This window comes from Manacus vitellinus, unplaced genomic scaffold (assembly GCF_001715985.3).
Source record: "Manacus vitellinus isolate BGI_N305 unplaced genomic scaffold, ASM171598v3 scaffold_39_pilon, whole genome shotgun sequence".
Taxonomy (NCBI): Eukaryota; Metazoa; Chordata; class Aves; order Passeriformes; family Pipridae; genus Manacus; species Manacus vitellinus.
Genome location: NW_021940534.1, coordinates 6,732,870 through 6,793,817, shown reverse-complemented (window position 1 = coordinate 6,793,817; position 60,948 = coordinate 6,732,870). Strand labels below are relative to the sequence as shown.

General features: G+C 38.5%; 2 protein-coding genes across 2 annotated transcripts; both read right to left on the bottom strand.

Annotated features, from left to right (window-relative positions):
* Positions 1–11,741: 11,741 nt before the first annotated feature.
* BLOC1S5 (biogenesis of lysosomal organelles complex 1 subunit 5) lies at positions 11,742–25,095 on the bottom strand. Its single transcript, XM_008934491.3, is given in 6 exon segments — positions 11,742–13,806; positions 17,759–17,817; positions 21,350–21,479; positions 23,581–23,663; positions 24,728–24,743; positions 24,745–25,095. Coding segments are annotated over 6 exon segments (819 nt in total). The 3' UTR covers positions 11,742–13,626.
* An 8,304-nt stretch (positions 25,096–33,399) lies between these two features.
* On the bottom strand, positions 33,400–50,127 carry EEF1E1 (eukaryotic translation elongation factor 1 epsilon 1). Its single transcript, XM_008934500.3, has 4 exons — positions 49,927–50,127; positions 47,734–47,934; positions 41,231–41,326; positions 33,400–34,064 (listed from the first exon to the last, which is right to left on the bottom strand). The coding sequence occupies exons 1-4, from the start codon at positions 50,125–50,127 to the stop codon at positions 33,924–33,926; spliced, it is 639 nt and encodes a 212-aa protein (XP_008932748.3). The 3' UTR covers positions 33,400–33,923.
* Positions 50,128–60,948: the final 10,821 nt, after the last annotated feature.

Here is a 60,948-nt window from a genome sequence, read left to right as displayed (position 1 = left end):
AGTGATCCCTATTTTGCAGAATAAGACTGGAGAGAAACAGGCTGAACTGTCAAATGCAAACTGTTGCGAACTCATTTCACATCACCCATCATATGGGATCTTACTTTTAAAAACACAGTGCTTCGACTGAGAAGACCTTAACCAACTCCAGGATGTGTGTGCATTCGTGAGCAATACTTACCTCAACATTGAACTGTCTTCAGGGTTTTGTCAGTGTGGCTTTGGCACTTTAAAAAAGCTTGCTGCATTAGGCTGATACTATTAGTAGACTACTTAAAATAACTGGCTGGCTACCACAGAATGTTATATTAACCAATGGGTGCCTGCCTCCTCCTCCTCCGCCAGGTAAAGCCTGCAAAGCATGCCTGGCTCTTGGTTGCATCCTGCTGTTTATCTGTGGCAGGCAAGCTGCAACCCCTGTGCTTCCAGAGCTTCAGCTTCTCCTCACCCTGGTGATAAGTTACTCCTTGAGTCCTTTCTGCCAATTGTTCTTGGCAAAGGGACCAGGGAAGACTATTGTTGTTGCTGGCTGTTATCTCTGCCTCTGACTCCACTTGGCAGAGGTGCAATTCCATCTCTCTGGTGCGGAAACAAGCTGCTGGACTCTGGATGAGTCAACTCATTAATAAACAAAGAGTTACAAAGGAAATGGGGATCAGTCTTAACAAAATAAATGCTTTAAAAGTTATTGGATGCTAGGGTGTTTGTCCTCCCCAGCATGACACTGCTTTATCTTGGGCCCCAGCCTTCCTATCAGAAAACATGGAAGTTAGTATTTTATCAAATTTTAATCAGCTTAAATGCTGATATATTACTTACATAGCATGGAAAGTATTTTCCTCTGTTGTTACTGGTGAAAGTGGGTTATTTTTAATTATTAATTTATATCTGTTTCTGTACCTTCCCTGCTTTGTGGAGTATGCCAGTGCTAACTGGAAAACCTTCCATCACCTACTGCTTACCCTGTCTCTGTGAAGGAGCCCAAGCCAGCTGCCCTGTGGGAAGCTCAAGACTGAAGTATTAAATTCTCATGGAATTCTCTTATGTGCTGAAGCAGAAGTATGTAATCAGATTCAGGAACATGAGATGGGACTTGGAGGAGGGGTGTTGCTGCTTTTTGGCAGAGGGGTTGGTGGGGTTTGCTCTGTGTGCCTTTTTTTTTTTTTTTTTTTTTAGGAGAGGATGTTTGTGTATTCTCCTTGTTCATAGCTCACTGTTGGCCAGAAAAGATTTAATTTGAATTGGGCCTTAGTGTTAGTTCAGCACTACCGTTATAGTGGTAAAAGGAAAGCCTGGCTCAGCTTTCTTGGTTCTCCTTATACCACCCTTAAGGACAGCAATCCTGCTTTTCTTGGGCCAGTACCAGAAAAACCTCACAATTTCTTCATCTGCAAGGTGTCCACAGCCACATGCCCTTCTCTCACAATCAGATGCTGATCTTTCTCTCCAATAGACACTTCAACAGTCAGTCCCCACAGAAGCACGCGACTATTCCTGTGGTGTTAAAAGAAATCAAGATTACACGTCAGAAAATCTAGAAGCAAAACTAGATGTAGGCAAACGTGCTGCTGGACTATTAAATTCCACATAAAGCAAAGCTATTCAGATAGGAAGCTTATTTACAGTGAACTCTTAATAAGCAAGAACAACAAATTATTACAACTTTGCCACAGACAGTAGCCACCTTGCCTTTCAATACCTTTTCATAGTAAATTTATTTTAAAGCCCCATAAGTCATTCCAGTGGCATGGATGTATTTGATTTATAGGAAAAGATGTCATTCTTTGTATTTTCCTAATAAAAGCATGTCCTCTCTCTCTCTCCCCTAAGTCAAAGCACTACATAGTTTCCCCCATGGCACCCTGCAAAGCCATGCAGGATCCAGTGTAACCCTGCCTCCCACAACATATTTCTAACAAACAGCACTGATAGTTCCTCCTGCCCAATATTCACTGTTTAAGCCTGGAAATAAACCAAAGATGACCAGCCATGTACATGCTCCTCATTGAAAATTTTGTGAAATGCACATAAATCTTTACCTACCCAGAAAAAACAGCAAGGTGCAATAGGATGGGGGAATCTTGAAGAAGGAAGAACACAACTTTTTTTTTTACTTTCAGTAAAACATGGGAGTTTTTTTATTAATGTATTCCTAGAGCTCCTTAACTAATAAGAATTAAATAGCAATTGTTACATAACAAAAAGTGTGAAATAGATTGTTTGAAGAACTAAAATCCATCGAAAACACATACCTAAAGATTAGTGTCTGATAAGATGCCTTCCTCTGTGTTAGAAAGTGTTGTGCAAAGGGTAAGTATTCAAGAGTTAGAAAAGGTCACGATGAAATTTACCCAAGAAAGCCAACAGAAAGTTTCCTAAGTGGAGTCCTCCAATGAAGTGTGAACAATTTTCCTGGAAAGTTCACCTACAAAGCAGTTGGTCAACAGCAACCTGTAGTGTGGACTATAAAATAATTTGTGTTATATAAAAAAAACAATTTCTTTCATCAGTTGTAAAGTCCAATAGATTTAATCCCTTTTCTGTCTACTCTTAGATAATAAAGAGATGTGAATAGAGGTGGGATTTATTTTCTCTGTACTGTTTACTGTACTGAAGACTGCACCCTCCACTTCAGACCTCTAAAAGTTTCTCTCTACATACATACTTCTCCAAATTTCATTTGATTTTCACTGTCCTTTTCTTTTCCCTTCTCAGTCATATCCCTTCTGAGATGAAGCAGACTGTATTTAGTAGTCCATGTGAGTACATACTGTAGATCAAGGTACTACATTGTTTATTTATTTATAGTACTGTTCTTTGTTCTTCTCTTCATACTACCTTATTTCCCATATATCTATTTGCTTTTCAGCCAACAGTGCATGGAAAGATCTTTTCACTCAGTTCCTCACAGCTACATCTGTATCTTTTTCCCAGCTGGTTTCAGTGAATTAATATCTACTCTATATAAATGGTCAACATTGTTCTCTAAATTACATTACACTGCAGTTGCAGCTCCATCATTATGTCAGATTGCCTGATCTTTGTTAAGTCCTTCCACATTTCCTTCAGCTCCTTTCTAAATGTAACTGAGTAATTTTTGGGGCATGTGTTGATTTTACCATCCCACTGCCTGCGCCTTCCTCCAAATTAAACATTAGAGAGCACCAGCACAAACCTTGGGGGAACCCACTTAACCTCACTTAAACTCTATGAAAACAACTTGCATCCACCTTTTCTGTTATAAAGTGTTAGATCTTCTACCCTAAAGTAAACCAAACTGACCTTTTTGTGTTAAAGAAAGAAAAAAAGAAGGAAAAAAAAATTGAAACCGTGCAACTCCTAATACAGGCTTGTTGAGGAAAAGCACGGTCAGGGACAAGGTTGGTAAAGACAAATGCTAGAGTTCACAGGGCATCATTGCTCACCAAGAAGCCAAGCACAAAACAGAAATCAGACGAGGGAAATCACAGAAGTGAATGCGACCCTCGGGAAACAACTCTTGAGGGCGAGTCCCATATCAGGTAAGGAGGCTGTACACATATGTCGGCTCTCTTGGTCGCATCACCAACACATGACATGGTGAAAGAAGGGAACTGATCATTGCTGGAAACCTATGTGTCCTAGAGGACCTCGTCTCATGCAAGTCCAAAGGCAGCTCTTGTACCCATTGCCAAGGGTTTATGAAATGCAAAAACCAAGTCATAAAAAAGAAAAAAAAAAAAGTGAGGGAAAAAGCGTGCTAAAACTCTCCAGTCCTCCCAGGTATAATTACAGAAAATAACAACAAAAATAAGGTGGCTTTTGGCACTTTTGGTGTTCTGAGGTGTTTACTGTTTTGAGTCTCGACTGCGGTAACGTGTAGGACGCATAAACAGTGAAGTTGGCCAACCAGAACGGGCACGCAACCTGCTAATTGGGGAAAGTCTGCCTGAGCCTCCGGCCACTGGTTGACAACACAACAGCCTCCAGAAAGTCAATTTTTATTCTGATTTTTTTTTTAATAATTATTTTAAATGCTGGCTCAACCACCGATCTAAAAATTAAATGAATATCCATTCGATAGGCAAAAGAAATGTTTTTTTCTGATTATGTATAACCTTTCATCCTTTCTCTGTTTATAGCACTTAATAGCAAGAAATACAGGAAAATAATATAACTGCAAGTGCTTTATCTATCTGCATAGTACTCCTATCTCTACAGTTCTGGTTTTCTCCTTTTCCTTAGTTACACAGGAGTTACACAGATCCCAGGAACAAGATATTGTACTTATCACAAAACACAGTTATTCCACTAACATGCTCAGGAAAAAAACACTGCAAAAACAATTCCACAAAAAAGCCCATACTACCCTTGGATGCACAGTATAGTTACCTGTTGGCAAGAAACAATTTGAGACCTTTTCTTTCCCTTTCAATTTTATAGAAAATAATTTTGGAGCCTTTATGACTCAATTATTTGCACAGTAAGAAAGGTGACAATCCTGTTTTCTATAGATGTTAAAAAACCAGACAATAAATTCCACACTTCTCTAATAAATTCCATGTTTAAAAAAATGTAAATAATAGATTGCCTAAGGTTCCTAGATGATATATCCTAAAATACATGTTGTTTCCAAGCAAGCTGACACTTATGTCTTATCTAATCTTTAGCTGTTTACCACTCAGTTCAATTTCTCTAATCAAAGGGCTTAGCAAAATATCAATATAGATATTATAGAATACCAAGACATACTGATTTTAGTTTGCTTTACTCGACTCTCTGGAAGTGTTTTTTTCATTCTTTCTTCTTTATGATCCTATAATGGAGTGAGGGTCTGATTCTCAGGCCAGGTTTTTGATAATTGCATGGAGCCACAAACACTTTGAGTATTAGGTAGGTAAGCTACATACTTCTAATTGTGAATGGTGGCAACAGGAATAATGTTTCCCATTGTAAATTATCTGACCTTTCAGCTGAACATCTGTTACTGACTTAATGGCCAATAATTCTAGTAACAGAAATAATTTACTGCCTTGTACTCCTTTAGGATTACATTGCCAGCTCAGCAATGAGCTGAAATGAAGCCAAAGGGACAGCACTGGTGAAAAGCAGAGCATCAAATCCTATGGCAGGCTTGAATCCTATCACCAGTGGCAGCTATCAGGCCATTTGAAAAGGATGGGAGGTGAAACCTGTTGGGCTCTACTAAAACAATTGTGGAAACTATTAGCTTATCATCTCTTTACCATGAACCAAGAGCAGAGAAAGCAAAATGAGAATAAGAAGTTCACCTTTATATATGCTTGTTTATGCACCCAGGGCTGTCAGGTAGGAAAAGAAAGATCTATTAAACAATAAACTAATTTTAAACTTTATTATTTTTGGTTCATGTACAAAACCACTGTGACATTTTGTGTAGAAGACAAGATAGTCTTACTACCTAACCTTTACAGGCAGCACAAACCAGTCTAATGTTCATGAAACATGTCATGAGCCATGAAACATGCTGAAGCTGTTTGACCTCATTACTGATGAGATGCCTTCCAATTTTAGATGCTTGAAAAAAGCTAGTTTTGAGTACATATGTACATATATATATGATATATATATATTCTCAATAAATCGGAACTATCTCTTTTCTTAATCAGTTAAAGGGAATCTATACCTTTCCCTTTTAAGAGTATTTTCTTTGAACTCCACCCAGATGCAAGAATGAGGGCAAGCTCAATGAAGAGCTTCTGGTTTAATACTATTTGATTTTTGATTTGCATTGACTTGCTGTTTTCTTGCTATAACATCACAAATTTAATAGTGCAAGGTTTGCCTTGCTACTTTACTAAAATCCTTCACTTTGGATCCAAACAAACACTTATCAGATGTATTTTCCATTTGCTTGATTTTTAAGCATGTAAAGCGAGTTCTTCAGAAATCCAGAGTATCGACTCCTTTCCCACAAGTAGCATTTCACTTTTTTTATATGCCAATATAATGCCTATCATCCAATCCAAATTGCAATCCCCTCTAAGAACTATTCAATCACAAATTAATGAGTAAGCTGAAGATTACTTTGACAGAGAACTTGCAAAGGCAGTATTTGAATCCTCTTCCATGTATTCACTCTTCCTTCCTTTGCCCTAATAAAAGAAAACAAAATGAAAAATTAATACAGACAGCAGATGTAGTAATTTCAGAGTGACAGAAATGAGACCAGGATAATGCTGGTAAAAATTGCATTCGTTGAGATACATGAGAAAGAGGTAAACGTGCTTTTACACCACTCATTTTTTTCCCCATCTATTTTCCTGTTACAGTACATTTCTCAGACCCTGTTACTGGTTTTCCTTCACAGAGGTAAAATGGAAAAAAAATAATCTCGATGATACTTTCCTATCTCTAAATAAATTTGATTCGAGGTACTTTGCTGTCAGGTTCCTGTTTCTTCTAGGTGTAATCCATGTGATTGCTAATGAAAGTCTATCAAGAAAGAAGCCTTGCCTGTCACCGGACAAAGGATGTAAAAGCACTTCATTGTTCCCGCTCTGAAGAAAAAACAATTTGCCACAGCCAGACCCCACTCCCAACAGTGCCAAGCACATGGTAATTTATTACCTCTGGATGTCTGATTCCAAGTGAAGGAAACTGAAATGTCATACCTTCATTCACAACACCGTCTCATGGAATTATTTTTTCCGGATTCCTGGGAAGTTGAAATATTTGAGAAGAATATCAGGAACTGTTCTTTTAGCCTGTTTGGTGAGTAGATAATTGCCTTCCAACTCTATTCTTTCAGGAAATGATGTGAGTGTTGCATTGTTCCTAGACAGGGGCAGCAATGTTTTTTAACAGGACACATACATACATATTTTTAAAAGAAACAAAACACAATAAAAACATGCAGTCTAAGCCACTGTACTGAACCAGACTTTTTGAATCTGGCACAGATAAGAGGTTGGCCCAGACAACATGTCCACATTTCACATAACTCAGAGCATTCCTTAGAAGGGATGTAAGCAACACTTTTTGTTGAAGGAAGAAAAAAAAAGACATTTCAAACAAAACCTTTTATGATGTGAGAGTAAAAAGCTCATTATGTTAAGTGATATCAAACATGACCAGAAAAGACCCTAGGGAGAAATTACACTTTCTTTATTGGATTCTGTGGGAGAAACCAGCCTGGGAACTTAAAAGCAGAAGGAAGGTGCACGTGGAAATCACATCATATATGAAGAATAATTCCTTACCGTGTGAAAATAATTGGAAATAGTTTTCAGCTAAAGCTTCTCCTTATGGCAGCCTTTTCAAAGGGATCATACTGAGGCAATGACCTACAGTAGCACTAATTCAATAGCTGCTGGATAACCTCCTTGCAGAGGTATGTGGTCTTAGTCCAGTTACATGTCAACAGGCAAAATATAATGAGGACTGAAACTCCTAACAATAGGGTCTCTTTCTTAAGCCTTTTCTTATTTTGACTGAAGATAATGGCAAAAATTCAACTAAGTTTTTGAATTTCAATTTAATTTTTGATAAAAGCAAAATTGGACCTGGAAAGGGTATAAAGAGGGGACTACTATTTCTTCTTAAGGGGAGGCTTCAAGGGACAAAGGGGCAGTATGCAAAAACTCTGCTATGACTTTCCATGCTCCAGTTTGACCACCACACATTTCTCTGGGACTTGCATCCTCTAAAAACCAACTGAAGAAAGATTTTGCATTTTTGTGACCTTGTGCTGATGGTGACCACCTCAGTTGCAAACAGCAACACTGCAACAACCTGCTGTAGTGGGCTGCATTGTCCACTTCCTCCCTACTTCATCATCTGGCTAAGAAACAAAAGTCAAAAATTAGACAGTTTTATTACATAAAATTCTATCTGTTATGGATGTTTTAAAGGAAATTGCATTTGCTGTACCCTCTGCAAGTCACAGCTGCAAGAAAGTTTCAAAACACAATGCATCTTGGTCACCTTGCTTTTTTTTTTTTTTATATTTATGTAGATTTTGGAGTTCGAATTTTTTTTCATTTTTTGTTTTTGTTTTTTTTTCCACAACCTGAGATGGCAGTCAGTGTTTAGGCCCACTTCTCCTGGATACACGGATACACAGAAAGTGTTAAACAAAATGGGAGAAAGATACTGTCCTACACTAGGTATCTGTGCAGTATTTGTATTCTGCACTCAAGGTGCCCTAGACAAAAAATTCATTACATTGGCTGATGCAATGAGGATCTCTAACCTTGTCCAGGACATAAATATCAAAGTCCTACAAGCTCCAAGTACTTCTTGATTCCAAAAAATGTTTCCACTGTTGCAATGTATTGCAGGCTATTTATTCTGAAAAAATTTTTGAACCCTTAAGACAGTTTAAAGGACAGTTCCTCCTTAGGATTCCAAAACCTAATTAGCTGTTTGAAACCAAGCTGCTATGTAGGTGTACTACTGTAATTCCACTTTACAATTTTAAACATTGTTTGAGAAATAAATTCTAAATTATTTTAAATTTTCTTTCAAATCAGTACATTGGAAGGATGGACAGTATTTCCTATTTATGTAATTCAGCTTAGAAGCTTTCTAGTTGACAGAGTAAATATTGGAACATATTTAGAGCCATCTGGAGAGAGGATTTTCAGGAACCGGAATTTATTTAATGAGGGCTAAAAACATCTGGAAAGGACAAACTTGGGTCCATTAATAAAGGACTTCCTATGGCCTCGAGCAATCCGGAACTAAATTTCCCGGAGCTAAAGCTACTGAAAAGTGCTGTGCATATTCTAGAACACATTGCAGCAAGAGGCATATTTGCATATCCTAGTTTGGGAGAGCACTGGTTAGGTAACACCCTACAAGTTTTGCGAAGCAAACTTGCAAATTTATTTTACAATTAATTCAAAGACAATTAAAAATGCTTATCTGGGTCCTGCAATGTTTGCTGCAGCAAGAACAAAGTTTATTTTTTTCCAGACTGCAAAATGTTGCAACAATGTGTCATGAAAAGCTAGGTAAATTCATATTATGTCCATCTCAAAATGTTAGTAATGAGTACCAAGCCAAAGCCATAAATAGTGCTTTGCTTCTCACTAAATTCCATTACATCACATTAAATGCAATGTCTGTTAAAAAAAAAAAAAAAAGATATTCAGTTGCAGGTCTCCTTGTATCCACCCAGTGAGTCATTAGTGGAGAAGATTGAGGAAATGTAAGGTTTTATTTTAAATTACAGTTTTAAAACACAATATTGTCCACCCTTCAGTGCAGCTGTCTTGAAAATTCATATTGAAAGGGTTATCTTTTTCTTCATAGTCAATAAAATGATGTTAAATAAAAATCGGAGCCATCCATGTTCTGATTTGGCCCAGACAGAGCATTTAAGGCAGTAAACCGAAAACTAGGTGGATAGGTCTACACGATTCCTAGTTAGGAAGCTCAATTCTGAGCCTGGATTTTCAAAGTTACAGCTTTAATCCCTGGTTGGACTTCTGCAAGCTTTTCTTCTTTCTAATGCTCGGCATTGTCTTGAGTAATTTTGTTCCTACTTTGCTCATTACTTACATATATGAAACTGCGAAGGTGTTGCACGCAATACTGTACCTCTGCACCTCTGCAGAACTGGAAGGTACGTTTGTGTGGAGCAATGTATTTCTACAAGATTTCTTTCAACCCTTATTAACTACCTTTGGTTAAGTGCTTCAAAACAGATTTGACTTCTCCCGTCTCTTTTAAATGTCTACGTTATATGGAATTTTTGAATAATCTTTGCCTTAACTGTTTATGAAACTTGTGTTATTCACTAAAATCTAACTGAGCAGCTGCAATTTCATCTTCCTGTGGATTCTGCATCTTTTGACACACAGACCAGAAGTTTGACTCACAGCACTGAATGCACTGCATCTTTACTACTTTGAGAAATTCATTTGATTATAAGCAATAAAATAACTGGCCTATTTTAAAAATGTGTGGTATGATGATTTTGTTCACAGATTTTATTTGCAGAAGATCCCATTTCCTTACTAAGGTGCAACCTCTATCAATAAGCACAAACTTTTGCCTCAAAAGTTCAGAAAACCTGATCCACTAAAACAAACAGCAGTGTAAGAATGCAGCTCTTAAGTTTTTAATCTCTGACATTGAGTCTAACCTCATATTATAATACATTTTAACTAGAACGCGCAAGAACTGCAGACAATATTGTTCAGGTCAGCACACATTACATAAATAACTTTGAAAGTGATCTGTTCTAAGGTTTTTTGAGCACTAATGGGGCAAAACGTTGTTGATAACTAGTGTCGCTTTATATTTAAAAGTATGGCTTCATCCATAAAATGTCTTTTACTTACACAAATCATCGTGTTAAACTGAACAGCAGTATTTACATTTCATACCTCGTATAAAACCAGGCTTCCTCACGTTCCTTCTCCGGCCTGCACTGACACCTGCTGGGGAACATTTGTCAATCTCCAGTGCACACCCTTGGGACAATCAGGCTTTTCAACTCGGCAGTGAACTATACATGATTCAATTTACTTGCCGATTATGCCACGTATTTGTTGTTTAATTTGACTACGAAAAAACTCCACAGTGACCTAGTGTCACCATAGAAAGAAGCAGAGGAAGGTCATATAAATAGGTATTCTCCCTCATTCCTAAGATTAAAACAATGTGATAGGCCTTAGACAAACATTCCAAGAAGAACAGCAGGTTCATTGTTAACATAAGCCAGTTTAAAAAACCCCAAACCTTTAAGTATCTCTTCAGTTCCTCAGTTTGTTATTACTTCTTAATACAGCAGCAGCAGATTTCATACAGCAGTTCCAAGGAAGATACCAGCTTCTTGCTATGTGTTCATTAGAACAGAAAGACTAAGAAAATATTCCAGTGGTTACATGACACCCAGCCCCACTTTCAGTTACAATGAACAGTTACACCTACGGTTCAGCATAATAAACAGTGCTAATAGCTAAGCAAAAACTTATACACGTAGGCTGGTACAAAGACACAGAAACTCACTTGTCATACTAGAAGTTAACAATGTTGAGGACCCTTTCCAACTCCTACTGGAATCCAATGTAAACTTCTATCAAGTTTAACTGGGATTAAACAAATCCTCAAGATTTTTAAAACTATGACGTTCAGTCATGTAAAATTACAACTATAAATTAAAACACTTCCTTCGCGCACCAATGACATAAAGCCAACTTTTAAACTATTTTTTTAACTACTCATTTTTCTATTTCTCCCAAATGGCAGAGACTATGAATAACAAGAATTTGAATCTTGCAAAGAAAGTTGCACTGTGGAGAACTATTGTGACCAGACAGACCATAATCCCACCCTGATAAAAAACTGCAGAAGATAGGAATATTTTTTTATCAGTCAGATATGTTCTGTTTTGACATAGTATTAGACACATCAGGTATTGGTTGGGATTTTTTTAAGCATTTGGACAGAAAAAATAGGGTTTCCTATTATTGTTGGCAAGTTGCTTCAAAGATGATTAAGCATTTCTAGGTACCTCAAAACCTACAGCATATCACACACAAAAAAGTAAGAGTTATGAAATGAAATACTTCAGAAACAGATAGTTTTCACTGTAGTCCCCACAATGAATAGCAATGGGCCAAGAGGGAGATATGGACTGAAGAAAAATGCTTTCAAATGACTTTCAGCATAAAAAATTCCTCAGCATAAAACATTCTAAAAGAAGAACACATCTTCAGTGTTAGTACTTAGACGCTTTCCAAAAAATCAGGACCACACAGCTCAGAAGGTTTTGGAAATACCACTTTATTTTCTAGTGAATATCCAACTTGTAACACTTGCATCATTGCTTAAGAGCCTTCAAATTGATTAAATACTAGAATCCAGTGCACAGTTAATTAGATATCTAAATCTCAATAAAAATTATCAGTGCAAAAATAAAAATGAATTCAGTATGCAGTTAAATGCATTTTGTTACAAAGGTATTTGAGCTTTGAGCACATATACATCAAATGATCTGGTAAGAGAGAAGCCACTTCCAATCTCTGCTCCAAATGAAATTATTCCACACCTGATTCTAAAGAGAGGCAAAAACTAACTTTTTCTTTTTAAATGAAAACTCTGAGCTTAGTTACAACATTCATCATGGGTACATAAGCTGAGAAATACTACAGAAGTCACCTTCTATTCAGATAGGAGTTGTTCTAAAAGAGGCTTTCCTATTTTTCATGTGTGGGATACCTTTGAGACATCTATGTTTTTTCCATCCACAACAGGGAATTAACAACATTCCAGCATGCCCCAGTGTCGGCAAGTCCTCTTTTCAGTCCAGACACACGATGATGATTGATGAAGCTGTTGGGCCTACAGTAGCAGGCAGAGCAGCTTGGCAGGAATTCAGTGTTATTGAAAGAAATCTCAAATACTTATTCCATCTCCTCTACTAACTTCAATCACACTATCAACATGCTGCCAGGAGCAGAGCCTTGACACCAAGCCATAATCTTATACAAGCAACCATTGTTGGTATATTACTGCTGCAATATAGGTAAAGCGTAAATTCTGTTTATTTTTGCCTGTTTCCATTCTACATTGGACACCAGCTAAATTATGGAAAGATATTTCCTGTACTAACGGTTAGCTTGCAGCAAATTTCATTAAGGTACTAAGTCTCATTTTCCTTGGTTAATGAACTGATTAAGTTAACTTCTTCAGTTACATTGCTGTAAACTGCAAGTTTCAAATAAAATGAGTTTCATGTATCCTGTAAGAGTAAGAAAGCAGATCAGTACTACAGGCATTTTGCCACTAATCTGCTCGTTTGTTATGTTGATAAAGAAACAAAAAGCTTACTTCAATTGCTTCATAAAGTTCTGACAAGCTTATCCTAAGTAAACCAACAGCATGATAAATATTTAAGGTAAATACTGTACTAGCTACAAAGGTAATACAAGGACCAATATGCTTTTCATGATTACTTTTGAGCTTGTTTTGGCTTCGCTTAGAACAGTAAAGCTTAAAAAGAGAGGCCTGAGACAATTACATGATGAAAAAAAAAGAAATTGTTGTCCAAGCTTACTTAGCCATTTTTATGCTAGCAAAACCCATTCGAATCACAACTCTATTTCATAATACTGAACATACAACCCAAAAGTTTGAATTACAATTGGATTTAAAACTCTGTTGAGATCTTTCACCGCTAAAACTTCAAAGTAAAATATTCCATAAGACAAGTTTATTTTCTTGAAATCTACAAGCAGGATATACAGTTTTCCCAGTGAATTCTCAACCATGGCTGGAACCTACTAACCTACTGTTTAGGAAAGGGCTGTGGCTGCACACTGGGATAGTTAATATTACATTAGTCTCTGTTTTCCTAAATGATATGATACTCTGCTGATGGAAGAGAATTCTAGTTTGCAACTCCCTGAGCTGATGTAGTCACAAAATTTTCATTTCCACTTCCCAACAAAAAAATACTGGCATTCCACCTGCCCTGAACCAAACAAGCAGAGATAGGCACTTAAGTTGAAAGTATGCAAACCTTTTCTTCCCATACCAAGCCTGTAGAGGAAATTCTCCTTTTTCTTATCTGTTTCAGCTTTCCAAAAGAACCTCAATTTAAGTCAGAATAAACTAAGTAATGGCACAAATCTATCATTATTAAAAAAGGTCTTAAAAAGAAACATATTTGGCCAGTTCCTTCTCCATCTCAGAATACTGCTCTTTGAGGCGCTCCATAGCTTTTCTGTGCTCTTCATCCACCTCTGCACGTTGGTTCTGCTGTTCTTTCATAAATTCCTCCCAGTGGGCGATGCACTTCTCTTCTCGAGCCATCACCTTGTCTGCCTGAAGCTGAGAGGAGGAAAATGTGAAGTTTTAACAGTTATTTCCATGTTAAAACAGGAGGTTTAATGAGGGCTACATAATTTTAAACTATCAGAGAAACTGGAAACTAGCAAGAAAACATAGGGAAAGGTGAAACTAAAAAGAAAACATCTATTTTTTTATAGTCAATCCAAAACGAGTGATAAAATGTCTGCAATACTATTAATGTAATACCATTAGCAATGATAGCTTTTCTATGCTATTTCTATAAAATATAACAACACAGATACTAAATGTTTTGAAACTGGCAGCTAGTGTTTCTGTTTTAGCCAGCTAGCTCTCACTGTGATTAATGTCTTCCTTTATAAATAAGTTATTTTTTCCCTCATACTTTCTTACTGCTTGGCTTCTGGTAAGTCTGATTCCTTTCACTCTCTTATCTTGAAAAAAAAAATATTAAAAAATGTCTAGATATCCAGAAAGAGAAATAATACACACATCCAATGCACATGTCATAATGCAATGTACTTCTGTGGATTGCTTGCATGCAGCATTAACAGTCTGGCCTCCTTATATTATAGGTGCAGAAGTGAAAATAAATCTAGGCAGGTGTTCTTACATTTGCTCCATCTTCCAGCAAAGGAAAGGATTAAATTTTTTTTTTCTTTTACCCCCCTCTCCTTTTCGGTGTATCAGCAATGACTGTTTACTACGTACAGTACTTCTGTGTAGGAATAAACACTATCATACAGCTTTAATACATATATGGTATTTTTGTCAACTGAAGGCACTGAGAATTCATTTATGTATTCTTAAACACCCTCTCTGATGTTCTTCAAGGTCACATATCATGGGCTAAATACACAAGTTTTGCAGTGCAGCATTTTATGCACTTCAACAACATTATACCAAGATCCATTTTGTTGGCAGCACTTGCAGTAACAGCTACTAACAAAACTAATAGTTTGACTAGTACGCTACTATGTATTCAACAGGCTTTGAAACGCTGGTGTTTCGAACACTTTTTGACGTGATTACACAGCACCTACCCAAACTACACTTCATCTAGACTAACTCTCACAATATGAATAGCTTGCAAGGAACTGATGTTGCTACTTTCTACCTTCATTTTCCACTGCACCACTTCTACCCAAGGATATAAAATGACTTGCCTGGTAAAACAGCCTAAGACATTTCTAGAACATGAAAAATAAAATTAAGATATGCTTGCGCAAGCAAGTAAGAATGATAAGAAATACCAAGTAAAAGACATTAAGGACTTGAATACTGTTTTCACTCTCCCATCTCAGCAGTGACGTGGAAAACCCCATGGCAGAAGCTCAGCGCACACCCTGAGCACTGCAGCTCTCCTTCCTAGAAAACAAATTCAAATCCAGCTGTGGTCAGCAGCACCTCCAGGTCATTAATACTTACTGCTGCCAAGTGCATATGTTTGTGGGTGTGAGACAGTCACAATCTTAAAACCAATATTCTTATTTGTACCAGACAAATAGCTGTGCAAACAAGCAAATATAATAAAGCATGATGCTTAAAGGATGAGTGCCTTAGGATACAGGTCTTTCAATCAAAGAACATGTTGCAGTGTAAACCTGCTGGTTCAGAAGTTAAAGAATCCACACAGGAGAGACCTATGAATGCTATTGCTGTGGGATAATCTTCAATGAGCACTCAGTCTTGTTAAGCATGACAGGTTAATGAGAGAGACATCCGACCAAAGACAGGTTCCTCCTTTGCCCACATCCAACTGCAAGACCCAAGCTGCCACAGACACCATCCCTGAAGCTAAGGTACTAAAAGGCTTCCCTCATCCAAGCCTTCTCTGCTCTCTTGTGACAGCTGCTACCATAGTACAGCCTTTTGTTTAGCAGAGTGTCACTAAGAGTCTCTTGAGAACCAGGCTCCACTGCAGGACACGCAACTACTTTCACTGACACCTAGTGCTACAGCCACAAAAAATTCAGCTTCTCAGCACAAAAAAGACAACTTCCACACTGTAGCTCTGCAATTACCCATCAGGTCTTCCCAATATATATTGTGCTTTCTTACCACAGTGCTCTCCACTACTACCACATCCTCTTCATATCCAGCACTATTAACTTCACACTTTATTCAACTGACTATAACACACAGGAGGAAAAACTAATGAAATCAAGACACTGTAGAAAAATACTATGTTCTAACTGCAGCATAGCTAGAAAGCACAGAGGTCCATATCTCTCTTGTTATATATGCCCTTGACAGTCATGAAAAATCTTTAAAATACACAGGTTTTCAAGATGTACAGACAACTTGGCATGGATTTGTCTTGGTTAAGTCAAAAATCACTTTCAAAGAGCAAAAACAGTTTCCAAAAGTAGCATAATTAGTGATCTGTAGAGGCAATACTGAGAGTATTTTATACTACCAACTCATCATTTCCAAACTTATAGATTTAGAAAAGGTTTGTTTTCTGGAAAACAAACCATGTAGAATTTGATAGTATGCCTTCTTTCAATGACACTCACAGATTCACATATTACTTTACATCCTAAGTGAGACTGTGGTAGGGGCAACATAATTTCCGTTTTGTTACTAGGCCAGTAGCTGAAAAGAACTGCAAGAAAAAGATAATTAGTAAAGTAAATAATCTTATAATTCATCCCATTCAGCAGAAATTGAATTAATTTCACTGAGGGCTGCTAATACTAATAACTTGACACTACATTCTACCAAAATCCCATTATTTTTTCAGAACACACGATTTCAGAAAAGGAAAAAGTATTTCTCCTCAAGTGGTTGCACTACAATGACAACTTTTATCTATAATTTTAAAAGAATGTTACTACTCACATTTGAAAGTTTCAAGCCAAAGGTCTTACTATACTGGCTTAAAGAAATGCTACAAATCCTGAATAGCTATTACTATTCCTCCACTACATATTAAAAAACCAAAGAGTGGAAACATAGTTAATATGTTTAAAAAAGAATAGTCATAATTCTTACTGAGCGTTCATTTTATAAGTTACAAACTTTTTATTAAAGTTTTACTTGAAACAAATAGTAGTCGAACTGTAAGAATTTCCTATTTAACCTCTCTACCAGTATCTACACTAGTGTTAGACACAAGCAAACTTTGTCAGGGTTCAGCAGTGTGCTGTTTGCACAGTACCAGTATTCAATTGCAACCGAACTGCCCATCTTCATCGATTGCAAAAAGGAAAGAAAAACATGATTATCAGCTTACAAACATCAATGCACGGACTGTTTGGCTTTATGGCCACAGAAACGTCTTCAGTTTTTCTGGACTAAATGATTATAAATAGCATTTTGCAAGTTAAGAGATAACCCAGGAACACAATAACGAAGCGGTAATGGGAAAACATGAAACTAATTTCTTGTATAATTTTCCAACTTCTAGATTCAGAGCACATGTATTTCAAATAAGCAAAATGTAGCCAACTGAAAAGGTTCCAATGATTCGCATGTTCCTATAATATAGCCCTTCATTAAATAACCCATCCACAAGTGAAAAACACACTTCCTTTTCAACAAGCAATATATATAAAGCAATATATATAATATGGTCAATGTTCTCAGCTAACTAGGAAAGATTTACATTTCCATTCTGGTAGGTTAGTAGGTGTTTTTTGTTCCACAGAAAATAAGGGCTTTTTTATATTTAAGCTTTCCCTGTATGTGACAAATGTTATAGTCTGAGTTAGGAGGGAAAATAAAGTGAAGGAAATAAAAAAAATAGTTTCCATACATCAGGAGATTGTAGGAAGACTTAGCTAGATCCATCTGCAGTGTGCATTTTGTAAGTGCAGAAATCACCCCAGAAGTTTTACTGCAAGTATATACAGTATAGGAAAACATGTTTTTAAGTTTTGCTATACTGAAGGCAGATGAACTTGCTGTGAAGCACGAGACTCCGACTTAGATCACACTATAAAATTGTATCCATCCACCCTTCTTTTACCTTTCTCACTTCACTCTCTTTCTCTTGGAGTCTATGGATCATGTTGTTGGCAGCTTGCACTGAAACAACAAATTGCAGTAGATCAGTCTGCTGTTCTAAATCAAAGAAACTTGCCTGAAAGGGATTTAGAAGATGTGAGATTATTACAAATCAAAGATTATATTCCACTGTGCCACTTAATTCTGCACAAGAGTTGTCAGTACTTGCAAAAAATGCTTTACACTTACAACTGTAAGTAGGCTTATCACCGAGTTTAACCTTTGAGCATTCTAGAAGCCAAAATGAGAAAAGCAGCTAGGTCCTCTTGGGTCCATACTCCCTAGTGTGGTTGATGAGCTAGAGTGCACTACTCAGCACCTCAGAAGACATCAAAAAACACTCTTAAGTCAGTAAGTAGAAACAGGTGACCAAGCTCTATGTTTTACTTGGTTCAGTTTTTTTCTTATTTTTTCCCCACCAACTGTAAAAAGTGATGTAGCATAGACTTTACATGGAGAACACCTTTATGCTGGAGCCAGCCTCTTCTCTCATGAGACTAAGCCTGGGAAAACTCAATGGAAATAGGAACTGTACTCCTATGCACTTTTTCTTCCTAACTTATTTAACACTTAATTAATGTAGAATTAAATAAACTAATTTCCCCAAAGCAGTCACTTCGCCCACTAACACAATCTGGCATTGAGAAATACCTTACTTATTTATCACCATCTTGAAGCTGGTGACTTTCCAAAACAGGAGGCAGGCTCCTGCCACCCTGAGGACTTCCAGTTACAGAACAGGTTCACTGCCCACATAGCTGGTAAGGAGCTGGGAGCACCGTAAATTGGAGCATCTGGTGGCTGAGCCTGAGCTGCTCAGGACCACTAGAAGAGAGTGGCAAGTGACAGCTGTAGCAGACTCCCTATGGCAGGGGACAGAGGCTCCCCACCTTTCAATATGTTTTGTCATCTAGGGAGGTTTGCTGCTTGCCAGGGGCTCACATTTGGGATGTCGTAAGTTTGGACTATTACCCCTGGTGCACTTCCATGTAGACAACAGTGGTACTGCAAGGGTGACCTGAGAAATAACAGGAATGACTACAAGGATCTCAGGAAGGTGGTCAAAGGCATGGAAGTCCAGATAATGATCTCCCCAACCTTCCTTTTGAGGGGAACTAGGTGGATTTTTGGGGTTAACAGCTGGTTGCACAGTTGGTGTTGGTAGCTGGAGTTTGGTTTCTATATCCTTGTGACCCATTCTGAGCATCAGCAGATGCTTGGAAGAGATGGGATCCACCTGTCTAAACTGGGTAAAAGTACCTTTGCCAGAAGGCTGGCCAACCTGGTAGGGACAGCTTTAAACTAGAAATGACAGGCAAAGGAGTGATTCACAAAAAAAAAAAGTAAAGAGGCTGGGGACACGGTAGGTCTGGGATGATGGTAACAAGGATCACCTCCTCCAAGCTCAAGAAAGGTCCATCCCAACAAGCATGGATGTTTCCTGCAGTAGGAGGTCTGCATGGATGACCGAGGAGTTCCTGACTAAATTCAAACTTAAAAAGGAAGTGTATAGGAGGTGGAAGTAGGGGCAAGGCACACAGCAGTATAGAGTTGCTGTCTTATCGAGCAGAGACAGCATGAAGAAAGTAAAAGCTGATTGGGAGTCGAATTTGGTGAGAGGTACAAAAGATAGCAAGAAAGGATTCTGTAAGTAGGTAGCAGCAAAAGGAAAACTGGGGAAAATTGCAGGCCTTCTGCTGAATGGGGTAGGGGAGCTGGTGACAAAGAACATGGAAAAGGCCAAGGTACTCAATGCCTTCTTTGCCTTAGTCTTTACCATAAAGACCAGCCTTGAGGAATCCCACGTTTCTGAAACCAGAGGGAAAGTCTAGAGCAAAGCAGACTTACTGTCTGTGAAGGAGCACCAGGTTAGGGGGCACTTAAACTGGAAATGGTTGTGCTGCCATTCAGAGGGACCTTGTGCAACAGGAGAACTGGGCTGACAGGAATTTTAATGAAGTTCAACAAAGGGAAATGTCAAGTACTGCATCTGGGAAGGAATAATCTCAGGCAGCAAGGCATTACAAGGGCCAACAACACAGGCCGCACCTGAGGTAGTCTGTCTACTTCTAGGCTCCCCAGTAAACACAGATTAATTTACTGGAGTAAGTCCAGCACATGGCCAAAAAGACTACTAAGGACTGGAGCATCTTTTGTATGAGGCAAGGCTGAGAGAGTTGGGACCGTTCTGTGTGGAGAAAAGAAGGCCCGGGGAGAATGTGAATAAATATCTGAATGGAATGAAGATGAGGGAGCCAGACTCTTCTCTAGTGCTCACTGGCAAGACAAGAGGCAGTGGGCACAAAATCAAATACATGGGATTTCAAATTAACACAAGAAAACACTTTTTTCTGTGATGGTAGTCAAACACTGGGACAGGAACAGGTTGCCCAGAGTGGCTGTGGAGTCTCCACCTGTAAAGGTATTAAAAATGCAATGGGACAAAGTCCTGGCTCTAGCTGCTGCTGCTTGAGCAGGTAGGAGGCTTAAAAACATGACCTCCTGAGGTCCCTTCTCACCTCAACCATTCTGTGATTGTATTACTAAAGATGTACTGCACAGCTGACCCCTTAGAAAGACAGGAAGCAGCATCACAGGTTCACTCCAGTCAGATGGTATTAGAACATACGTCCTATTTGCATGACTAAATTTAAAGTTTAAAATACTTCCCTGCAATTGTTTCGTGTGTATAGTATCATCTAGCATTTGTTATTCTGCATATGCCAGATGCTGTATAAGTAAGTTATAAGAAATTAAATGCTTATACAACATGCCACACATAAAATATAACACAACCTACACTGGCAAGTTCTGACTGCATAAATTTGGCAGCTAAAGCTATGTACCCACACTCTCTTGAAATCTCTTTTTAAGAAGCCATCCTGTCGAATGAGCAAGAAAAAAAAAATACTGAAAAATTAGTACAAAAAATTTTAAATTTTCTTTTAAAATCTGAGCAATAAAAAAATATATTATTGTAATGATGAAACTAAGATTAGCATGCAATTACTCGTATTTCACTATTTGTGACTAAGATGATGACGATGAAATAATAATAATAATAATAATAATAATAACAATAAATTTCACAGCTACACAGCAGCAGGTTTTGTTTTAAATCTTGGGGGACAGTATTATGCTCTCCTGCGGGAAAATTAAGAAACTTGAAGGTCACACCACAACATGCTTGCAACAAACTGAAAAAAACCCCTGAAATTTCAGAAAACTGAAATTTTGTCCATGGCTTTGGTCAACATGGAACACTATTTCCAAGTGAGTAACAAACAACTGAGCTGAAACAGCTTCTACTTCAATCAACAAAAATCTTTAATGTAACCTTAGCAAGAGCTGTGTGGCTGGACTGATACGTATCAAAAAACATCCCTGCTGTTTCCCTTTTAAAATTTCACAGAAATGAGAAAAAAGCACATAAAGAGTAGAAAATTATCCAACTATGATAATTTTTCTACGAATTTTCTACATTTTGAATTCAAACTACTTAAATTACTCCTCAAAATGATGCAACAAGAGAAATAAGAAGCAATGTGCTTACATCTCTTGAATGTTTCATTCAAATTGTCATGCATTGCCTGCTCACACTTAGGAAGAACATGATCATTCGTTTCAAAGATTGTATTCTTTAGATTTTCAAGTACTCGCAGTTCTCGGAGGCCACGTTTTTCCTGCCAGAAAAAGGAAAGAAAATGAGTGGCTAACAAGGAATTCCACTTTACAAAATAAAGATGGTTTCCCAGTTAATAAACTAATAGCTTCATCTCAAAAAACTATACTGTTGTCTATTAAAGAGTTACTCTACTTATTTAGCATGATTAATAAAACTGTTTTGTGAAAAAGAAGAGCAATGTTCCATTCTTCACACTAAAATACAGGAATTCTTTGAATGACCCTTCTGGCCTTTGTGAAAAAAGTCAGTACTGACTAGCTAAAACACTGGGTGGAAAAATGTGCCATTTTGTAAAGAGGATTTACCGCATATCAAAAACAACTGAGAGCAAGAAAACTTGAAAACACTGCACTTTTATAACTCAATTGTTACTGAGAGATAACGTAGCAGTGATTCTGCTTGCTTGATGTCTGACCCACACTTAGCATGGGAAGAGATTAAAACAATCCAAGTAAAACTGTTTTAACTGAAGTAAAGCAATGAAGTCAAGACTAAAAAATAATATAATACAGCTGACTAAAGAAGCAGCCCTTCTTCTAGATCACTGCTGATCATGATTAATTACAAGAACAACAAGATCTTGCTGTACTGTTTACATTTTAAAAAATATTCTTTTTTCTGAAGCTATAGCACTACTTCCACTCTGAATTTCACCAACACTTTCCTCTAGATGACTACTCTAGATAAACAAAAAAAATACTGCATCCTATGAAGTGGGCAACTGCATATCAACATATCTGTTTTAAAATTTCAGAAACCGAGGCACAGACAAGTAAAACCACTTTATTAAACAGGCTCCAGATTTCCTGAATGCAAATCTACATTCCTTACACACTAGGTGCTCATCACTGAAAGAATAAGCATATGTCCTACTACAACCAGAAAATAGCTGATATCTCAAAGTTACAAACAAGTGTAATTTTTTGAAGAAATTCTAAGTTGCAAAGATTTATACAATCCTCTGCTTTGCTATTTCCACCCCTAAAAGTAAAAACCAGTAACTGAATTTCAATAAAAGATCTAAGAATATATTAAATTTGTCTAAGAAACAGAACAAGACTTCAGGTGCAATGAGAGAAATATATGAATTATAATTATAAAGATATGAGTTCTAATTTTGTAATTGAGTTTAAAATTTTCCTTCCTATGGAATGCCACATAAAATTACTTACTGTACCCTAAAACTTACTTAGGGAAGGCAGAGAAAATAAATAATTTCTTATGACTCTCAAGCCCATGCGATACAGATCTGATGAGAGTTTATTTTACATATGTATTTTGCTAAACCAGTAGAGACAAAACAGACCTGCTTCAAATATAAGCTACAATCTGGGATGAGGGGGGAAGACATTCTTGATGTCATTCAAATCAGGTTTGCTTGCTGGAAGCTTGAGGTGTAGCTGCATTTTCAGGACTGATTTTAATTTTAATTTCCACACTCTGTAAGAACGAAAATCTACTCAGAAACAGTCTTTTGTTGACGTAAGATTTGACTTCTCTAAACTTTTGCTGCCATCTTGTGGAAACCAAATTATACTTTCCAAGGAAAGCTGTATATAAACACTTTTGCACCTTCAATACTTAAGCCTTATTTGCAGCCAATCAGACAAAAGTCATTCAATTTTTAACGATTTTCTTACTTTGCATAAAGTGTTTCTCTTCCAGTAATATTACTTTCTTTTCTGTAACAAATATTAAAGCAAAATAAAACTACAGCTGTGCTCGCTGAATCCAGCCTGATGCATAAAGCAGTTTCTCAGTCAGATGTAAACCTACACTGGCCAACAATACTTTCCTTGAACCAACTGGACTCCTCTAAGACATCAGGATTTCATAACTGTCTAACATCAGTGTTCCTGCCAGTCTTTTGCAGGAAAAGAAATTACGTCCCTTTCGAAACTTTCAAAAGAAAAAGGCCTAAATTACTGCCTTGTTTACTAAAGATGCAGATGTATACTTCAAGTGTGTTATTTTGGAAAAAAACCAACATGTCAAGTTCTTCTGACGAAACTTATGTACATACTGAGATCTCTAAGGAGATGCTAAGACTGTTGAAAGTATCAGACTAGGACAGCATCCAGTAAGATACAAATACTTACTTCAAATTCTTTAACAAAGTAACGTATTTCTCCCTGAATTACTGGTCTGTGATCCAGGAGTCTTGAATAGATTTCCCCAACATCTAGAATATTAATGAAAGCCAGAATTTTAGTTTTTCTCTCACTCCTACACCAGGCTACACAACACACGGTAGCACATCATACCTCAGTTTGAAGAAGGACAACAAAATACATACAAAACCAAAAGAGCATCAGAACAGCGTTTACTGGGTAACCTATCTATTCAGCAAATCACCAACCTAGATAAAATGCAATGAATCAGTATTCCAGATCCCAAAGACACCTTTCTGGGAAGGCTGAACGCTCTCCTCTGTGCCTCAGCACCCTTTGTTTCAATCCTCTTTCTCATCAGTACAAGCTTCTGCATCTGATTGTTGATAGTGGTAAAAGAACAGAACTAAACGCTGCAGCTTAATAGCGATTTACATACTAAGGTGTGGGAGTTTTCTGCAGCAAGAGAAGCAAAACGCTCCCTACACAGGAAAACTGTCAGCATTTTCTTGTGTTCCAGGGCCAAAGACTTGAAATTTAAGTCTTGAAAAAGAGTATTTACAATATAAGTGCGTGTGCAAATCAGGCTTGTCTGTCACAGAGAAAGAAAAAGCCCGTTAAGTCGAAAACCAGTGTGAGAGTACAGCAAATAAAGACTATTTCAAGAAATACACAGCGTAACGCCAACAAACGCTTTCAACTGGCACTGCCATGGTAAAGGATGTCTTCCTGCCCCACCTGTTTGGACCTGCCTTGAGGCTCTCCCTCGCTACTGTTTGTTCAACATCCCGATTCTCACCCCGTTCAAAAAAGGTGCAGAACGGTTATTCCAAATCTGGGGAATTACGTGATTGCAGTAAATAAAGCACAGGCTAAAACACTCCCCAGTCCGAACGCTCCTGTGCGCAGATGAACCAGGGCAACACTCGGGGCTCCAAAGTAGGAGCTTCCCAGAAAACTTCACACGCCGGCGGCAGGGCCTCGGTGGCAGACTCGGTTTCCCGGAAGAACGCCTTGTTTCAAACTCCGAGAGGTGAAAGCCAGCAGGTGTCCAGCTTTAAACCTCAGAGCGTGTCACGGAGCGCGGGGGGCTGAAGGGGGGCTGACGCGCGGTGACACCCCGCCCGCTCCTTACCCTTTATGATGGCCTGAAATGGGGGAGCCGGCGGCCGGCGCCTCCCGCCTCCTGTCGCCGTGCGGCGGGGCCGCCGCGGTGCTGCGGCCGGGGGACGCGGGGCAGCCCCGCTCATGGCGCTCGCGGCCCCGGGCAGCGCGGGCGGGACCTGCCCGGCCCCGGACCTGGCCCTGCCCGTCCCGCAGAGCTTCCGCAGGGCCCCGGTGCCGCGGCGTGAGGTCATCGCGGCGCGCCCGCCGCGCTGCGGTACCGCCCCCGAACACACCCCGAACACACCCGGGATTTTGGTGATTTGATGGGTGTTGTTTTAGGAGAAGGGCACGAGTCTGGAAAAGGGGAGCGGAGCTGGTGAAGGGTCTGGAGCGCATGTCCTGTGAGGGGCAGCTGAGGGAGCTGGAGTTGTTTAGCCTGGAGAAAAGGAGGCTCAGGGGGGACCTTATCGCTCTCTACAGCTACCTGAAAAGGAGGTGGTAGCCAGGCAAGCCAGGACGAGAGGAAAAGGCCTCAAGGTGCGCCAGGGGAGGTTCAGGTTGGACAACAGGAGGAATTTCTTCACAGAAGGGGTGGTTCAACACTGGAACGAGCTGCCCAGGGAGGTGGTGGGGTCACCATGCCCAGAGGTGTTTAAGGAAAGACTGGACTTGGCACTCAGTGCCATGGTCTAGTTGATAGGGTGGTGTTCAGTCATAGGTTGGACTTGATGATCTCAGAGATCTTTTCCAATCTAATTGATTCTGTGATTCAGATAATGTAGTAAGAGACGTGCGTTCAGGAAACCCACTTGCCTTCTGTGTGTAGCAAACATGAGTAACAACGGCTGAAAAGAACTGCTGAAAGAAAAAAATAAGAGCAGCAGTCTTTTACAACTATACAAAAAAAGGGCAAAAATTATGTAAAATCCCTATACATTTCTTTTAAAACTATTTGAGAGTACAAAAGAGGCTCCTAGTACAAGAGAGACATGTAGCTCCTGGAGCAAGTCCAGCAGAGAGCTACGAAGTTGATTGGTGGACTGGAGCATCTCTCTTATGAGGACAGGCTGAGGAAACAGGGCTTGTTCAGCCTTGAAAAGAAATGACTGAGAGGGGACCTCATTAGTATCTGAAGGGAAGGTGTCAAGAAGACAGACCCAGGCTCATCTTGGTGGTGCCAAGCAATAGGACAAGAGGCAACAGGTAGAAACTGATGCACGGGAAGTTCCACCTGAATATGAGGAAGAACTTCATTACTGAGTGGGTGACCAAGCACTGGAACAGATTGCCCAGAGAAGTTGTGGACTCTCCCTCACCAGAGATATTCAGGAACCGTCTGGAGGCAATCCTGTGCCCTGTGCTCTAGGATGGCCCTGACTGAGCAGGGAGGTTGGAGCAAATGACCCACTGTGGTCCCTTTCAAACTGACCCCGTTCTGTGACTCTGACAGCACTAGAATATTTTCAATATATCTCCCCCCTTACAGACTCCCCCCTTATAAATTACAGTATATTAACTTCTGCTTGTTACTTTTCATGCCACATAAACTCAATACTTTTAGAATAGGTTGATCCTAGTTAGGCCATTGCATCTACAGTTTGTTTCTTTTATACATTTTTTTTAAAAATTTGCAATACACACCACACAGTATTATTGCAATGAAGAAAGAACTGGACCACAAATTCTGCTACAGCTGCTGCAGCTTCAGTGCCCTGACCTGGAATACCACAAAGGAGCCAGTTTAGCTGTAGCAATTACTAGTTTATTCGTAAAAAACAGGAGCAATATATATTTCTTTTTTAGAAATTAGTTCTGTCTATTTTCTACTCTCCATAGCTTTTATGTGTAGGAGCAATTGTGTGGCTGAGAAAAAAAAAGGGACTTTTTAAAGCTATTACAACTGACACAAAAAATGATCCTATTATAAATTTTGTGTACCATCATCAAAGCTCAGAAACTGTTCACTAAAATTACTATATCGGTTTTTCTGACAAAACCTGTAATCTTCTAAACACGGGTTAAAAATGAGTGAATTGATTTTGTTGAAACTATCTACTCCAAAGTCAGTCAGAATAGTTAGAATCTGTTTAAATAACAAAATGCATCTCACACTGGGAAGTGTTCAATACTTAACTAACATTATTACTAAATTAAGTATAAATACATAATCTAAAAGTCTTTCACTCCTTCACCGTTTCGTAGTCTGTAAATATTAATTACACAATTAGCACACAAAGAATTATTTAAAAAATAGTTCCCTTCCACATTATTTTTTTTTCACCCCAAAGTAACCACCTCTTGCAACCTATAGATTAGTATTTATATTTTCCCATAAATATAAGCATATAAAGCACATAAGCAACTGACAATCACCATTAGATTACACTAATGCTCATATATTAATAATATCTGTAGGATATTCCAGCTGGCTCCATCATCACTAATAATTTGGGGTAGAATTGTTGAAATGTTAATTTTATCCCTTTCCTCTGCCTAGCTGCCATCCTTTTGTAGTGTCTCTCTCAGACAAGTTATTTCCCCCTCTAAGCTCTATGCTCCAGCTTTTTATTTGTTAAGGAGGAAATCCTGTAGTTAAGGGGCTTTGCAACTACTGCATTTCTAGGAAACAGTTCTTACATCATGAATAATGTCAGGTTCGGCATTATGGGAATGAAACAAATCCTGTGACAAACAGCTGCATTGGTTTCTAGGACTACTGTCCTGAAACCATTCCTCCTTTGTTTGAATAGTTGTGTTTTTTAAAGAATATGCTTTATTGTTGCATTTATGTCTGTTTTGTTGTGTCCCCCCCCCCGGCCGGTTACTCCCACTGCCCTATCAAGCTTATTTTCAAAACATATTCAAAAAAATTAAGGAGGACTTAAAGAGGTGATGGCTATAAAAAGACAATACTTGTGGAGCCCCTAACCTGTCAGTTTGTAGAAAGTAGTCATCAAGTCACAAAAATATGGAAATAGCTATGGCTTGGAGCATGAAAATCAACATATGTAGTCATCATGTATTTTTTTGGAAGATAGGCTAAACAACCTCTGTCACTTTTGCCGTGCAATGGAACCCACTTTCTCTTTTAGGGATCACCCTGCCACTTCCCATTAGCGTTAGCAGCACTCTGAATTGCAAAATCTTCAGATGAACGTGCCGAGTCCTGTCATTTTCCCCACAGGCTGTCTAGCAATGATAATCCACTAAAGTATTATTTCATCCAAGTGGCGGTGTCCGAGTCAAATGCCGGCAACAGGCAGGGAAACCCAAACCTGTTGAGGCAGACATCTGCCCAGATGGGAGGAATTGGAGCGACGGCCCTTAAGAGGGCAAGGCGGGGGACATACTTTGCGCCAGCAGAATAAGTCCATGGGCTGCACCCGTGATGGGAGACCAAGACCACGATCATGATGGCTGGAAGTTTGCGGGCTGCGATGCCAATGCTGGCCAAAGCAGGCCCGGGGCTGCGCTGTTTGGAGGAGTGCCTTGTCAGATTAGCCGTGCGGCTACTGTAGTTGATGCTCAACCTGTATGGACAGGCCTGCCAGGCAAAAACTGCTCAGGCAGATGATGCTAGGGAGGACAAAAATTATCCACCGCAAGACTAAGAAGACAGATGACACCCAGCAGGAACAGCAAGCCAAATCTGCAGAATCCACAATGCAGCTGGCTAGCCCGGGGCTACCTGCCTCTTTGAGGAGGAATAGACATCACCTACAAGCTGTCAAATTAGATCACCAGCCTGAAAATGCTGAAAGAGATTTAGTTCCTCCAACAGAGGAGGGAAAGTTTAATAGATGAAAATTTTCCTAAAGGGGCCAAGGTAGTGTGGGAGGGGAAAGGGGAATCCTTCAGATGCAGCAACAATGAAAAATTACTCACCTCCTGCCTGCCTGTACAGTGGGAGATGGGATGCGTGGTGTTCCATGGCAGCTGCGGTGGCTGTGGTCACTACCAGCATGGAAAATAAAGGCCACGCCTGCAGGAATGTGCACAGAGTAGCAACAACTAATGCTTGCTGCAAAATCAATCCCCCTCCCAAATCTGTGGTATCTTTATATATTGCCCTGGAGCTGGGCTCTGAAGTACTATAAATTTAACATTCAAGACATGCAGCAGTAGGGTACAAAGACCCAGTCTCGATCTGAAAGCTTGGAGCAGCAAGAGGTGCATGACGGCATTTCCCCTCACATTTCTTTTGCAATAAAATTCAAGCACAAAAATCCCCGCCCCCCACGTAATACAATTCAATTTTGATAAATCAAAAAAGAAATTAGGATTACCAAGTGAGTAAGCATGTGCTCAGGTGTATTGGTGAATATGAAACCTGGTGTTTCCATCAGGGACAGCAGCAGCATGATCCAATTATAGATGCAAAGAAGAAATACTGCTCCTAGGGGGAAAATATTAAATGTAGCAATCCATTAAGCAGCTGCATCATTGCAATTACACTTTGAAGTTAAAGACTGTGAAACACACCAAAGATTAAAAGAAGTGATAAGATTAAAAACTGAAAGGGGAAAAAAAAAACAAATAGGCCTACTGATCCCTCTTCCTAGCAAAAAAAATCAAAAAAGGTTAGAAAAGTTACATACTAGGTTCTGCATACACATACAATAAGAAAATCAATTCATGGCTATATCAAGCAAATTTACTTGGAGAAAAATCTACTCCCAATTTCAGCATTCATGTAGCAGACAACCCACAAATCACCTGCAGTGATGCAAACAGATTGGAAAGAATATGAACCAGACTTTTGAATAGAAGAGCTTACATTGAATTTCTTGACGATTTTACAGTCCTATTCCTTTATTTCCATCTTTCTCAGCTAGTATCTTTTTACATACTTTGCTCCAAATCAACAGCACTGACAAGCAGATTTTTGATCATCTGTTGTCTTTTAACTGAGAAAAAAGATACCTAAGTTCTACTGCCTCTTCATCTATAATGTTACTTGGGTGCATTTAATGGACAAAAGCACTTCTGAGTCACATTTTCATATGAAATAGTTAATATAAGGGAGTGTCTTATTTGAATTGCAAAGTACATCTATATTACACCTTACTTAGAGCCTCAGTTCCCTGTAGTAACTCAGGATGCACACCCACACTGAAGAGTTTAGATTAGTCTTCCATCAGCTATAACTGAAATTAATGTATGTGTGTGTAAGAGAGAAAGAAACTAATGTTGAAGAATTATTTAATAAAAATACTCTGATGAGCTGTAACATCTACTAGGAAGTTTAAGATGTACCTCACAAAAAACAGGCTCCCTATTTCTAGGCCTATGTGCTTCCAAAGATTCAGACAACAGTACGAAATTCCTGGGAGAAAGGCTACTCAATTTAAAAATATGTTGAAGAGGGTGGGGTAGGCTATAGAAAAGGATTACAAAATAAAAAATATTAGAAATATGTGAAAATATCACCCCTTACAGGCAAACAACTAAGATGTTAGCTAGTAGACTTCACTGGCAAAAGTTACACATAGAATCTCTGGCAATTTAATAGTTGCAAACCTCCCGAAAGCAAGTACTTGCTGTGATTGATTGGACTGTTTTAATTTTAAACTAGAAGTAGTATCTCCTAACATGTTTTCTCTGTATAAAAAATATGATGCCAACCTGGTACGTAAATCAACAGGAACTTGAAAGAAAACATGTTGTACATTTAAGTTATCATAAATAATTTCTGTACAGTTTTGCTGATGAAAAGCCTATACTTTGGTCCATTTGAATGGTCAGAATTTCTTAGTACCCATGTCTAAACTGGAACTATTGTTTTTTTTTTGTTCAGAATAATCTTTCCAAATTTCTTATTTCTACTCACTCTTTTCTAATCCCATATGAAACCTGAATTTTCTTGTAAGTCACTGTTGCTCAGTTATAAGCCTCAGAGCAATAAATACCCCTACAGACTTCAGAAGTCAACATGAACTCTCACTTAAAAATGAAGTTATTACACATACAAAGACAACTAAAAATCATCACCACAGTCCTAAACTATCTGATGCAAAACTCAAACACCTGTTTCAACCTGGCCTGTCTGCAAGCAGTCATCTTGGCATTAAGAGGAAAAAGACAAGTCAAAGTGGTTAAGTGTAAGATTTCACTGAACACTTAAAATTATCATATTTATTTCACTGTTGAATTCTTCAGTTGCTGAAAGGTTGTCATGCAGCACTATCTCACCATATGGCAACAACCTCAAGTCCCAGAGGCACATACTTAAAAGACCATAACACGTCAGGCCCCTTGAATAAATTAGAACAATTATGCAAAATAATAATACTGCAATGATGAGATACATTAACAAATGAAAGCGTTGCTGATCATGAAATGCTGTGAAAATAAATTCCACACATCACTGTGGTCATCATCATGATCAAACTGCTAAGCAACAAAAGTGAAACATCACAGTGCCCTTCAGCAACTGAAGTTTTAAGAAAGGAGAAAGGCGTTGTGAGGGAAGAAAGTCTCTTTTGCTAACGTTCAGTGAAAGTATAATAAAATATTACAGAAAGACAGGTGGAAGTACCGTTAAAGACAGCTGAAGGTTTGCCCATGCACGCCCTTTATGCCATCAATGGTAGTTTGAAAGCTCACGCCACAGTACACTACGTCTGTATAAATTACAAAGTATAATTGTAAAAAATGTACCTCATACACTCTCAGATAGACTCAGCTACATTTGTGTGATTTCTCAGAACTTCTTTTACAGATTTAGTTGTCCTTGATCAGAAGGCATTTGACAGAAAGGGGGAGATAGCAGAAAAATCAATACCATCTGGTTTTCCCAGTTATCTCTCTAAAGGCAAAGTCTCCACTCTTCTTTGCTTTTAACCCTCTATCCCTTTAAGTTTCTCTGTGCAGGAGAGAGAACACTGAAATATGATCAAGTCACCATATGATAATGACCAAATGCCTTTTAGACTGTGAAGAGTTAAATATTACTAATCCAATTCTAAACATTTCATCTTTCTGCTAGGTGAAATTTTTTAATAGTATTTCAGAAGCAAGTAACACTTCTGTTCTACACCAGAGAAAATAAAACTGGCACAAGAGGCTAGGGGATACTGCAGCAGCAGCATGTAGGCAACCTGAGAAATCCCAGTACTTGGAAACAGCAGCTATTTGGGATTAAAAAAAAAGACACTTTGTAGCAACATCTATACAAAACTTGCCTGAAAAGATGACAGTATTGTTTTCAGCAGTATTTAGCTCTGTTTGCAATTCAGTTGTCTCAGCTGTAACACAAGCTGCTGTTCTCACAGAGGACGACTTGCACATACACTTTACGAAACACAAATAATTCTCACTTGGAACAGCATAGATAAAAACAATAAATCTGTAAGATGAATGTGAAACTTCCCTAAACCCTGAACAAAGGCACTGATGATTCACACCCATGCTCCCTTTCTGCAACAGAAAACAGCAGAAAACATTATAGTAGAATGGAGTAGAAGTGTAGGTATTTTTCCAAGTCTTGCCATCACTCGGTCCCACATAATTGAGGGGAAAAGCAAACTCACTTGTATACATAATACTAGGTAGCAAATATTTGAATAAATTGGGAATTAAGAGTGCAAGCACTGACAGCTAACACCTGAAGCTTTCAGGTAGTCAAATGCAAAAAATTTGGATCGTGAAGTCTCTAATGTATGTTTGTACTAAAGCCCACTCCACGATTCTTGAACAGATCTCAAGATTTCAGTGAGGTCTGTGTAAGTACAGAAGGTGAGCTTCTAAATAGCAAGGAACAAGACTACCTAACATGAGACATGGCAGAAGCAGAGATTTAAGCCCCCTGGAAAATGATGAGAAATTTCTGAAATTAAGTATTTTCACTCTAAAAATAACTTGGTGTACCTTTAAACCCTCTATAAAAATTACACATATACAGAAAACACTTATTAGAGCCCAGAATTGTCCTGGTTATGCTTACCCTTACAATTTTCTTGTGTTCATTTGTGTGTCAGGATGTATTTTAATTATCTACCCACCTTTTTTTTTTTTTAAAGGACTTGTAACATTCAAAATGCTCAAACATCTATCCAAGATAGCTTCATATTTATATTTACTTGGTGGGAAGTTCCTAAAGTAGCACACAAGTTAAGACTAAAGAACGTACAAGTGAAGTTGTCTGCTAAACCCTGTTGTAGAAACCAACACAGAAGTCAATTTATCAATTAAAATATAATTTTTTTCTTTCATGTGTTAAAAGAAATGTTAACTGAATTGTGCAGAAGATATTTAACCAATTAAAGTTAGCACTCTTAAATTTGTTAAAAAGGGAGGGACCACATTCTACAGTTAAATGACCTGTCCAAATGTGTGACTCAACAAGAGTGTTGCTGTTTTTAAAACCAACTTTAAACACTGCAAGTGAACTTGACAGACCAGCTCATTATCTTATCTTAAGCTGAAGTTTTTTGGTTGGTTTTGTTGAGGTGGGGTTTGGGTGGGTTTTTTTGGCTGGTTTTTTACAATCTTGAAACTTGCATTCGCGCTTGTGTAAAAAATGAAGTGAAGCACACACAAAATCTTTAAGAACACTAACTTTTCTACTCCCTTTGAAAGAAAATGCTTCTAGAATCAAAACAGTATACCACAAAATGAAGTAGGAAGTGAACTAACTTTTTAAAATCTTCATATTCCTAACTGAATAAAAACTAGAAAGTTTCACAGCCAAATTAAAACTACAGTTTTAAAATAATTTATTCAGTCACATAAATACTTTGTAACATTTGCATGTTCCCTTTTTCACATCCTTGGCACACAATATAGCTCTTAACTTTTACAAAACTAGTGTAAACATCCATGGAAAACAAAATGAAAAGAAAGTGGGACGACATACATAAAAATTCAATAAATAGCAAAAGGAGTGGGTAATTGAAGGAAAATAACCAATTATTTCCTGTAAAGATCACGTCATTACACTTAAGTGTTTAATTAAAGGAACTTTAAAATTTTTTTCAAAATAGTGAATTAAAACTCAATTTCCATCTTTCTACCATTGCTGCATTTAATCAGATACATGATACAATTCTTTAGTTCAAATTCTTGAATGAACAACAGCAATTCAATGCAACTGTATTATCTGAGGCATTACCAGTTTTGGTTCACATACAGAAGGTTACAAAACAATATTTGCTACTAGTGGCTTTGGGCAGTATAACTTCTAAACTCCCAAACCTCCTTCCAACACAACATTAGGATTCTCCTTAATGAGCATTTGTGTATAATCTGTTCTTGATGAAGACGACATTAGACAGATGCTGCCGGACACCTGGGTAATGCTGAATGTGGTTGAACCAACGAGACACGTTAAGGTATTTCTCCTTTTCTTGCACTGTGAGGTCCACCTGCATGGGGAATAAATACAAGGCACCAAGTAAAATCAGGCACTGCATCGCTAGTGTAAAGCAAAATGAAAGTAGATAGTTTTACAAATGATTTAAACTCAAGCTGTTGTAGTCCAGCAGTATTCCATATTAGTTTCACATATTAATATTTAAGCCCCAAACATGTAAGAACTTTTAATTTACTCAAATGAACAGACCTGGAGGTGGAATATACATTTGTATGATAAAGAGGGGAAAAAAGCTTGCTTGAATTTAATGCATCTTTCTATTCCTCGGATCAGCACACAGTATTGAGGCGTGCAGGGAAAGAGTTCCACAACGTGCACAACCCTTTCACGTTAATTTAGAAGACAGACAGTATCGTCTCACAGACAAACTGACTACTTTGTGTTTCCAGGTGTATTGTAAGTACAGGAGTAAGTTTTTTTTCAAGCAATTTGAGACTGGATAGGTAATTGGAAGTTGTTTTATATGACTATTGCCTAATATGGCATAGTTACTAAGAATTAGCATAGTTTAACACTTAACTGTTCAGATGTACTAGCTCACATTATTAAGATAGCAGTGGCATGACAAATTACCACAGTAAAACAAACTGGAAACCTGTCCATGCTTCATAAAAATATTTGAAGTACTATCACCTAGTCCTACAGTTTGAGATCTTGTTGTTCACGAGAGTTCTCAAGTTAAGAGCACAGTTACCTGCTTATTTCAACCTAGATCTAAATAGCTGCAAAATTAGTCAGGAAGAAGTTTCCAACTATCACACACAATCATTGTAACAACACCTTGCCACAGGAATTGTGGCTAATATACATGCAGAACTTCAAGCCTACCTTTAATCAGAGGGCTGGCTCAGATAAAGTCATCTCCAGTTACAGATCCAAACTCTACTTTTAAAAGTCTTTTAAGTTCAGGTCAGCAGCATCCTCAAAGCTTCACTAAAAAGTCTGTAATTCCTTCAGTCTTTCAAGCCAGTTGCAGAAGAACTATTCCCATTTTGTATCACCTGTATTACTATTCTACTATTCCTTGATTAGCAATTTTATCTCTCCTTATGGCTTTGTAATCAAGTTAATCAGTTTAGATAATAATCATTAACAATCCTCACATTAACCTGCTACAACTGAATTACAAATGGGGTAGTCCTCAAAACAGCCTACACACACACAACCTACATCAAGAACAAAATGTGTTCTTCACATTAACTACCCTATTTTATCCCACCAATACTGAAACCAATCAGCGCGGGATTAACCTCACTTCATTTTCAGTTAGCCAAGCTTAACTTAAGTCTTGACAATGCCTGCAGTCAATTAAAAAGGGCACATCTGTAGAGGACAGTTTTAACAGAAAATCGCTACTCACACATGCCTAACATTTTTCCACGTTTAGATTTCTAAAGCTACCCAAGTTTAATCCTCTCCTCAAAAGCTGAACAGATGGCATATTCCTTATGCTTTGTTCTATAAATTCTAGATTTTGTGGATGCTGCAGGTTCATTCCAAATTTGGTCTTGGGCACAGGACAGCTAGAAACAAATCTGTTTCAACAAACTTTAGATCCCAGTGAGAACTATACATACTCACTCAGCTGTACGAGTGAAAAGCTGCTGTTTAAAACCAAGCCTCATGTTAAATTTGACCTTGTGACACACCAGCCTTTCGATTTCAAGCGTTGCCTTTAACATTTGCTACTTCTAGCTGTTCTCTCACACAGCCCAGCACTTGACTTAGAAGATTTAAATGTGTAGCAGGAAAAAGAAAATAAGGAAATATGTTGGAAAATGAACCAATGGAAATATACCAAGGAAGAACTCAAGGAGTTGCAGGAAGGAATTCTAAACTAATGGCACATAGCATTAAAGCTCTATTAACAGGAAGTTAAGAACACAGTGACTGTGGCAACAACCAAAAAGCAGAGATCTTGCAGCTGCTCCTAAACCCAAGTAGCTGCTCTTCCTATAGAACTTACCTGCCTACAAGTGGGGCACTACACATGTATTTCCACAACACATTCTGCAATTTTGAACTGTTATGAACCTCAGTTCAGGCAGTATGAGAAAATCTGCTTTTCTTGCTGCTGGCAAGGAAATGTAAATACTATTCCTACAGCTGTATAGTCTGATAGAAATGCACAGAAAAATCAATTAAAATCAGCCACATTTTTTTCTGATCTAGAAATATAAGTTATTTGAATTAGGTAAGTGGAAGAGAATAACCCTAATAAGTGAGAAAAAAATTGTCCAGAATTTTACAAACAAAAAGTGGAAGCTACTCAAATATAACACCGAGTATTTCACAAATTACCTGAGTTTCTGCAAGTGCTGTATATTCAGGACTAAAATAAAAAGGAAGTACCATTTAAGGGAAGATGCTTTTGATCATCTGCAGTGCATTATAATTAATGGTAGTAGGAAGCTGATGCTTGATATGAAGCTGTAGAACCATTAACAAAGTAACAGAGAATGAAAAGAACAATGTGTGTACTCTAAGGCCATCTAAAATTACTCAAAGTGAAGAAAAGTATTAAAGTATAAGCAGACACTAAAATGCTTACACTTTAAGTTCCTTGAGATTACAATACCTGTTTTCAAAGTCTTTAATCGGTAAGCACTTGGTTATGAAAATGCTGAACCAAACTTTAGGTTTTGAACAGTATTTCCTCCCCATAATTTTACACTGAAAATTTTCAATCTTTACATTTCTCCAATGTAAATCAATGATGTCTGGAAAACTAGTCCTCTTTCATTCTGTTAGCATAGTGAAAAAACATCTGAAGGGCAAAACAGACAGCTACTCTAATAATAAAACTCCTTTTTGTACTCTAGGCACAACAAGCAAGATATTTTTACTTATTTACATAATGTACTCTATCAGTGAAATATATTAAAAAGCACTTTGTGGCATGCTCTACTTTTTACTCAGAACATAACTCTTAGGTTAATTGTTTAGAGATCACTTCCATGGCATTTTTTACAACATTTTGTTAGATGGGTATTTTCTGTTCTTCCTCATTAAATTAGACAATTCCCCCAAGTTAAGAAAGGCTGCTGTTCTGCTATTATAATAATTATTTGCTATTAAAGCAATTATTTTAATAGCAAAGAAGCAGACACTCAATTTGACAGGCTTTTTTTTTTCCATGACACAAAAAAAAAGAAAAAAGTCTTGTTCTTCCACCACAAAGCTCACAAAGGGGAACCAAGGTGGTCATCATATAATGCAACTCTAAGAACTGCTGCAAGGGCTATAAATACACAAGTTTTAATTATATTTGCTTTCCATAGCATTGGGGATGCAGGCATAAACTCTCATTACCACACTCTACATGTGCATGGAAAGTCTAAAAATACATGGCTACATCTGAAGCTCTTCAGTATGAGGAAAGGCTAAGATACTATTCCACTTTTTAACTTTAGCTTTTAAATACAGGAGAAAAAGAAAATACCCAACAGATGGATGGTGTATTTCATGACATACATGTGCTTTCACGTTGTTTTGACTACTTTAACTGCTGTTAAAGGAATAGGTTTAAAAGTAAATCTTTCCTTAAAGTTAAAACTGGGGGTTTTTTTGTAATATAGTTGAAGAACCATTTTTAGCATCATTCTTTAGAAGGAAAGCCTCATCTCAGTACTAAAATAAGCAGCATATCAGTGAATATTAACAAAAATTCATGGTAATCTCTTTATTACGGGAAATATTCATTATGGAAAAAACACCCTACAAAATAAACTACTATTGCAGTCTCATTATAGTTCACTATTAGTAGTTCTGACTCAAGGAGAACAGCTTAGTTTGTTTTGTACTCGACTGTTTTTGATTTGACCCCAAAATTTTGACTGAGGCTTCTTCTTCCATCTGCACATATAAATTTCACCTATAAGTTATTTTCCTGACCTTATTAAAGAAATTTTGAAGTCAGACATATAGATTTGAGACCACTTCTTTGGTTCTGACAACTTTTTGAAGTATAAAAGCAGATCAATCTTCATATTGATTACTTCTCTTAAAATAGAACTGGACTTGTGCTGTTCAAAAATACTTAAGAATAAAGAGACTGGGAATTTCTTTTTTATAATTTTAAATTAAAAAACAGATATGAAAACAAGTTTATTATCACAGGGGTGTGATAATGTTTACTGATTGTCTGAGCTATCCTCAAGCAATGCTTCCAAATTCATGTTTTCTCTGCAATCTGTGCTTTAACCTAGTGGAACTTCATTGTTCGTCATATTTATCCACATATATATTTAAGCAATTGAAGTCTCTTTAAGACAACAATATTTATATTACATACATAGAGACATCAATTACATATGACAAAGTAGATCACATTGACTGAAAAGGCAGTATCAAGCATTACACTTTTGGGTGTTTGTGACCAATATTATGATGCAGAACAACAATGCATACAATTTAGTTCCTGCCTTATTATTATGAGTGTGTATTTCTAATTAATAGACTCAAAATAGATCCTCTCTGTAAAAAGCCTGAAACACTACCTGTGAATCTGACTCTCACTGATTAAAATACTAATTATTTTGCCACAACATGGATTTTTACAGACATTGTACTATTGTACTTAATAATATTACTTATTAAGATAACTAGAACGGACAAGGATAATGAAAGAAAAGCACCCAACTGCAGAATTAAGAGTTGCTGCTGGTCAGTAGACAAACTCAGCTAGTCAGCTCAAATGGACGAGCCTGGAGAGTAAAGAATCAGACTCCAGAACTCTCCCTGGATTATGGGAAGGCAAAATGAAGATGGAAGGAGTGAATGAATACAAAGACACATTATCTGTACTCAGGAACACTAAGAAAGGAAGATGATACCACAAGCGAAGAACTGAGCAAAAGGATTGGTTGGTCTTAAAAACCTTTCCAATGAAACGTGCATCAGAAGGATTTTAAAGTTTTACTACCTGGCTTATTCAGGGTGACTATGATATGTCGGTAATATTTCCAGTATTCTATTGCTAATGTCTGTGTTAGCATCACAGTTAGTTAATCAAAAGTGCAGAGATTAGCCTTAAAGGTCATTATCAGCAACATTTTCAGATCGATTTTCTAGACAACTTGATGGACAGCAAGATCTGTGGGTCTCCCCATGTCTCCCATTTTTACCTCCTTCCTTAAAGGATTACAAGAAACATTTATTGATATTTTGCATAATTTGGCTGAAGCAGTGGTGGATATGACCAACTGCTGCCCTGGACCACATCACATGAAGAGATACAGCAACTCTTCCTGTCTCCCTCATATAGCTTAGGGCAGAGTAGCAGTCCTGGATGTACTCTCTTCTCATTACAGGGAAAATAAAAATAATTTAAAAAAAAATTAAAATCACAGGATTCTACAGTTCAAGATCTTACCTATACAGTTAAGTACTAATATGAATCAATTCTGAAAGCTTCAAAATATACGTAATTCCTAATTAGTAGCTTCTAGATTTTCATATTTATTTAGGATAGTAACCTCGTTACTTGCCCTTTACACCTTTCTGATTCACCAAATTATATTCCGTGAAATCAAACATTTCAGAAACAGATGCTATACTATAAACTTGTCCCAAGCAGTGTCTGGGTGGTTGCAGGCACCCAGGAGCACCAAGTCATTTGTTTTTACCATCTGTTCTATTTCCCAAAGCAATAACTTGTATCTTTTCTTCTTGATTAGGTAGTCTACTCTAGAGCAAACTCTAAATTTAAAAATGCTTGGATTTTCCCCTAAGTTTTTTAAAAAAATCTCATTTGAACTCCTACTCTCTTACAGCATATACAGTCATATTTTTAGAAGGTACTTAAGCATTTTTTCTACATCTGCATATCATATGTGAAAGGTAACCCATTCTGACACTTTAGTCAAAACATCTATCCTACTACTTAGGATATTTTAACAAGGCAAATATGAATTAACAGAATTAATTCTAAGTGACTTACTCTAGCATGTTTTCAAAAACCTTCTGAAATGAAGCTTTCCTTTCCTCTTCTCTGCTTAACCCTCTCTCATTTGAGCTTTTACTCCTGGACAGTCAAGACACAGATACATAAATTCTCTCTCACTTCTGGTAGTATTTCATAACTTGATTCCTCCTCTCCTCTTGCCTCCATTCTGAAATGTAGCATTCTTCCACTCTTCTCCAAGAGCTCTGCTTTTAATTGTATAAAAGTAACCATTCACCCAGTTGACTGAATTCACTTTCTCAGACACATGCGCATCCGTCAGAGGCATCTTCTAATTGTCCTCTCCCCTCTCACTCCCCCCCAGCCCCATGATTTTCTAATGCAAAACTGATGGATTTCATCTTCTCCCAAGAATTTAGTAGACCTTCTCCTGTAAGTCCTTTGGTTTCTTTAGTTGCACCCACTCCAGAGAATGACAATGGCTCATTTACAAACACATTCCAGCACGAAATGCAAATAATTTTTGCTGCTCTATCTTTAATTTAACACTTGGGGTTCAGAACTGAAGGTGCAATGACTTTCGAGCACTTCACGGTAACCTGAGCTGACTACAAGGAATCTCAACATCTTCCCCACTCAGGACAAACTTATTTTTGCAGGGAGGCAGGGGGTGTGTTGTGTGGTTTTTTTTCTGCTCCTAAGCACTAGCTCCCCATGCTATTTCATATTATGTGTCTTTCATCAAGTATTATCATTCAAGTCTTGAAACACAGATGACAATTTGTTATGGCTCAAACTTTTTTATATGCATTCATCCTTCAGGAGCTTAATTTACATGCATCTGTACTCCTCTAATACTAAAAGGTTAGTGCTTTCAGTTCTGACATATCCTTTCAGTTTCATTTATCTATTTCCTCATGTAATTCTGTAAGCAGTCATATTTCAGACTAGAAAAGGTAAGCATCAAACAATCAATCCTTGAAACACAGGGACAGGTATCATCCTTGCTACATTATACAGAGGAAACTAAAGCATTCTGGACATTACAGGTAATACACTTCTTCTGACAGACCCATAGCTAAATATTAAAGTATAAAACAAACAACTTAAAAATGAGTTTTATTTTTCTCTGTTCTGTTCCATAACTGTCATTGATCAATTCAGTAGGTCAACTTCTACAACAATAAAATGCCCTTTAGATAAATAATGATTATGGCAGTTGTACATATAAAAATAAGGCAAGTAATGCTTACCATGATATGATGCAATCCATAGTACATCAAAATGTCTGCTAAGGTAAAAATGTTTCCTGCAAGGTAGACTTTATCTTCAAGGTGCATGTTAAGATCCTACAAAAGAAAAAGTCATTATACTGCTGTAGTATTGACTTTGCGAAACAATACATCAAGGCAATTGTTAAAAATAATAGAAACTTCCTTTGGAGACCGTGCATATGAAATAAACACCAACTTTAAATTATCCCAACTCAGCAAATGAGAAAAACAATAAAAGAAGAAAAAAATTCTAAGAAGTGAGTGACAAGATAAGAAACTAAAATATCACCGTTCTTTGACAGTGCGATTAGGTAAAATTTAAATGCTGGTGTCTAAAAAAAGTGCTTTACATCTAGTCAAATTTTTGTAAATACAGGTGTAATTTATTTTAATCTGACTCCAAAGAAATATTTCCTTTCTTTTCTCTACGTCTTACCTACTTCTCATCCAATTTATGCATCTTTCTGCCCTCTACTTCCCTCTAAAGAAAGAAACATAACCACAAAGAAAATTACCTACTTGACACTGATGCCAGCTTAAGCAAGCTTTAGTTTTAAAGTATTCTTTTCAGAAGTGTACAAAACCAAGTTTCCCAGTTTTTCCTTAGATTTGGAAACTCTCCTTGTTATTTGTGCACTCCTCTTTTTCCCCTCAGACATCTCCTTAAGCCAACCCCCCCCGAAACAGTTAGTTATGCTTAAATGTAACTAACATTTTAAAAAATTTAAATTTTTCAGTCTCAATTACAGCACGCTCCATTTTAAGACAACCTTTTATTAAAAGAAATAAAAAATGTCTAGGGCAAGGAGAAGGGGGTTAATAATTAGTGAACAATTAAAAAAATTATATTTAGCCTTAAGCATGTCGCACTTTTTGTGGTTACATAATTTTACCAATACAGAGATAACCTACAGGACACATACTGAAAAAAAAAAATAAGACTGAAACACAAAACTGAAATAATAAGACTTTTAAGACATCTGACCTTGCATTTGCATTTGACAAGTTTGACTACATTATGCCATCTTACTGTTTCTTTGATAACCTCTTCATGACAGGACTCCTGTACTTCTGTAATATTTAAACATCCTCCTGTCTGCTTTGATTTCTTTTATTAGAGTAAATCAGGGAAAAATATTAACCCCTGCATAGTTAAAATTCTGTAAGGTCAATTGCCCCTGGCTACGTAGCTTCTTTTCTTTAGACTGGTTTACTCCTTTGTTCATGTTAGTTAGCACTCAAATTACTTTAAACATGTAACTACAGTTCTGTGGAATTTCCTACACACAACGCAAAGGTAAATGCAATGTTAAGAAGAAAAAACTTGTAGGAAGAAAAAAAACCCAACAACCTAGAGATCTGTTTACTAGAAAAAAAACCCATAAACTTGTCTGTTCGGACAGAGATCTTTGACCAGCATTTTTCATTTCAACTAACCAGAAATTCCACATGCATTATAATGAAAAGTAACACCACTAGAACTATATGCCAACCTCCCATCCCTGTTCTTCTTAGCCTAGGCTATGGAATTGGGATTTTGTAAAGTAAAAAGTTCATTATCTCCAAAGACACAATTACCACAGTTATTTTCGTGCTCAAAATTTTGGATTTCTGCATCAAAAAATTACAGCATGTTAATTCTGAGTTTTATACTGTATGTGTACAGTCAAAACAGTCATCAGTAAAAAAAAATCCTAAAATTTTAAAGGCAAAGTAAGTCATTACAGCGTGAACAATTATTTATTCTGGTTCATCAAATTTTATGAAGTCAGTTAACTGAGTAAATTAAATTTGAAAAAAATGGTTTAATCTTGTATAAATTAGCATTAGTTTACAATTCTGGTTTAGAACATGTACTTTCCTCCCATCAAATAAAGATAGATATTCCTATTTCATTCTGCAAGTCAAGATAATGCAGAAGCACCACAGCAAGTTTTCTTCCATGTGCATTAGGCACATTTAGTTAATCTTGCCTCATGGGTTATCCTTCCCATGGATGATTACATTACTGGCTAATAGCCAACTGTGCTAAAACTCCTGAAAGTCAAGTTTTCTGAAGTGACCATGGTATTAAAGTGAAACAGCGTTTCTGTCCTGGAGACATTAATGAAAACACGAATACGAAACTGTATTGAATTTCTATTACATGCAGGAAATTCAGGTCTGTTAGCTGTCTTCTGTATCACTGTCTTTCATGTACTGAACACACGAAAGATGGAAGTTGCTTGTAACTGTATAAACTTACTGTTGCAATCCCTCAGAAAATTCTTTCTCAGATTTCAAACAGGTATGTATGGCATAGCTGCAGCATGATGCACTAATATACATCAAACAACTGCAGCAATTCAAATTCCATTTTTAGGTATGAGGGTGAAAAAGCGACGTAAGAACAGACGCTGCATTATTTACGGACTAACTGATAGATTTTCATTTGCTTGTTCTATGGAAAAAAAAAAATCCGATTTACAGTCCATATCTAGCAACAGTTCAACACATCCCATCCACGGCACACTTCTGACTACCCCACATTATTCCTCACTATCTTTTAAGTATGCAATATAATTGCCTGTAATCCATTTAATCCACTAAGGCAACTGAATCGCTTCCAGTCACCGCAAGCTGGAACACCAATCCAGATAAGCAACAGGTGCTTCTTGTGACGACTCAGTAGCTTACAATGGACCTACTCATACTCTGATTTTATTTTGGATATTTTGCCCACAACATCCTGCTGGTGTATGTATTTCCCTTACACACAGAAGCACATCCTTTCAGTCAGCAGGATTGTCAAGGTCATTTATGCCCTAAGTGCCTTTTTATCTATCACACCATGCAAAGACAAAAAGCTGAGTACTCTCAAATGCCCCAGGAAAGCCCCTGACAATGCAGAACCCAAGAAAGGGTTTCTGCAGCCACATCCAAGAAAAACAGAACTGCACTGTTGGTGCATAGCTGTATTTTTAACTCTCATGCAAGAATCTTCTGTTGAACTGGCAAACTATGAGTTACACTTGGTCTGGAAGAACATTATATTCAACATACCAAGTTTCTTGTAAAAAAGAGAAGAAAAATAATCAAGAAATATTGCTCCAATAATCAAAATTCAATCCTTTAACCTGTAAGCACAAAAACATATCCTGGTGCTAAAAGAAGAGGGAGAGAAGTGAACACAGAAAGCTGAAGTTTAAAAGATACCTGCTGGATAAGCTTGCTAAAGCAGGTAGGCATCCCATTTAGAACTCTACCAAAAAAGAGTGTACAAGAACTGTGGATTAATGGCATGGGCAGAGCATGGATTAACCTGCTTTTTTATCTGTGGAAAGAGTAATTTTTTCAAGCAAGCACATTAGATAGGAACTGAAGCTTTCTCATTCAGATTTCTAACTGAACTTCATGCTTACAGCTGGACAGCACAGGAGATTGGGATAAAGCTAGTTGAAGTCATGGAACACTGTTTTGCATAAGACACAAACTAGTACACAAAAATTCTGGGTTATAATTATCATTCAGGGACCAGAGGTATCTACAGTCTTGTGAATTCAAGTACAAGCTCCCAGTTATTTGGCAGATGCTGAATATGCCTGAAGACAGAGGGGGGGTGGGAGGAACATGCTCAAGTTTTACATACCTAAAATTGACAAAGCAGAGACATTAAAACCTCCTGAACAGAATTCACTAACGTCTAAGTAGCCATTTGACAGCACAAGTGTTTCACAAAGGTTCTCAATTCCTTCCCTGAGGAGTAGAAAAACTACTAGTTGTCAAGCATGACGGCTCAGTAATTTTCAGCTTTTTTTTTCCCCCTGTGCAGCTTAATTTACCACTAACCAAACATCAAAGAAACAAGGAAAATACTCTCTTATCCTGTGTAAAGAAGTTAACATAATGCATTGGATATTGTGCTATCACTGCTATTGACATTCATTGTTCCTACATATCTGCTATAGAACAGTCCAGAAGTATTGCTCCCATTTATTCTGTCCAGTACAGAAGCACAGATCAAAATTAGACAAAACTTCACAAGCCCATTTATTGGCCCGTTGTGAACAGTATGGCATTTGCTCTGAATAAATATAAAAAACCTGGCTGAGATGGTCTGTTTCACCATTGTTTCATGCCAAGTAATAGCTTTAGGCAACACATCAGTAAGAACAATTTAAGAACCTATTTTCCTAGGGCAAACAGATCCTTCCTGTTCAAATTAACAGACATTAAACCAGTTATTTACTGACACCTTGTAGAATCACATCACCTCAGTTAAGGGTTAAATGGAGGCAGCCTAAAGTTTATAGCAGAAGTGACTGAACTGTTTTTGGTGCAGCTTATTATAAATTGTGGCTCTAGGCTGCAACTGTCCCAAGACTGCCATTGTGTATTCCAGACACGTTGTAAAACTACAGCCTCAGACTTCCCTCCCTATTTTAGTTTTTCTTTTTTTTTAAATCATACTCCCTTTTGGCACAGTATACTTTAATGGTAGGCTGCCTCTTCTTCTGATTAATCATAGTGGCAAGAGAACAAATTAAAAAAATCCTTAATTGCTATACTATGAAATTATTAGTGCTGGAACAATTCCACAGCAGCCCTGTGTTAAAATAAATTCTGGTTATTCAAGACTTGCTAAGAAAAAAAAAAAACACAGGAAAACTTTAAAATGGTAATATCTATTAAACTATTTAAAGGCAGAGATTCTCCTTCAAGTGACACTGTTTGTTTCTCAGTAAGAAAATTTTGCTTTGCTTGGAAACACTTGATTTATCCACATATTTGTATTTCAGTATATTGTCTTTTCTACATGGCCAGTGTTCCTAAGCCTAAAACTGAAGAGTGATACCAGCTTCAGCATAAAACTGCCATATCTCTGCATCTGGTTTTCATACTCTAATGCAGTTCTGCAAATACTCACATGTATGTGCTGACAATGCAGATATCATCACTGAAGCCACCAGAGCAGATGTACTTTTTTATAAGAATACAGAAAACTTGCTTATGGTTTTTATATGATAGAAGGGCAAGAAAGGTGAATAAAAGTTATCTATTCTCATATGGTCTTCTCACAGCTCAGAAGAAAAAGCATCACAAATTCGTTTAAAAAAATGACAAACTATATGACACTTGTCATAAAGCTAAAGTTAAAACCCAGATTAGTCAATGTCTCCTTCAATCAAGTTCAGAAAATCCCAAAGGGTAGACAGTTTTCACATGATATCTGTAGAGTAACCATGACTGTGATGGTTTTGATAACGTTTACACATAGAAAGTAAAAGCAGAGCTATTACAAAAAGAGAAGCAATGTAAACAAACTTATAATTAACTAATGGAAGATATTTCCCAGATGCTATGAAATGAAGATAACTCAGATTATCTGGGGTGCAAGTGAGAGAAATGGTTCTTGAGGACTTTCACCAAGTTGGTAAAGCAGACATGATATTCCAAGTCCTCGAGATCAAGAGGGCTGTCAGCTTGAAGAGGGCAACAAAGTTTTGCTTTGCATCATTTTAAGATGCAAACCAGAGTCAAAGTAAAGTCAACCAAAGCTATTTCTAAACCCATACTGACTAGTAGGACTGAGCAGTTCAACTTTCCATCTAAAACATACTTTCAAAGTTAGAAAAAATAACCACTTTAAAAACTGATTGAATTTCACTGCTGTTTTATACATGCCTAGTAAACAGTGCCCTTAGAAGTTAACAGTGTAAAGCAAGTTTTCTCTTCAAGTTGTTTCCACAACACTGCAAAAACACTAATTACCAGTCATAAGGAGCAAGAAGATATATAGAGTAAGTTTTACTATCTACTCCTTGCCATCTAGCTGCTCAAATAACAGGGTGACCCTTGAGATTTTCTTTTCTGCTTCCACCTGTTTAACAGGAAGTAAGCGTCAGACCGCAGGAAAAGTTTAATAACAGCAGACCAAGGTCTCCATTCAAAGTACCTTGATGTAAAGGGCAGTTTTGTTGTAGAGGCTCCTTTTCACACACAATTCTGTCCAATAACTCCTTTTGGCATCAATGCCAATTACCACAGCACCAAGTATTGCCTGTATTCCATAACTGCCAAGTCAATAAGAACAGCTCTTAAAACAATCAGAGAAGTGTTACCTTGAAATACAAAGCAAACTTGTTTATAACCAAGGGTTTATGAAGATAATAAGAAACTGGTGTCTTACACAGGCAGCTGAACAATCTCTAAACTACATTGAACAGCCCGCTCTGCTTCATATGTTTTACAGTTTTAACTGTTTTCCCTTCTGTTTCAGCTTACTAAAAGTGAAAAGCAGCAAGCAGAATAAAAGCCAGTACTTAACAATACTGTCAAGCTTTTAGCATTTGCTTACTTTTATTAACTGCACGTTCACACACACATTAACCTTCCACTAACCACCTAACCTTCCACTAACCTTCAACCTAACCACCACTGTAACCTTCTTCTAGGTCTAGTCACTCCAAAACTCAGTGGCAAGGTAATTAAGTATTCCTTACCTTCAGAATTACTCTAGTATCTTCCTTACTTGAGCCTCCATTTACTCGAGTCACTCTGTATTCCAACCACTGCTGAACAACAGCTTTCTCTTCTGCAGTGTTCCCGAGCAGTTGCTCTTTCTTAGCCTGCCTGACAAGGTGGGCAGCAATGGTCATCAACCCTGTCAGCCCGGGGCCATTGTTGGTTTGGAGAACAGGAACCTGGAAGCGGAAACAAGAGCGTAAGACTTAACAACTCATTAAAAAAAACCATCTCTATATGGATAGTTAGTGGTTTTTTACAGCCCCTCAAAAGGATATTTAAGGCAATAAGTCAGAATTTAGAAGCATTCATAGTAAAGGTAGTACCATCAAAACCAAGTGTATGTTTGCTTTTCACTCTCTGGGGTTTATTTTCAGTTCTTACAGAAGAACGCGAACAAAGCAAGACATCTTTAGCTCCAATTAATCAAATTCTGCCAATATTAGCCAGAAATAGTATTGTTTGTTCCAAAACTGGCAGAAATCTTATTAACTGACTTTTAACTCATTCTCAAATTCAGGACTCTTCCTTAAGACTGTAAAGTCAGCAGCATCCAACTTCTCTCTGAGCAAGCAAACTGCAGTGACCACACCTCCTGAAATGCTTATTCATCCCAAATGTCCTGACAGAAGCCAGGAGCTCCCTAGTACTGTGAGGGGACAACACAACACACCTCTAGATTTAACCATGTCTTTGTTAGTGACAGCAGCACATGTCAAACTGTGGGAAAGGAAACCAAACCACTAAGTCAATAAATAAAAGAATGAATTGAAACTCACTGCAACAGACTGAAGTCCATTCAGTTATTTATGACATGGAACAATAGAAACTGATTAAAATGCAACATTTCTTTTCATTTAAAGTATCTGACCACACAGAGGAGTCTATGTTCAGATTTATTTAAACTAAGGTGCAAGTTGATAAAACTACAAAAATAATTTAATGTCTTTGACTACTACTAAGGTTTTTTCTTCCACTGAACATGCAGTCAGAAAAACTACGGACAGATTTAGTTACTCAATTTTTTCAGCCTTATGCTTTACAGTAAATAGCACTAAAATACTCATGAGGTTGCTAAATAATTAAGACAGCTTTTGCAACTTAAGGATATATATATTCAGGACTCTTAATTATAAATAATCAATTAAAAAACCCCAAACTATAAGGCAACTGCACAGCTTTTTTCTCCATCCACCTTCTCTGGGAGGGAGGATCAGATAAAAGGTGTCACAAAATTTGTGACATTCAGCCTCATTATTACATTTTTCATGCCTCAGGTGCCTCTCAAACCATGGAACTTTATGTTTCCATAGAAAACTCAAAAACATCAAGACATCTAGAATCAAAGAATCATCAGGGTTGGAAGAGACCTTCAAGATCATCAAGTCCAGCACTGCCACTGTAACCTCTAAACCACATCACCTGGCACTAGACCCAGATGCCTCTTAAACACCTCTAAGGGTGGTGACTCCACCACCTCCCTGGGCATCCTATTCCAATGCCTGACCACCCTAACAGTTAAATTTTTATTCTAATATCTAATCTGAATCTGTCATGTCTAAGTTTAAGGCCATTTTCTCTGGTCCTCTCACCGCAGGCACGGCAGAAGAGACCGACCCCCCATCTCACTACAACCTCCTTTCAGGCAGAAGTACTTTAAAAGAACAAAATATTTAAGAGCAACAGCTCCTCACCACAGACACGATCCCAACACTAAAGTAGCATCTTTCCCCTCCCTCCTAATTTAACCACGCCTGCACAGACGTAACTCGCACAGGCATCAGGGAAAGGCAGAGAAAAGGAGAACGGTGCAAGAACAGATGTATTTCAAACAGACATCCCTTCCACGATACACGATGCCCTTTCCACGGGCAGAGGGATGAGGTTTCCAGAACCCACAGACTCGCAGACAGCGTGGGCCTACAACATCCATAACATATGGGGGACGATGAAGGAAGTCTGGAGGAAGCATAGGCGAGATCCCGCTCAAAGAGAACACGCAGGCTGGTAACTGGGGGGCCGCAGTCACCGTCGCACGGGTGCTGGGCGGGAATCGCAAGGGAGGGAGAGGGGAAGCGCAGGGGGAAGCAGCCGTCGGGGAAGGAAGGCCAGGGACGCCATCCCGCGCGCGTCGCCGCCGCCCGCTCCCGGCCCCTCCTCGCTCCCTTCACCTTCCGCTCCCCCTGGACGCCGTACTTGTTCCCGGCCGGCAGCCCCAGTAGCCGCTCCAGCAGCTCCAGCTCCACCGCACCCGGCGCCGCCGCTTGCCATCTTGAAGCGCGGTACACGCGGGAGAGGGCAGGAAGGAGGCAACAACCGCCCGCACCATTGGCGGGCGGAGCCGCGCGCTGCGCAAGAAGCGCCACTGCCATTGGCTAGAAAGGCCAAGCCAGCCAATCAGGCGCCGAAGGAGGCTGCGCCTTGCAGCACCTCGGGGGCGGAAGAAGAGCGGTGGGGTCACGGGTAGCGCATGCGCAGCCGGCACATTCACGCGCCCCACTTGTCGGGCAAAGCCCGCGCTCGCCAAGCCACGCCCCCAGGGCGGGGCTTCAGCGAGGGGGCGGAGCCAGCTGTACCTCCACCCCGTGACGGCCCGTGGGTGGTGGCTGGGACGGGGGTGCGCGGGGTGATTGTCTGACTTTGCGGTTTCAGAGAATCACAGAATCAGCTAGGCTGGAAAAGACCTCTGAGATCATGGAGTCCAACCTACAACCGAACACCACCTTGTCAACTAGACCGTGGCACAAAGTGCCACGTCCAGTCTTTCCTTAAACACCTCTAAGGAGAGCGAATCCACCACTTCCCTGATCAGTTCATCCCACTGTCTATTTACCTTTCGTATGAAGAAATTCCTCCTAATGTCTAACATGGACCTCCCCTGCCTCAGCCGAAGACTATGTCCTCTTGTCTTTTCATTTGTGACCTGGGAGAAGGGGCCGACCTCCACCTGGCTACATCCTCCTTTCAGGTGACTGTAGAGAGCAATAACGTCTCCCCTGAGTCTCCTTTTCTGCATACTAAACACCTCCAGCTCCCTCAGCTGCTCCTCTCAGAACATGCACTCCAGACCCTTCACCGGCTTCGTTGCCCTTCGTTGGAAACCAGCTTTGCTCCCGGGAGCCCCCGCTCTCGGTGTCCTGGCTTTCCAGATCCTTTGGCTCGATGTCCGGCAATGAGCTGCCCTGATGTGCCCCTGGGCGATGCCCTCAGGTTACCCACACAGACCCTTCTCCCGGGGTTTTCAGGAATCAGGGCTAATGAGATAGCACTGCTTTTATCCATCTCTACACCAGTCCTGCCTTCCTCCACCTGGTAAATCGTGAGCTCATTGTCCAAGTGTAGCTAAATTTAGCAGAGAAGCTAAAGTTTTGGGGGGAGCTCTGTCACTGGGGATCTTGTGAATTCAAGGAAGAACAGACAGAACCAAGCCTCTACCCAAAGGCACCAAAGGAAGAGGAGGGATAGAAGTAGGGTTAAGAAAATCATGCTAATCACCATTGTTAATGGTAGCAATGAAGTTAAGAGATAAACCCCACAAAATCTCAGCTGGCCATGAAATAGCCTGATTTAACTGCACATTGTTGTATTTGAAGGTTGATGAAGACATGATTTAATCACCTTTCCAATGGAAGTTATTCTGCTGCAGGTGTCATACTTCTACATCTGATCATAAATATTAGGAATTAAAACAATTTTAGATTGGCAGGTCTATTTCTGCAGAATATCGAAGTGCAATTCTTGACAGAAGACTATTGAATACCAAACTAACATTTTTTACTAGAAAGTATGAGCTAGTCTTGTCCTACTACTGACAATTTTACAATACAGACTCAGGGCTGTCACTGCGTTAGTCATCTCAAATAAGATGATCCTGACAAATGTCCTGTTTCTCCAGTGAAACGCTTTATCTTGATACAAGGTGACATTTAGATTTGTACCTTCTGTTGCAGAAAAAGTCTGAAAGTGGTCACTGAGCCTTCCTCTGGCTACAGAGCAAATCTGAGATTGTGAGTGAATTTTTAAGCTTCTGGAGGACTTTGTATAATCTTTTATATTAACATCTGCAAAGCACTTAAAAAAAATTGCTCCACGTTGAAAATGGCATTGATCTTTGCAAATTTTTTTAAATTCTTCAGCTCCTTTCCCTCATATTTTGAAATCCTAGTGTTCCAGTAGTGTTCCAGCTGTGTGATATCAATGAGTGATCTAAAATTGTACAGAAAGCCTTCATTTTCAGTGGGGAAATTGAAAGAAATATTTTGCCAATTTTTTAAAAAGCTCGTTGATTGTTCCATTAATGAGTGATTTTACTTTTGATTATAAACCATCTAGCAGTAAATACATACCAACATTTACAGCTTATTTTATATGTTTATAATTTTTAAATGCTTTGGGATCTATAAGGTGCAACTTACCAGTGTGAAAGACTAGTATTAATGGAGTGAAAATTCTATCAGTTAAAATAAAAAGGTTACAATTTCAGTCAGATGAAAAGGTAGAGGATGAGGTTGCTTGTGAGGTTTTTTGCTTTGGGTTTTTTTTTCCCCTTATGACTTTCATCCCACCTCGATGTTTGAAAGACCTTGGAAAGGGAGACTTTATAACTTAGGTGGAGGAGATTAACTGTTATGTTTTCCCCTGATAGCAGAGTTTAGCAGCGTCTCTCTCCCTTTCTTTTTCTGTGCACAGTTCTCCCCTCGTTCCATTAGGTGGAGCTTTGTGATTAAGGCTGTAAAAGAAACTTGCTTCCAAGTGCAAAATAATTCACCAAGGAATGGCTGGGGGAGGAGGTGAATGAAGCCCTCTTTGCTTAGAGGTATCACTGTCCTGTATGCAAGCTCGATGCACAAAAATCCGAATCATGGCCCTCACATACAAGGAAAATAAATTGAAAAATCGATTCTGTCAAATGGAGGCCTGCTCTAATCTGCTGTTATCATAGTCAAGTTCCAAATCTAAAATACCTCAGGTTATAAATTAAATGTCAAATATAATTAATTTGGCACTTGAAACATGAAGTGGATGACTGTCCTTTAGAGAAAGTCTGACAGCTTTATGTATGTCATGTTGGTATCTGTTAAAACGAGCTTTACATGCCAGATGATCCTTGTGTGAATCATATTGCTGTTAGCTGTACCAGAATTTTGTCGATGGAATAAGTCTCAGAACCGTTTTCTCCTTAATTGTCTGAAGCTTTTGCAAGACAATATAAATCAATTGTCATCTGCCTCATCTGTGCAGAATAATGGTTTTATCATACATCAAATAAGCAATTTATTTCTTATTCATTACTACAGAAGTTATTGCTGAATATTTACATACAAATCTATATTTTATACAAATGGAAAACGTTTTCTGCCCTGTGCCTTGAACCCACTGCAGTTACAATTTTAATCCAGTTTTCCTTCCCTCTTCTTAACTTCAGCAACAGCAGCTGTATTCCTGCAGTACCCTTCCTCAGGGAGGCCCAGGTTATAATTGCATGTACCACTCCTGCCTCAGCCCAATGCCCCAGCACATGGAGACCCCCTTTTTCACACCTTCATCCCCTTACCCCAGACCAGAAGCAAAGAGATCTTTCTTCTCTTTCTGCATTTTGTGTCCTTGCTTTGCAAAATGAACTACAGTGGCCTTAACGCTTATTTATTCACAGGTACTCCTGGGGAAGTGGAGGAGGCAGGTTTGCCCAATGGACACTTTTACACAGTTGTTGAAACAAAAATGTAAGTATACCACATTATTTCCCACTAAAAAGGCCAGTAGGACCTTCCTAATCCAAACTTCATAAAAATTCCCCAAGCAAAGGTTTAATAGCGGGGTGCTGCAGCAAGGTTTCATGACTAGTTTTTAAATGTGTATAACAAACTGGCTAAATGTTTGTGGGTGATACCATTAATACTGCCTGATCTGCAGCCTGCGTGATCAGGCTATTCATCGTTTAGCTTAAGAGCAAAAGAAAAAAAATCCAAAAAAGAGGCTAAGACCTTGCTGCTGTTATTCCTCTCACTGAAATGAGGGGAATGTGTGTGGCCAAACTAAGAGATCCAGATTTCTTCCTGGTTCCTGGGGTGGCTGAATGAAGTAAAGATGAAATTGAATTTTTTTTTTCCCAAGTGCTCTTGGAAAATCAAACACATGAAAAGAATGATTCTTGTAACAGCCATCTCTCCTCTGCTTCAGCTTCCCTTTTCTTCTGCTCAGCCTCATGCTCTATAACAGAAACACAAGCCCCAGGCCCATGTTAAAATTTAGCCATTCTTGTATGTGTCAGGCAGCAAACAACTCCAAAGCAATATTTTAAAATTAAGAGGCATGACAATTTTTTCTTTTTGTCTCATTTCCACTAGGTTACACTAACAAAAGGGCTTCTCGTTAGAAGCCTTTCTGCAGGCAGTGACTCGGAGAGGTTACTGTCCCAGCAGCTGATTTCGGCTGAAGTGCATATTGGAGGAAACACGGAAGGGAAAGTTGCCGTGATAATAATGCTGTGATAGTGCACCAGCAAAAGTAGGGCAAGGGAGACTTTTCGTACTTCTGAGAAGACTGATCTCATGCACATGTATGTCTTAATTTAGTGATAGAATGCATATGAGTATATTCACTGCAGGTGGAGTGACAACAGGATTCATCGCTGACCATCATAAAATTGACTTGGCTCTTTTTCACTTCTGTTCCCTGGAATATGACTGCAAGTCACGATGCTGTCTGGGCACTACAGTGATTTAAGGGCCAGATCCACAGGCAGGATAGCTGCTTTACTGCACTGCTGCATCAAAGCTAATTAGCCCACGTAGGAGGCAATTAGCTCTGCACTGCCGTGGCTGTTTTTAGAGCATTCCCAGACCTGACTCACTTGTTCATAGCCTGGAGTTCCCTGAACTTTGTCTCTCATAGGGAGGTCTGCATTTGGATCTGAAAAACATCGTGACTCAGTTTTGGAATTAAACAACTGTTGAACATGGATGACTGTCTAGGCTTGATAATTCCAGAATAACTTTGACTATTTTCTATGGATTTGGAGACCAGTCAACGGAGTGTGTATGTATTCTTACACATCTAAAAAGAATGCATCACTAATACTCCTTTGCATGTGTTTTTTTGATAGAAAGCCCAGGTAACTTTATTGTTCAATAAGGAAAGAGTCAACTCTTAGGCACCGATCGCCACAAATTTGATTTCCTGAGACAAGAAAATATGGACCTGCATGGAAAATTTACTGAGAGATCTGCACAGACATATTCTACTCTCAATTCCATCCTCATTTCTTAAGTCAAATTTGCTGTCCTTTATTATTCATTCGCCTTCCATATTAGAAGATGTCATTAAAGAAAAACAACCAGCATTGATGGGTATGTGGAAATTAAAACTTACAAAAAATGGCTGATTGGCACAAAAGGGAACAAACTGGTGTCTGACATACCAACCTGGATGCTAGGCTTTGGTGTGACAGAAGACCACTGGTTTGTTCAGCAGTTGTGCATATGCAGCACAAGCAGTTCTCCTCCTGACAGCTAAATAGATGAAGTAGATAACTGATTTTAAAAGTAGTATACCTAGAACACTATACCTAGTTTATCATGTGTAAATGCGGTACATTTGGTTATTGAAAAAATAATCTGCTACTTCTTTTACTGCTAAGTAAGTGCTGGGTTTAGTCTGCTGTGCTTCTGAGAACACGATTGTTGTAAGTGAATCGCTGCTGGCAAGAAGCTGGTTTTAGGGATTTGCCCTATTTACAAATACAGAGTCCTGGGATGAAAAGGCTAAGATATTTCAGCATATGCTATCAGTAACATGCCATGTTAGAACAGACTAATTCTGTTCTTTGTTCTCCAGCTACGCTGTTCTGAGCTGGAAGTGTGTCCTGAACATACACTAGATGGCAGGCGGGTCAGGTGGCTGGAAGCAAGCCTTGCCCATTCATCACGCAGCCCTCTCTCCTGCCTCCAAAAGATCAATTGGTCTTCCTCAGGCCTATACAAAAGCACGTTTGGCTCGCTGTACTCAAAACGAGTATTCAGTCAGCAGACTAGAAGCTGATCTAGCCCTCTGCCCACAAGATGTTTGGCCATGTTGTTTCTGACAGATTTGCTTTTGCCTTTTAGCAGACAAGAAGATGCCCGATCAGTAACAGCTCGATCAGTAGCAGCTGTTGTTGAGAATAAGGCTTGTGTTAGAGAAGTGGATGTGTTAAGGAAGCGCTGTCAGCACCTGAGGCAGGCTCTGATGGCTTGTCTTCAACTGTAGACTCCTGTATTTGCCCCGCAGGAGACGATGGCAGCTTGTCACAAATTTTTTGTAGCAGAACATCTTTCCAATGCTCTGTGATGCCCCAGGATGAAAGATGTCCTCAACGTTGCCCTTAAAGATCTCATTGCAATGCCAGTATGTACAGCCTTGAATACATCAGTGCTTACTGCAGGATCCTTTGGGAGCTGTCGTGACACAAGGTCAAATTCAGCCCTCATGTAAACTGGTGTGGTGCTCGCTTGACCCACAGCTCTGTCAGTGTAACAGAAATGCTGTCAGCTTTCACCTCTCCTGATGTCCTTGAGGAAAGGATGGATTCGAAAGGAGATGTCACTTCACTATCAGATTATGCTAATGTCATAGGTGAGTCTCACAGGGCTCTAAGAATAAACCACATTTTAAAAATAGTCCTTCCTATAGGTTTTTTTTTTGTTGTTGTTTTTTTCCATTAGTGTAGTTGTAAGAAAGCCATGAGTGGTCATCGATTGCTTTTTCTTTTTCAAACAAAAAGTTTCTTCAGTGTTGAGTTGGATTCAGATGCATTTAGGATTCCTGCTGTGGTATGGGAATTTCTGAACTGGTGCACCTCTTCTTATTTTATTATCAAGTATTCTTCAGATTTTAAGGACACAGCTACTCTACAGTCGGAATCATTCTAATGGACTTATTAGCACAAATAAAACAAGTCTATACAAAGGATCTTAGAGAGTTTATTATATCTGTTGCAGGGCTAGAGCACTTCCATAGAAGCAAGATGGTTTTTGTTGCCAGTTAATCTAAACCCATCAGCATATCTCTAGGCAACAAATGGTGGAAAACATGTTTTTTTCTAGACTTTTCTCTAAACTACTGCTGCTTGTGTCTCTGTATAAGCTGAGAGTTATGGGGAAGCAAATGCTTTAGTTTCAATTGCCTTACTGAATCAGTTGGTGGAATAGTTTGGACTCTTGAGAAGAGCAATGGGAAAATCTCAGTTTGAATAAACCTGCAGTGTTGTATCTTTTAGTGTTTAGAGAATACAGTAGTAAATTAGGAGTAAAAAAAAGAGGAATCAGGCTTCAATCATTTCTAATCTAACCATTTGACACTTGCTAGAGTATTTGTACATTTTCTCTAATAGAACAGGGATGGTCAAATATTACACACATTTTTTTTGAGTCATTGAGGAACTGCTCACTAAAAGGGACCACTTACTATGAAGTGTTGTAGAACAGGAAAATGAGAAAAAAAGCCACAGAGACTTGACAGCATGAATAGGCAGGGGTATTTATACAGACATGAGCGACGAAAGAGTCCCTTCACTGAGCAGCAGCCAGCCTCAAAGGCAAGCTTAGAAAACCTTCCTCCTGCAAATGTGGTTTGAAACAAGTTGCATGAAGATAGCAGCAGAAAGCATCAGGTCACAACCAGACAAATGAAAATATGGAGCTAATGACTCACCATACTTTTAGTTCTTCTTCATATATGTGCAGTCACAAGGTTTATCTGCAGCAAAGCCCCTTAAAACTCGTATTGCTAGTGAAAGTAAATGTTACACTCTTTCATTTGTTCTTTGCTTCTCTTTATCCAGTCTCTTTCAATGTTTAGTTGCTGGAGACGTACATTTACAAAGTAAACAAACATATTCAAAATATAAAATTGGAATTAAAGCAGTACGTTTTATAACTTTTAATGCATTGTTTTCCATTAAAGCAACTCTTAAAGGTAAAATGTGTTTGGAATATATGTTACAGACACAGGCCAACACAAACTCTGTGAGTGGCTTCCTTTGTGAGAAGAAATTTAGCTTTTGGCAAGTGTATTTGTTTGACATTAGCACATACATCACCCAAAGGAAAATCTGTATTAGCATGGAGATGTCAGATGATACTTTGCTACTAAGGCACATGATGCTTGACCCAGGACTGCAGCAAGAAATTACACACAAAGCTTATGAATTTAAGCACTTCAGGTTATGTTGCACCATAACCCATGCGTTTGATAATGGATCTAACAGAAGAAAACAGGGTTGCAAATAGAAGATTGTCCTGTCATCCAGCATCTCTGCAAAATGACACATTTTCTCCTTTTCCTAGGTGTTAGGGTGTTTGTTTTTTTTTAATTTAGATTTTTGTAATGAACTCTCCTTCTTTTCCCCATTGATCCCTGCAGTGATCTTCAGTCTTGCTTCCTCTCTCCATCCAAAACTTGTCAAAACCATACATGGCAAGACAGACTTTTCTTTTTAATTGACTCTTTATTTGCTGCTGTTTTGGAAAGCATTTTGTGGAGGTGAGGAGCAAGGCTTATGTGATGATAAGAATTTGAAATTATTACAGCAAGGAAGTATAATGAAAAGGAAGAAGGTTATGATTATAAGCTGCTGGGTGTTGTTCAACACGTTGGCGACAATGTGAAAAATCTGGTTTAGAATTATTTGAGCCCACAGGAGCTCACAGAAGTTCAGATAATGGTTTATAAAATTTACACGGAGATCAATGTGGTTTGAAATTCAGACTGATTTTCTACTTTTTTTTTTTTTTTTTTTTGGTGCGGGAAAAATGAATAAACCCTCAAAACACTTTCATTCAAGGCCATTTCCTGCCAGCAAGGGAAATTTAATCCACTCAACCCACCAAATCATTGAGTACATTTATTCATTAAAGTAATCAATCAGTGGAAATAGGTTTTTCTTTTTATATATTAAATGGCAAAAATGATGAGTTCATAAAAATGTCAAGAAATTTTCATCTCTGCTATCTCTTTTCTTAGGTCAGCTGTCTTCAAATGTATTATCCCATTTGTGGGAATCTTACTTATTCTGTCTTTCTTGTAGAAAGCCAAGCATTGAGTATTACACAGAGATTAAAATTGAGTAGAAACTGTAGAAAATGTCAAACATAGCAGAAATCATGACACTTGCTCTTTCGACTAGTCACAAAAGCATCAACAGTTGTTAATTTTTGAAGCTAGTATTCTGGCAGTGTTACATTAATACATCAGTCACAGCAACTTCTTGTTTACATTTTTGCTAGCATCTACAAGTTTGTCAAGATCTATCGTCTCTTTCCCTTACGCAGTTGGCTTCTTTTATTTTGACAAATGGATCCTTGCCAAGAAGTTATGTATGTGCCTTGTAATCATTATTTGGAATCAGGAGACAGCATTAGGATTATCATTTTTCTCTACCATTTATAATCCAGGGTGCTTCTCTGAGGTCTTTTCTTGGAAAAGACCTGGTGAGGAAAAACATCAACTGTCCATTTACCACAGGAAATAAAATAACATGCATTGTTTGTCTGAGGTACTCTAAACCTAGAAATTAAGCTCCTTTTAGTTTGGGAAAGATGAAGTGCCTCCCAGGTTCGTCTGTGACCTCTTAATCATTTAGGAAAGGAGGAATATAAATGGACCAACTGTGTCATGAAATTCAGTGTCTTACATCTGCAGACAGTCCTGTAATATAGACTAACCCAAATTTGTAAAACACCTTTTGAGACCTTTGAGTCAAAGACCTCACAGTTGTTATAATGATTTTAAACCTCAAATATGTGGCCACAGGTAAGGAAGAGATGAAATAAAAAAACATTATATTTTGAGTGAAGCAGCAATGTCTAGGGTGATATTTCCAGATCTTCCCAGGAAGCTATGGGACCATGGGCCACGTCCCAGACTCCAGAGGAGGAAGTAAAATTCTGTCCTGAAATGTGTTATCAGACCATTAGCTTGTTACTATTGAGTCTGGTGACAGGTTTAACCCTGAGAGTGTGAAAAAGACATGCTGATCTTCCTCAACAGTGCCAAGAATATCTACCACCTCCCCCAGCACCGCAGCTCCATCTGTGGCCAATCGACAGAGGAAATTGATTGACAGCAGCCCTGAAGTATGGACTAATTAAATGTATCATAAGTAGGTTGCAGTGAACACAAATCGGCTTGACCCAAAAAATTTTGGTTCCCAGATGCCTGCAAGATTTTCTGTTTAGCTTCTGTAATATGGTCAGGGTCCAGAAGCAGTCTCTGTAAATAACAGGGGCATCTTTCATGCCAATTCTTACTCCTCGCAGTTTTAAAGTTGACCAACAAATATCCTTGGAGCAAGCAGACCCTAAAGGGCAGCCAAAGGCCTGTTTGTATGGGGAAATCAGCATGGGGTAAGGTAAGATGAAAACTGATAGTACAGTAGCTGTCTGTGCTCATTCTTCACAGGGAGAGTGGTGAGCCCTCAGGGTCTGCTCAGATGGCCTCTGCCATCAGGTGGCTCCAGTGCTCACTGGGGTAGTTTAAGGGGTCACCTCCCTGGGTATCTGCTTTGTCCTTTTGCTGGAGACTATGGCCCCTATTTGAGCAGAGATAGAAAGAAGAGCATGGCCACCCTTCCACCATCCTCCTTGACAGCCTGCTGTGTTAGTTGAAATTAGCCATGAAGATTGATTTGCGTTAATGAGCTGAGCTGGTGTTTGATGAAGGCTGAAGAACTGAACTGTGAGTTGGTTTGCTGCCCCAGTTAAGGGAAGAACACTGCTGTCAAAGGCATAGGGCAGGTGCCATAATGACATAAAAGTTTTAAAAGGAACTATTTGTGAATGGATTGGAATAAAATATCATGTATTTCATTATTAAAGGAGAATCAGGGCAGAATAACTAGTGGCTTGCTTGTTCTCAGATTACATAGCTGAGTATGTATGGTCTTGCTCTAAATTCATGGGCACGGCAACAAAAAAACTCTGCAAGTTTCAGTTATTCAAAGACATAGTAAACCTGTTCCTTCTCAGAACAACACCATATTGTTTCATTATTTCACTAGAATTCATCAGTCCTCGTACTCTGGATGACATTAAACAGAGAAGAAGTTTGCCTGAATAAGGGTGCACTACTACAATGGACCTGTCATTATTCCTATATGGGAGAACAAAACCCTTTCAGATCCTGCTGAGCATTTCTTAACATGCCTAGTGCATGCA

Excerpts from the sequence above, each read along its gene's own strand:
- EEF1E1 (XM_008934500.3), bottom strand. The coding sequence starts at position 50,127 with ATGGCAGTGGCGCTTCTTGCGCAGCGCGCGGCTCCGCCCGCCAATGGT. Across the intron at positions 47,935-49,926 it reads GCGTCCAGGGGGAGCGGAAG|GTTCCTGTTCTCCAAACCAA; the intron begins GTGAAGGGAGCG and ends TTCCGCTTCCAG. Across the intron at positions 41,327-47,733 it reads ATACTAGAGTAATTCTGAAG|GATCTTAACATGCACCTTGA; the intron begins GTAAGGAATACT and ends TTTCTTTTGTAG.